Here is a 62012-nt window from a genome sequence, read left to right as displayed (position 1 = left end):
TAAGTTTAGATTCTGAACTCAATTTAGAATCTCACATTGAGTTGAGTTTGAGTTTATTTTTACAGGGACAGTGCACATTAATCAACGTTTCAGTAAAAGTGCCGGTTTTAGCCAGCCGGCTAATTTTCAACCGCAGTCCCTGGGCAGGTTATTAAAAACAATTACAATATAGACAATAGCATCGATTTGGAGTTGGAGGGTCCGTCATGGTCTGGGGCGGTGTGTCACAGCATCATCGGACTGAGCTTGTTGTCATTGCAGGCAATCTCAACGTTGTGCGTTGCAGGGAAGACATCCTCCTCCCTCATGTGGTACCCTTCCTGCAGGCTCATCCTGACATGACTCTCCAGCATGACAATGCCACCAGCCATACTGCTCGTTCTGTGCATGATTTCCTGCAAGACAGGGATGTCAGTGTTCTGCCATGGCCAGCGGATCTCGGATCTCAATCCCATTGAGCACGTCTGGGACCTGTTGGATCGGAGGGTGATGGCTAGGGCCATTCCCCCCAGAAGTGTCCGGGAACTTGCAGGTGCCTTGGTGGAAGAGTGGGGTAACATCTCACAGCAAGAACTGGCAAATCTGGTGCAGTCCATGAGGAGGAGATGCACTGCAGTACTTAATGCAGCTGGTGGCCACACCAGATATTGACTGTTACTTTTGATTTTGACCCCCCCTTTGTTCAGGGACACATTATTCCATTTCTGTTAGTCACATGTCTGTGGAACTTGTTCAGTTTATGTCTCAGTTGTTGAATCTTGTTATGTTCATACAAATATTTACACATGTTAAGTTTGCTGAAAATAAATGCAGTTGACAGTGAGAGGACGTTTCTTTTTTTGCTGAGTTTAGTACCTCTATTACGTCACCTAACTGGTGCCCCCGCACATTGACTCTGTACCGGTGCCCCCTGTATATAGCCTTGCTATTGTTATTTTACTGCTGCTCTTTAATTATTATTATTATTATTTTTTTTTTCTAAAACTGCATTGATGGTTAAGGGCTTGTAAAGTAAGCATTTCACTGTAAGGTTGTATTTGGCGCATGTGACAAATAACATTTTATTTGATTTGATTAATGTCTGAAATTTGCTATATAAATAAAGCTTGATTTGATTTGAATACAAGTGGCTGCTGCTTGTTTAGATGTTACATAATCGAAGGATAATCATTACATCATCTCTCTAAATTGGTACAGTATTAAGAGTTCTGTACGGTCATGCCTCTCTCCACACACCCTAAAAAATATCACAGGGGGATTTTCCTGAGATGTTATTGTGGGCTGTGTATGAAAACATTACTTGCTGTCAAATCCTTGCTTCCTCCATACTAATTTCCTCAATTCCTTATACAGCGCATTGGAGGATAGGAACCGATGTTCCTCCCTCGGACCTCCTCCTCCAATGAGCTTTGAGAGGATTTGAGGAAAACAAGGACGGAGGGCGCAAGGATTTGACAGCTAGTAATGTTTTCATTTCAGAAATAGCTGTGATGTCAGAGACAAGACCCATTTAAACAGATTTGTGGAGGTTTACTCCAGTGTAGTAGTGTCACGCTGTGCTGACTGAATAGCTGAGATATGGAGAGATAACCCAGACAATGCAGCGGGCAGCTATATTATTGTTGATTCCGTTAACTCCCACAACTCCTATATTTACTAATGGCAATCCACGAATTCCTTTAACCTCTCCCATACCAGAATGTGTTGTTTTTCATTCAGGTCATGTAGAACAGGAGCCAATTATGTTCATTCTTTATTCAGGCCTCCATACCTGGGTTCAAATACTATTCAAAATATTTATAATGCTTTGAGCGTTTGCTTTAACCTGCCTGGAATGCCAGGTTGGCGGTGTTTGCTCTTTTGCGAGATTTAAATTGGGTCCATTGCAACAGACAAGCTCAATGAAGCCAGCTAAAGTATGTGAAATGATTTCAAATACTATTTAAAACCAGGTCTGACTAGACCCCCTTTTTCTGATTCATAACTGCCTGGCTTTGAATAGTTGTCTTATTCTCAGCATAACACCCAGCTGCGTATTTTTTGCACTGAAGATCGGAAAACCAATATATTCTGTGTTTATATTTATAAAAAAAGCTACTCAATATTGTGAGAAAGCTACTCAATGTTGTGCTCACTCTTTTCACGAAAATAATGCAGTGTTACTGTACTGTTACACTACCAAGTTCAAAAGCACATAGAGCCCGACAAATGTGGCAGCAGTGTTTCCCTTATGACAATTCATGCGTCATGCGTTTGTATTTCCACACCACTGCAACTTGGAGTATTCGATTACAATGAAGTTGTCTTACATTCACACTACGAAACAAATTGTATGAACAGGAAACAGTATTTTATTGAAACTAGTACGGTCAGGTGATGAACTAAATACCATTAATCAAATGAATCACATATTACTTAATCACATGAGTAATATCTATGAATAACAAACTTGAAAGTTATTTTAATCGTACGCATAGGGCTAACAGACAGAATCTGGGTAAGTGAATTGTTATTGTCCTGGAACTCCACAATGCCGGGGCATGGCGTGACAACCATACAACTAGAGCTGCTTTGACTTCTATAATCCAATTAAAGCCAATACTAGGCAGAGATTCATTATATATTCATAGTGAATGTGTGCTTTCCTCAACAGAGACTAGTCCCTTGTTAGGAAGCATTAATGCACTATTTCTATATGAAATGGGATCCTCATAGCGGGTAAAGTACAGGTTAATAGTTCTAGTTCCCAAATGCATTCTGTTAACCAAAAAAAGGTAGCATATTTTTTTTTATCACCGTAGGGATGGTGCAAGGTTTCCTCCAGACGTGACGCTTGGCATTCAGGCCAAAGCATTCAATCTTGGTTTCATCAGACCAGAGAATCTTGTTTCTCATGGTCTGAGAGTCCTTTAGGTGCCCTTTGGTAAACTCCAATCGGGCTGTCATATGCTTTTTACTGAGGAGTGGTCTCCGTTTGGCCACTCTACCATAAAGGCCTGATTGGTGGAGTGCTGCAGAGATGGTTGTCCTTCTGGAAGGTTCTCCCATCTCCACAGAGGAACTCTGGAGCTCTTTCAGAGTGACCATCGGTTTCTTGGTCATCTCTCTGACCTAGGCCCTTCTCCCCCGATTGCTCAGTTTGGCCAGGCGGCCAGCTCTAGGAAGAGTCTTGCTGGTTCTAAACTTCTTTGATTTAAGAATGATGGAGGCCGCTGTGTTCTTGGGGACCTTCAATGCGTCAGATTTTTTTTTGTACCTTTCCCCAGATCTGTAGGTGTAGATTACAGGTGCGTTCGTAAATTCACTCTGGCTATCTACTCTTACTTCAGAGCACTCTCGTCTGATTGTAGAGCGCAGAATAATTGATGAATTTACGAACGCTCAACACCCGTTGAATATGGCCGGTATCAGTAAACGTCGGCAAAAAATAATAATTAAAACGTTGCCAGTGTAACAGGGTTGGTTATGTTTCCACTTGCCTCTAAAGAAATGTGTATTTGATGTTCAAGCATTCTTATTGGTTAGTTCAACTCTGATGACAATAAGGGGTGTTGTGATTGGCCCCACTTGCAGATAGGGGGAGATCGCGAACGTCAGGTCTTCCCAGTATGAAAATGTGATGCAAGGGATTTTGTCATCGACAGCCATCAACACTGTTAAGCCCTGCACAACTAACGTGCTGTTTCCCATTTAACAACAGCAGCAGAAATAAATGATGCTCAACTGGGACCACTGGCCGAAGTGATTTATTATGAGAAAACACAACGCATGGAGAGTACACTATACATCTGTTACACCAGCAGTAGAGTTACAGTCACCAACGCTCTGGATAACATGAAAACCGCCACTGCTAGGGCAAGTCAAATGGTCAGAGTGAGGTGTTCACTAATTTGTGTCTGGAAGTAGCTAGAAAGCTAGCCAACGCTAGCCAGTTAGCTTGGCTGCTTGACTGCGGTTGTGTGGTCAGAATGCTCGGATCAACCCTACTCCTCGGCCAGAGCTTCCAGTTAGCACTTTGAACGCTACGAGAGCGAAACGCTCTGAATTTACGATTGCCCAGAGTGCACTGATCGGTCTCTGACACTTCAGATTGAATTTACAAACACACACATTTGTAAACATGGCTGCATGGGATTTCTGTTAATGTGACTCCTTGCAGTCAATGACAATGTCCGCTTTAGTTTTAATACCTGCACCCACTAAAACCAGAGGCAATTTTGGATTTGACCGCAGTTCCACCTCCTACATGTCAAAACAACCGTTATGCGGATGTCTGCTAAAGCCGATCTGATTGAGTAGAGCCCTTAGTACAAAACTCTAAACTGATAGCACTTGTAATGCACACTATCTTATGTTCAGAACCTTTGATTGTGCATTCATTGGGGTTTCACACATCGTTCACCCCGCAGTCATTCATGCAAAACCAAAGTTTTCCATGGAATATCATGAGAAAATGTTGTTTAGTCACCAATGCTTAAGATAATGATTGGCTCACCATGTAGTAATTTTAACTGCCATTTATTTAACCCAATAGCTTAAATGTATAGCCACGGTTATTCCTCCAGTAAACAATGGCCAGCCTTCACCAGGTTGGGCTGGCAAGAGATATTTTGCCCATGTAACAATGGGTATATTTGTTTGCTAATTGCAATCACCATTCTATGATATTTGTGCTTATGAGCGTCTCTTTTATATATTTAATACTGTAGGGCCTACACAGTCTTTGGAGTCAACACCTATCATCCTCTTTTTCATTCTTCATTTTCAATGAGTGTGAGACTCAAGACATGACAAAAGGCACAAGCTACAATGGCTGTGAAGATGAGAACCTAAAGACTTTGTTGTCAATTTGATGAAGACTGCTGTGTTCATTTGGACTTGAACTGTATTTTGTGTACAAGCATTTCTGTTTACCCTGAATAAAATAAAATCATTATACCAAATAGGGAGAAATGATACAGGGTTAGTTTAGTATTTTGTAGATCCAATGTTTGCTCCTGAGTGGCGCAGCGGTCTAAGGCACTGCATCTCAGTGCTTGAGGTGTTACTACAGATACCCTGGTTTGAATCCAGGCTGTATCACAACCGGCCGTGATTGCGAGTCCCATAGGGTGGCGCACAATTGGCCCAGCATTGTCCGGGTTTGGCCGGTGTAGGCCGTCATCGTAAATAAGACATTGTTCTTAACTGACTTGCCTAGTTAAATAAAAAAAAATGTAAAAAATAAATAAAAGATTACTACACCTCTTTTTCTGTTGTTGAACATTGGAGCCAAAATACCTGATTAGCTTTCATTTGCTGTCATTAGCTTTATGTCACCTAGCTTGCTAAACCCATATTTGGATATGGAGCATAAGTGAAATAAGATAGGATTTATACTAAATATGAATAGTCCCAAATCTGTCCCATGGTGCTCCCTCTTCATTCTATCACCAGTTCTTATAGGATAATTTCATGTTCATATCTAAAGAGTCAATGCAGATTTCAACATAACAATAAACAGATGTGGCTGTGGAGAACTATGCATAGCCTTGTCAGTAGAAGTGTAGTATTCAGGACCCATCGTAGGCAACAATAGCACCCGCGTTAGTAGCAGAAGCACATGACTGGCTGCCTCTGCCACACGCACAGCCCACCAGTGAGGGGTAGAGCACTGCTACAAAATAGGATACTGCATTGCCTTTGACATCTATATTAGTAGCCTACACATCCCTGACATTGTGGTTACTCCTAATATTATACATTGAATTCTCGTTTTGAATTCAAATCGACATGATGAACAGTCTTTGCTAAATACAAAGAAAGACCAATTGGTAAGAAAATGTTGTTATAAACATTAAGTTTACATTGTGTTCCAGCTCTGACCATACAAAATGATTTTGGACCAATGTAGTTGCAGTCCCTGGTATAAAATATTAATGAACACTGACTGATTAAATGAAACTATCCACAAGAGGGAGTGTTAAAATTACTGTCGTCAAATTCTTAACCTGTTTGACCCGGGAGCCCTGTTCTCCATAATAACACATAAAAAATGTGTCCTTGAAAAACATAGCCTATCACAAGAAAACACAACATTAATGTTGCCTATAATCTTAGGGCTGTCCTTTCCTATGCGATATTTCTTGGGAATATCATCAAAACCATAACTGATATGATTTTAAGCACAATTTCGTTTCTCCATCTTGCACAGTTATACAATTTTCCTTAGTTAGTAGCTACGGAATGTTCAACTCCGTTCTCTTATCGAGGCGGAGTTTAGAAGGCCTATTGATAGCTGGTCGAGTGATTTGATAGCAACACCATTGCGTGACCATCAGTTGATAGGCCTAACCCACTGGGCACGGTATATTCCACGTCGGTTCAACGTAATTTCATTCAAATGACGTGGAAACAACGTTGATTCAACCAGTGTGTGCGCAGTTGGTAGGCCTACTTGTAAAAATGTAAATTCTGAAAACCCTAACTAGGTTTGTCCTGTACAACTGCAGTCCTTCTGCGGGGAGCTGAAATTCATACTTTTAATATAAACTTTTATCGAATACAACCACCGATCTTTCCCTAATTTGTTTTGCTCAACTGGAGATGTAGAGGCCTTGACATACTATTGTAATGATCTGACTAGATCATAAAGGAACAATTGTCCAGACAGAGGATTGAGTTTACGAATTGACGGTTTATTAACCCAACTTTACACAGGCTGTTTGGCCGTAGCCCACGCCAAATAAATGAAAGATACCCCACAAGCCAACCGTGACCTTCTCTTGTGAAGGCCAGACGTAAGAGAAAGAACAATGGCTAAACCTGGTCTTAACTTCCAATGCTCCATCCCCCTGCCCAACCCCCCTCCACGCCACTCCGCCAACCACCAGGATGCCCGGCGTCAGAACATTCCAGGCATTCCCGTGATTGGCAGATAGCAGGTTGATTGGCATGTCGGACCCCGCGAACACTAGTAAGTACAACACAACCCACGCTTCGAACACACTGACTGTGTCATTGCGTTTTGATACACCAGAAGTACAATCATTTCCAATGGAACGCTGCGTTTGCCTTGCAGCATTGCGTTGCAGAGGCAGTAGCAGTGCGTTCTGTGTGGTGAATCGAACGTATGCATCAAATTGTATGCGTAGACTTGACAGAAAGTAGCAAAATATGAATGTAGATTTTTTTTTGCACACATATTCAGTAAAAAAAATGTGGGATTACAAAAACAGTTTGATTGCATAATTTCTTTACATTTGTATTCATTTATTTGCCAAGTATATTATTTATTCAATGACATCCACAAATGAATTGTGAGAGCCTATAATATAATTTCCCTCCAAAATCCAGTTTTGGAGCGAAATGCAATAATAAATAGTCAAGATAGCAGAGTAGGCTCTTTCAACAATGAGACCAACGTTGAGGAAGGTGGTCTTGATCGCGCTGTTGGGCCGGGACCAGCCCCGCCGAAAGCGCAGGTCTGTGTGGGTCCAGAGATGGTTAAAGTCCCGAAAGCAGGCAGGGGAGTTCCACCGTCTCATTCAAGAGCTTCGACTGTTTGGAGAGGAATTCCGAAGTTATTTTCGGCCGGACCGAAGCCAGTTCGATCACCTACTCCAGATGGTTGGAGCCAGGATCGCCCGGATGGATGCCAACTACCGGGAGTCCATCAGCCCAGTTGAACGCCTGGCGATTTGCCTCCGGTAAGCTACATTCTAGTACATTTTTAAAGCCTTTGGTACCATAATTGATTGATATTTGATACATTGTTTTTATGTGCAACCTAGCTAGCTAAAGGGCTCTCTAGTTAATAGTCCCTACTTGACATCAGATGTACTTTTACAGAATGTTCATTGGGACTATAACTTTTCCCAAAGTTGGTTTATAATCCTTTTTTAATTATGCAATGTTACCAAATGAAAAGAATGTTGAGGTGCCTTCTGCTCTGATGAAGGCAGGCTAGTCTTCTCCAGGACCCATTGTTGTTCAAGACAGTTAGTCATTCATTACATTCTTATTGGACTCACATACACTCTTAGAGAAAAAGGTTCCAAAAGTGTCCTTCTGCTTTCCCCATAGGATAACCATTTTAGGTTCCAGGTATAATACATAATACATGGAACCCAATAGGGTTATACTTGGAACCAAAAGGGATCTCCTATGGGGACAGCCAGAGAACCTTTTTAAGTAGATAGTACCATTCTTTCTAAGAGTAGAGTTGGCCTGGACTACAGTTTATTGATATAGTCATAGACTGAATTGTACTGTTTCAAGGCATTGTTAATGATGGTTGATGAGTATTACAATATAATTAGTATAGCATAATAAACAGTAATGAGGTAGCTATATGAGTAGATATAATATGTGGGTGGAATTCAAGTTACACACAATATTGATCATTATTTTGAATTATATTTCAGATTCTTGGCGACAGGGGACTCCTACTGGAGATGGGCACGCCAAATGGTCAACTTCCTGATGTCACCAGGGCAGGTGCCAACAACGCCCCCAGACAGGCACTTCAGGTGAGGGAGAAGCTGACCACCTACTTGTCATCGCCAGCAGGTGAAGTCCCATGGCAGTATGCCGTGGAGTGAAACGGCTCTTTTAAGAGCCCCATAACACGAAAGTTATTTTAAGAACCATCCATTGTTGTCCATAAAATTGCATTTTTCCCCCAGATGACTTTATGTATCATTGTCTCTATTCATTTGGAAGCTATATTTAAGTGACATTTGGGAGTAAAGACCACACCTTAAAACCCCTTCCCTCTCCCATTAACGTCAGTATTATACAAACCTGTCATGGTACATCAGGTGAGCAGGAGCACTAATTAAGGTTATACGACATACAGTTAGTATGACAACAAAGGGAAAGGTTAACCTAGGGTCCATACAAATAGTACAGTTTACCACCATGTTCACTGGCCTGACAAAATACAGGTGGAAAAAAACTAATTAGGAAGAGAATGTGTTTTTACTCTCATCTTGTCTTAGATCTGCAAAGGTGTAGGGAAGAAATAAGCAGATTAAGTCTAAATGAGATATTAATAAACAACTGAAACTACTGACTATGAAAACATTATAATTTAATAAGTATTCAAGTACAGGAAAGAACATGACAGGTATGTGTGTTGTAAAAATGTTTAAAAAAAATAAAACTATTGAAAGAGGTGTGCGTGTAAAAAATGAAAAAAAAAAATGAATGTGTAGCCTGTAATCTATAAGAGAACAGCAAGAGCATGTATTTTTGGCACAACTGCAGACCGATACAGGGACAACTCATAAAGCCTAGACGTAGTAGGGGAACTTCAGACATGGCCATAAAGAGAGAGAGGGCAGGGCACTGGAGATCTGAGGTACAGAGAGGAGTGAAGGAGAGGTGTGTGTGTCTCTGTCTCTGAAAAAAAGAAGAATATGTAGCCATAACACAGCTAAACAAACAAATGGCACCTGGACGTCATGGACCAGTCGATGGAACATAACTTCACAAAAAGTTTCAACACCCTGGTTTTCAAGTGGTTTTAAATGAAATAAATATATTGACCTTTAGTCTCGTAAGAGACCAACAAGAGCATCTGTGAAAACTCCGTATGAGTTTCAATTCTGTCAATTCAGAAATCTATGTATGTCACGTTCCTGACCTGTTTTCCCTTGTTTTGTATTTATTTAGTATGGTCAGGGCGTGAGTTGGGTGGGTTGTCTATGTGTGATTTTCTATGTTGGGATTTTGTGTTCGGCCTGGTATGATTCTCAATCAGAGGCAGCTGTCAATCGTTGTCCCTGATTGAGAATCATACTTAGGCAGCCTGGGTTTCACGTGTGTTTTGGGGGGGTGTTTGTCTACCGTGTTAGTGTTTTCACCACACGGTACTGTTTCGGTTTTCTGCACTTCGTTTATTGTTTTGTATTTCAGTGTTCAGTTTCGGTTTTAATAAATCATCATGAGCACGAACCACTCTGCATATTGGTCCGATCCTTCTCGCCTCTCCTCGTCCGATGAGGAGGACGACATAGACTATCGTTACAGAATCACCCACCAACCAAGGACCAAGCAGCGTGGGAAAAAGCAGCAGCAGCGATCGCAGGATTTCTGCTATCTGCCGATATTCTCCAGGTTGTGCCCAGGGTCCTTTACCGTCCAGTATTTCCTCCCATGTCCAGAAATCCTGCGATCGCTGCTGCTGCTTTTTCCCACGCTGCTTGGTCCTTGGTTGGTGGGTGATTCTGTAACGATAGTCTATGTCGTCCTCCTCATCGGACGAGGAGAGGCGAGAAGGATCGGACCAATATGCAGAGTGGTTCGTGCTCATGATGATTTATTAAAACCGAAACTGAACACTGAAATACAAAACAATAAACGAAGTGCAGAAAACCGAAACAGTACCGTGTGGTGAAAACACTAACACGGTAGACAAACACCCCCCCAAAACACACGTGAAACCCAGGCTGCCTAAGTATGATTCTCAATCAGGGACAACGATTGACAGCTGCCTCTGATTGAGAATCATACCAGGCCGAACACAAAATCCCAACATAGAAAATCACACATAGACAACCCACCCAACTCACGCCCTGACCATACTAAATAAATACAAAACAAGGGAAAGCAGGTCAGGAACGTGACAATGTAACACTAATAATGAATGCTATCCTAAGACTTTATAAACAAATGACTTTATGAATTGACTGAATTTAAACAGAACTGACGTGTGTGAAAAGAAAGGTACAATGAGGGAGGCCAAAACAACAACCAGACAACTCCTCTTCCTGCCCTCTTCCTGTCCTCTTCCTGTCCTTCCTGTGAGCTGGTCGGCTAAATTGACTCCATCTCTGGAAGGAAAGAGAAAAACAACACATACAAGCTTAACATAATAGAACACCATAAAAGGTGAGATTTATTTCAACTAAATACTGCTTGTATAGTGTAGTTAGAGGCATAAATATTGGAACAGTGCGATAAAGTTGGTATTACTTGCTGTTTACTCATGGAATTTGTATTTCAGAGATAAAGATGAATATGTGTTAGGAATTTTATGAATAATGACTAAACAATGTCTACATTTAGATAAAACTATAATTAATTGAACTCTACACTGTATTATTATATCTGATTAATAATGTTAATTCATAAGGAAGGGATTATGTAGCATGAACAAGGAGTAATTAAAACATAATAAACACCATTCCAACTTAGTTGGAGAGGTATGTGCTGTGGGTTATTAAGTAAGCAAAAAGGATAGTTAACCTATGGTTGAACCGACTCAACTTAGCCCTGGGATGTTTAGATAAGGCAGCGAGTGACTCCCTAGGTCTTCCATTATTTTGAGCTGTCTGCTAAAGTGGTAATAAATTATGGTGAAACTTCAGGAGTTAATCTAGTTATATTGTGTGTCATGTGTGCGCTGGTGAGTTGGAATGAACTTTTGAACCTGTTTTGTCTTGGTCGAGAGGAGGAGCTTCATTTTGTGACCAATGACGTCATATTTTGTATATAAACTGTTGTTCGTGTTTCAATGGGAGCGCGCTCCGAGAATAAATACTATTATCTAATTTTAATAAGACTGTCTATTTTATGCTAATAAGAATCTTACAAATTCTTAGAAACAGACAGAGTGATTTTAATTAATGAGCACATAAAGGAATTATTAAATTCCCCTAACAATATGACAGGCAAATATTTAGACAGTAAACTTGTTTTGGGATATTATCTAACCTAGAAACAACAGCTATACATTTGCCTCATATTAATACTTTGATCTGAAATACCAATTAGCCTACATGAGTATACTGTAAAAATGACCTACTTTACTCCACTGTCGCAACACTTATGACACTACCTGTGATGTGGAGAAAAAAAAAACGTATCATTGAACTCAGCTTTGAAAGCAGCTGATACATTTTAACCTTGACTGCTGCTTTTCTTTGCTGAGGCAGCCTCTTCAGGGTTGGCACCAGGCTCATGGCAAAGAGGGTCTCTTCATCCTCCTTCCTGTGAGCATCAGGTTGTGCTGCATCCCTCTCGACGGCTTGGAGGAGCCTCTGCTGAAATGAGTTGAGTGGCTCTGGGGGCTGGTACCGCCGATGACACCTGGTGTGACGTTGTTCCTCTTCGTTTCTCTGTGTTTCTCTCCTCGTTTGTCTCCACGGACACATCCTGTTCAACGAGGTCCTCAGTGGTCACTTCCGCGAGGTTCATAATAATCTCAGGTGGTCCTAGATCCAGAAGTGCTTTCACCATTTCATCATCTTCCATGGCTGCACCGGTGGTGGTCATACTTGTGGATGATGTAGATGTTGTAGAGGGTCTCGCTGCACCGGTGGAGGCGATGGTCGCACTTGTAGATGACGTTGAAGGTCTTGATGCACCGGTGGCGACAACACTTGTGGATGACGTAATAGTGGGTCTGGCTGTAAAATTGCCACTCGTTGCCATAGGCACAATAAATGGACCCAGAAAAGAAAGAATGTGGCCAAGGCTGCTGGCCTGAAGCTGCTGACTGTGGTGGAATATTTCTGCTTTACCAAATGAGGAGAGTTACACACTTCACACACCAGTCAGAGTTATACTTAAACGACATATTTTTTAATAAGAGCTTTGCAATAGCCTTTTTGACTTTCAATGATGCGCTATCTCTAATGAAACATTGAAAAACACCAACAGAAAAGTACAAAGATCTTTTATAGCCAAGATACACCCCTCTCAACTTACACTGACGAACCACAGATCTTAGGAACAGTTCACAAAGGTTAAGATTTGTATGAAAGATATCTATAAAACATAGCAGACAGTTACTGCTGTGTCAACAGTTTTCATTGTAAAGACCAGTGTCTGGCCCTCTTACTCCAAAAGGGAACCGTCTCTCCCTGGTACGGCATAGAACAGAACCATTAGCTCATGTTCTCTGGAATGCTCTTTAGGTTTTATCACCCAAAGACATCGTAAATCTCCTCTGTCAGTGTTATCTCCCAGAGGCCCATCCTCAGTAGAACACACACACACACACAATAGTTAACAGAATATTCTATTCTGTCGAATGAAACAACCATTATAATGCAATACAAGCATTATAACATAATCTTGCAAATTTCCACGACATTACCCAGACCTCTTATTCTCTTTCTCTGCCCTTCTCTCCCTCTCTGATACCTGTCCCTGAGTCCTCTCCACTTCCTCCTAAAATCTTCTTCTACATAGACATGAACATGATAAGCCAAACCATTACCTAGCATAACTATAGTTATTAGATAGCTATCATGAACATGTCACCTGTACACTCAGACACACACACACACACGGTTATCTGACCAAATTATCAGGGGTACAGTAGTATCTAACATTTCTATTGTTATTTATCTGACATACACACTCACACTCTTTCAAACATAATTATTTGGTATCAGGCGTAGTAACTAGAATAATTTATATTTCTTTCACACACCTCATTGATTAGGTTAGCAAGCTACGTTAGCTAGCTAACGTTAACTAGCCACATCTAGCACAAGCTCACTACTAAACTGACCTGCCAATCCTACTATCGTGGACACTTGTCTCCAAGCAGTATTTTTTGTGTTTATGTCCCTGTAGCTGTCAGCAGTTGTGTCAAAAAGACACGGTTTTGAGGATACTGCGAAAATGATTCTCTCCTCCATGTGTCCAACCACATGCGACCATCTGCAAAAGATACCTGCATCAGTATAGTTGCCTAGCTGCGCAAAATGTTATGCAGCAGTGATGCAATGACACAGTCGGTGTGTTCGAAGCGTTACGGTTCAAACACACCAACAGCTTTAACACCAGAATTACATTAATTTCCAATGAAACGCTGCGTTTGCCTTGCAGCATTGCGTTGCAGAGGCAGTTGCAGTACGTTCGGTGTGGTGCATAAATTGGATTTATCGAAAATATGCGTCAAACTGTATGCGTAGACGGCTTGACAGAAATGGTAGCAGAAGGTGAATGTTGAACTTTTGTTGCATACATATCCAGATGATGCAGAGTATTATTTTGCGCAACAAGACTGTCGGTGTGTTGGAAACGTTATGCTAACAACATTGATACTTGTAAAAATGTCAATTCTGAAAACGCTTACCTGTACACATGTTTGTCCTGTACAACTGGGGTGCTGAAATTCTAATGTTTAATAAAAACTTGTATCAAATACATCCGCAAAACGAATGGGTTTGTGCCAATTGGGAAAGGGGGATACCTAAATCCAATTTATGCACTGCAACTTCCTCTGCAACGCAATGCTGCAAGGCAAACGCAGCGTTTCATTGGAAATTAATGTAATTCTGATGTACCAAAATGCAAAATCACTGTCGGTGTGTTTGAAGTGTAAGAGAACGTAATCTCAGCTCAGCTACTTAGCCTACTATAATGTTTGTATTGTAGGCCTACATCGTGTCTGGCAAATTGAAGATTAGATGCGTATTGTGCAATTCGACGAACAACAACCTGGAGAGAGGCGAGCGTCTTTGTCCATGTATGCTCCTTCAACCCATACACCTCCAGTTGCCGCCGGTCCAGTCTGTGACGTCACATTCTAAACACTGTGGTTGTTTGTGTGCTTGTAAACAAATAGGATACTGATTTCGTCCTGGGCACAAGGCAGGCAAGACACGCGGGAAAGAATAGAACTGGAAAGAGTGAACACATTTTTTTTATGAGCGCAGTGCACACGAAGCGGCGATGCAACAGATGTGTGCTGGTTATTAGGTGGGATATTTTTGTCCTTTTATTGGAGAAAAAAATTCTAGGGGGAATGCAATGTGTTATGGCAGCCTTTTCTGTTAATAACGCCACTGTCACTAACTCCATCATAATGGTAAGAAAACTCTTATTCATTAAACATGAATAACGTGATTGTGACAATGTATTGTGATAATATTGATGGTATTTTCTTTAATGACATATTTTCATCCTTTTATTAAACCTTTATTTAACCAGGCAAGTTGATTATGAGCAAATGCTTATTTACAATGTTGGCCTGGCAAGTTGTGCATTTCTTTCAATGCATTTCTATTAATGAACATGTCTGATCAGCATTTTGCTATCAATCCAATTTAAATCAATCAAATTTATTTATAAAGCCCTTCTTACATCAGCTGATGTCACAAAGTGCTGTACAGAAATCCATCCTAAAACCCCAAACAGCAAGCAATGCAGGTGTAGAAGCACGGTGGCTAGGAAGAACTCCCTAGAAAGGCCAGAACCTATGAAGAAACCTAGAGAGGAACCAGGCTATGATGGGTGGCCAGTCCTCTTCTGGCTGTGCCAGGTGGAGATCATAACAGAACATGGCCAAGATGTTCAAGTGTTCATAGATGACCAGCAGGGTCAAATAATAATAATCACCGGGTGCAACAGGTCAGGACCTCAGGAGTAAATGACAGTTGGCTTTTCATAGCCGATCAGTTCTGTTCATCCCAAATTGTTCATCATAATAGGCAGCCTAGACGAGAAGATGAACTGTGATAACCCCTCTACAAATAATGGAAACGCATTATGATTGTGTCAATACTGTGGGAAATACTTTAATAGATGTTTTGCCTTTTCAAATCATGATAATGTCAACATTGATAACAATATTTGTTGATTATTAGGCAACATGACTATATAAGTGTGTGAGTTTCTCATTTAGGCTTTTTGTTTTAATTTATGGCCATAAAAAAAATGCTGGCTTAAAAAGAACCCAATTTGGGTTGTTTGGTAACCCAGGGCTGGGTAAATATTGGAAAGAGCATATGCTGTGTTATTTTGACCAAGACAGGTGGGGTGCGTGAATAACTCAACATGTTGGGTTGTTGGGATTACCCAAACATGTGTTAATATAACCATCAATTGGGTATTTTTAATTTCATGCTGGGTTGACCTAGCAGCTGTGTTTTTTTTTTATGTAACTAGGTTATTTTCAGGAGGCGTGGCTTATTAGGGTGTGGCTTTCTGATAGATATTATTAATGAGAGTAAATGTCATTCCTTCTCACCATGTTAAGTTTAGATACTGCAAATAAAATGTTTCCTTAAAATCTTTATTATTTTCGCACATTCTTCTAGAATATTACGATTATTTATTACATATTATAATAAGGTGGTATCTATCCCGACAATGGGATTTGTGTAGGCTTTAAGGGAACTTATACACTTCTGTAAGGCTCATTGAAGCTACAAAAATGTAAATGTTCTACCATAACATGTGATAACTATACAACAGAACAGATGAACAAGAATGACATTTACTCTTACAACAATCTGAAAGCCACACCCCTACTGAACTACATATAGTACATATCTACATGTCTCAATAACCCAGCACCAATAACCCAATATCAACAACCCAACCTTGCTCTTTTTAAAGAAAACAATCCAACTAAGTGACCCAGTGCCTCTAACCCAGCAGTTGGGTCAACCAAACAACCCAGCATTATTTTGTGTATGAACCATAGATAGAATGGCTGCCCTCATTCTTCAATAATCAATATTGAATTACTCAATTTGCATATGTAGTTAACACATACCATGTAGTTCATCAGTATCAGGCTAATTATTGCATGGCTGTTGTTTTTCTTTGCGCTCAGAGTAAGCTAAGCTTTGTCCGATTGTAACCCCGGCACACTGCATATAGATAGAAACAGATTAGGCGACTCTGCAGTAGCCTACAGTAGCCTATGCCAATATGCACTTTGCTTAAATCGTAATCTGAAAGGTGAAATGATCAGATATGTACATGTCGTATCAATTAATTGTTTTTTAAGATATCTTTATTGTATTCAAGTTTGATTGTTGTCTGGGATCTGTTCAGTGGTCAAATTACAATTATTGACATTGATTCTTGAAGAATATAACTTATAAATGCCTCTCAGGCTTAACAAAACTGTCTTGGTCTATAATAACCGAAAGTTTTTTTACTCAAAACATTTTTTATAAGAAGATCGTAAACAAACAATGTATAGCCTCAAATGTTTGAAACTATCATTTGGATGTCATGGACTGTCATTCCTTGCATTACACAAATTGTCTTTGATTGTTATCAAAACAAGTGGTGAGGTGGCCAGTGTAACCTGCCGCACTTTGTTTGCTAACTTTTTGATAATTCAATCATTTTATACCCCAAACCACCTATTTTACCTCTCTCTCCATCATCACCAGAACACCAATGGGCCTCCTGATCTGATGCTGGACCCCAGAACTGTATGTGTATCTATCGATGAGGTGGTATCCAATCATGTGAGAAGTCAACAGACTCCATTATTACATGGGCATCTCAAGAAAGTGGAGAACAGTCTAACTGAAGCCCAACGTTTTTCCTACCTGCCACGTCGACCAGCAGTTAACATTGAATTCAAAGATGTCTGCTACTCAGTTCCTGAGGGACCATGGTGGGGAAAGAAAGGTGGGTGCATTATAGGTGTTTCTGAGGAATCTTTTTTTTTTTTTATCAAATCAAACAACAGATGTAGACTAACAGCAAAATGCTTACGGGCCCTACCCAACAATGCAGAGAAAAATAGAAAAACAATAAAAAGATATTAACACAAGGAATAAATACACAATGAGTAACGATAACTTGGCTATATACACAGGGTACCAGTACCGAGTCGATTTGAAGGGGTACGAGGTAATCGAGGTATATATATACATATAGGTAGGGTTAAAGTGACTAGGCAACAGGATACATAATAAGCAGTAGCAGCAGCAGCATATGTGATGAGTCAAAAGAGTGCAAATGGTAGTCAATGCAGATAGTCCGGGTAGCTATTTGGTTAAAGTTGCACTATGCAGAAATCCATCCGCCATTTCCTGGTTGCTAAAACTCTAATAGGTTGCCTAATTTCAGTTTATGTGACAAAATAAGCTAGTATAGTGTAGAGAATCATTGTACCATCTGAACCGCTGTGAAATATATTTCCCATAAACCAAAATATTGTTGTTTCAGTTGTTTGAAACTGGTGTACAAAATTGAAAGTAAAAGATGCAAAAACAAAACTTAAGAAAGGGAAGCATTGAAATAGTGCTCATAGAACTGATCTACTGCTTCTTAGAATGATATATCTATAATTCAAGTAGAATGATAGATCTATAATTCACATTTCTATGTGAATTTGGTCGGGTCGCCCAAAAAGTTACATATTGCCACTTTAACTATTTAGGCAGTCTTATAGCTTGGGGGTGTAGAAGTTGTTCAGGGTCCTGTTGGTTCCAGACTTTGTGTATCGGTACCACTTGCCATGCTGCAGCAGAGAGAACAGTCTATGACTTGGGTGGCTGGAGTCTTTGACAATATTTAGGGCCTAGAGGTCCTGGTATAGAGGTCCTGGATGGCAGGGAGCTCGGCCCCAGTGATGTACTGGGCCATACGCACTACCCTCTGTAGCGCGTTGCAGTCAGATGCCTAGCAGTTCTCATACCAAGAGGTGATGCAGCCAGTCAAAATGTGCAGCTTGTAACTGTAACGGTTTTCTTCCAGGGGTGAAGGAGAGGACCAAAGTGCAGCGCGGCTAGTGTTAAACATGTTTAATAAAGAACACGTAAAACACTACAAACAACAATACAAAATAACAAATGTGCAAAAACCGACACAGACCTATCTGGTGCAGACAATCACAGAGACAGGAAACAAACACCCACAAAATCCCAACACAAAACAAGCCTCCTATATATGATTCTCAATCAGGGACAACGATTACCATCTGCCTCTGATTGAGAACCATATTAGGCTGGACATAGAAACAGACAAACTAGACACACAACATAGAATTCCCACCCAGCTCACGTCCTGACCAACTAAACACATACAAAACAACAGAAAACAGGTCAGGAACGTGACAGAACCCCCCCCTCAAGGTGCGAACTTCGGGCGCACCCCTAAAACTCAAGGGGAGGGTCTGGGTGGGCATCTGTCCGCGGTGGCGGCTCCGGCGCAGGACGAGGACACCACTCCACCACTGTCTTTGTCCCCCTCCTTAGCGTCCTTTGAGTGGCGACCCTCGCCCACGACCTTGGCCTAAGAATCCTCCCCAAGGCCCCCACATGATTTAGGAGGTAGCTCAGGACAGAGAGGTAGCTCAGGACAGAGAGGTAGCTCAGGACAGAGAGGTAGCTCAGGACAGAGGGGCAACTCCGGACTAATGGCAGCTCCGGACTGAGTGGCAGCTCCGGACTGAGTGGCAGCTCCGGACTGAGTGGCAGCTCCGGACTGAGTGGCAGCTCCGGACTGAGTGGCAGCTCCGGACTGTAGGGCAGCTCATGACTGTAGGGCAGCTCATGACTGTAGGGCAGCTCATGACTGGAGGGCAGCTCATGACTGGAGGGCAGCTCATGACTGGAGGGCAGCTCATGACTGGAGGGCAGCTCATGACTGTAGGGCAGCTCATGACTGTAGGGCAGCTCATGACTGTAGGGCAGCTCATGACTGTAGGGCAGCTCATGACTGTAGGGCAGCTCTGGCAGCTCCTGACTGGCTGGCGTCTCTGGCAGCTCCTGACTGGCTGGCGTCTCTGGCAGCTCCTGACTGGCTGGCGTCTCTGGCAGCTCCTGACTGGCTGGCGTCTCTGGCAGCTCCTGACTGACGGACGGCTCTAGCGGCTCCTGACTGACGGACGGCTCTAATGGCTCGGGACAGACGGGCGGCTCTAATGGCTCGTGGCAGACGGATGACTCAGATGGCGCTGGGCAGACAGATGGCTCAGATGGCGCTAGGCAGACAGATGGCTCAGACGGCGCTGGGCAGACGGATGGCTCAGATGGCGCTGGGCAGACGGATGGCTCAGACGGCTCTGGGCAGACGGATGACTCTGGCCGGCTGAGACGCACAATAGGCCTGATGCGTGGTGCCGGAACTGGAGGTACCGGGCTGAGGGCACGCACCTCAGGGCGAGTGCGGGGAGGAGGAACAGGGCTCTGGAGATGCACTGGAAGCCTGGTGCGTGGTGTAGGCACTGGTGGTACTGGTCTGGGGCGGGAAGGTGGCGCCGGATATACCGGACCGTGAAGGAGGACACGCGCTCTTGAGCACCGAGCCTCTCCAACCTTACCAGGTTGAATGGTCCCCGTAGCCCTGCCAGTGCGGCGAGGTGGAATAACCCGCACTGGGCTATGCAGGCGAACCGGGGACACCACCTGTAAGGCTGGTGCCATGTACGCCGGCCCGAGGAGACGTACTGGAGGCCAGATACGTTGGGCCGGCTTCATGACATCCGGCTCGATTCCCAACCTAGCCCTCCCAGTGCGGCAAGGTGGAATAGCCCGCACTGGGCTAAGCACGCGTACTGGGGACACCGTGCGCTTTACCGCATAACACGGTGTCTGACCAGTACGACGCCCTCTCACTCCACGGTAAGCCCGGGGAGTTGGCTCAGGTATCCAACCCGGCTTCGCCACACTCCCCTTTAGCCCCCCCCCCCCCCCCCCAAGAAATTTTTGGGTGAGCCTCTCGGGTTTCCAGCCACTCTGCCTTGCAAGCGCCTCATAATGCCGCCTCTCCGCTTTTGATGCCTCCAGCTCCGCTTTGGGACGGCGACACTCCTCTGGCTCTGCCCAGGGTCCTTCTCCGTCCAGAATCTCCTCCCATGTCCATTCCTCCTTGTACCGCTGCTGCTGTTGCTGCTGCCCGTTGCCACGCTGCTTGGTCCGGGTTTGGTGGGTGTTTCTGTAACGGTTTTCTTCCAGGGGTGAAGGAGAGGACCAAAGTGCAGCGCGGCTAGTGTTAAACATGTTTAATAAAGAACACGTAAAACACTACAAACAACAATACAAAATAACAAATGTGCAAAAACCGACACAGACCTATCTGGTGCAGACAATCACAGAGACAGGAAACAAACACCCACAAAATCCCAACACAAAACAAGCCTCCTATATATGATTCTCAATCAGGGACAACGATTACCATCTGCCTCTGATTGAGAACCATATTAGGCTGGACATAGAAACAGACAAACTAGACACACAACATAGAATTCCCACCCAGCTCACGTCCTGACCAACTAAACACATACAAAACAACAGAAAACAGGTCAGGAACGTGACAGTAACGCTCGTCATCGGTGAAAGGAAGAGTGGACCAAAGCGCAGCGCGGAAAGTGTTCATGATATTTATTACAAGAAACACTCAAACAAAAATAACAAATCCAAAAACGAAAGCGAACAGTTCCGTCAGGCACAGACACTAAACAGAAAATAACACCCCACAAAACCCAAACGGAAAATCACAACTTACATATGATCCCCAATCAGAGACAACGATAGACAGCTGCCTCTGATTGGGAACCACACTCGGCAAAACAACAAAGAAATAGAAAACATAGATTTTCCCACCCGAGTCACACCCTGACCCAACCAAACATAGAGAATAAAAAGGATCTCTAAGGTCAGGGCGTGACACAGCTGTAGAACTTTTTGAGGATCTGAGGGCCCATGACAAATCTTTTCAGCCTCCTGAGGGGGAAGAGGTGTTGTTGTGTCTTCTTTACAACTGTGTTGGTGTGTGTTTGTGTGGGCCATGTCCTTATTGATGTGTACACCGAGGAACTTGAATCAAAACCCCCTCCACTATAGTCCTGTTGATGATGTGGATGGGGGCGTGCTCGGCCCTCCATTTTCTGTATTCCACGATCAGCTCCTTTGTCTTGCTGATGTTGAGGGAAAGGTTGTTGTCCTGGCACCACACTGCCAGGTCACTGACCTCCTCCCTATAGGCTGTCTCATTGTTGTCGGTGATCAGGCCTACTTACCACCGTCATGTTGTCAGCAAACTTAATGAGGTGTTGGAGTCGTGCACGGCCACGCAGTCGTGGGGCCCCCATGTTGAGGTTCAGCATGGCGGATATATTGTTGCCTACCCTCACCACCTAGGGGCGGCCGGTCAAGAAGTCCAGGATCCAAATGCAGAGGGAGGTGTTCAGTCCCAGGGTCCTGAGCTTAGTGATGAGCTTGGAGGGCATTATGGGATTGAATGCTTAGCTGTAGTCAGTGACAACAATCTCACATAGGTGTTCCTCTTATCCAGGTGGGAGAGGGCAGTGTGGAGTGCAATAGAGATTGCGTCATCTGTTGATCTGTTGGGGCGGTATGCGAATTGGAGTGGGTCCAAGGTGTCTGGGATGATGGTGTTGATGTGAGTCATGACTAGCCTTTCAAAGCATTTCATCGCTACAGATGTGAGCGCTACTGGGCGATAGTCATTTAGATAGGTTACTTTGGCATTCTTGGGCACAGGGTGGTCTGCTTGAAACATTACAGATCGGGTCAGGGAGAGGTTGAAAATGTCCGTGAAGACACTTGCCAGCTGATCAGCGCAAACTCTCAGTATGCATCCTGGTAATCCATCTTGCCCTACGGCCTCGTGGATGTTAACCTGTTTAAGGTCTTATTCACATTGGCTACGGAGAGCGAGATCACACAGTAGTCTGGAACAGTTGATGCTGGTTCAGTGTTGCTTGCCTTGAAGCGAGCATCGAAGACATTTAGCTTGTCTGGTAGGCAGGCATCACTGGGCAGCTCGCAGCTGGGTTTCCCATTGTAATCCGTGATAGTTTGCAAGCCCTGCTACATCCTACGAGCGTCAGAGCCGGCGTAGTAAGATTTGATCTTAGTCCTGTATTGATGCTTTGCCTGTTTGATGGCTTGTCGGAGGTCGTAGCGGAATTTTGTATACGCATCCGGATTAGTGTCCCGCTCCTTGAAAATTCCAGCATCACCTTGTGGGCAGACTTGTTACCGAAAGAGACGGGGGAGTTTGTCAGGATCAAAATAAATATGAAAGGAGCAAAGCCTAGGTAAAAAGTTAGCACAAACCCTGCCTCATTCTTAGGAAAACTTAACCCTGGTATAGAGTTGAATTTTTCAGTGGGACAATTGCACAAATTTTAATACCAAAGACACACCAGAATAGCTTTCCAGTGGGTGTCTGAGTGGTCCAGTCTCATTCCTGACTTAAATTTGCTTGAAATTTAGAGACAATGTTTAAATAATGCTGTCCATCAATAATTCCCGACTAAATTTACTGAGCTTGAGCAGTTTTGACAAAAACAATCAATAAATGTTGCCCTAAGAGTTGTGCAAAATTGGTAGAATCTTATTTGAAATTATTCACAGCTGTAAATGCTGCCAAAGATGCATCCACCAAGTATTAACTGTGGGGTGTGAAGACATACGCAATCAAACATCTTAATATGACTTTTTATTCATTTGAAAAATGTTCTATATTTTCTCTTTCACTTTGAAAATCTGGAGTAGGTTGTGTAGATCGGTAGAAAAAAAAAGAAGATATTGCCTCTTTAGATGTAATTTTAAGGCAGAAAAATATGAAGATTGTGCAAGGAGTGGGTAAACGTTTACCAGCGACTGTATATCTAGAGACATTTTTACATGGATTCGCAGAGCTGCATGATGTTACGCAATGATTGTTATGTCTAGTGGATTATCATATATAAATGTGGATTTGCATATTTGTAGGCAGAAATAGCCACTAGATTGATTTTGCAGGGATCTTATTTTAAGGTTCAATGAAGCTTGTAACATCTAGTGTTCAGATAACACATAACAAGTATCAGCTCCAGTTAGGGACCCCACATCACCTTTTAGAGGAATAAGCTGACCGACAACACTCCATCCCACTGACCATTTTAAGAATCACCAACCATTATAAAAGTTGATTTGATGTTGAGAGGGCCGGAAGGCTATTGCTTCAAAGACGCGCCATCATACAAATTACTGTAAACAAAGTAAGCTATTACTAGTTAGCCTTTGAATAGGCACATCCTTACTCCCTCCGGGTAAGTGATTGCTCTCCCACAAGAGCTGAGAGAGAGAGAGAGAGAGAGAGTTGTTAGCGAGGTTGCTTTGCATTTGGAATTGGGTGCTGGTGGTACTGTTTCTGGGAATCCGTGTTGACGCGACTGCACAGCTGGCTAGTAGCTCTGGCACGTCGTTACTGGAGGGGCCCTCCTCCCATCATAGCAAGGCACTGTTGTCTTCATTAGCACTCTCCTTCTGGATGTTCATTGGCATGCAGCCCTGCACCTTCTGTCTGTCTGTGCGTCTGTCCGTCTGTCTAGGTCAGAGAAACATACAGACAGCATTAAGATATAGAAGTGAAGAGAATACAAACATGTAACCTAATCTAACATGTAACCTAATTATTAAAAGGCAGCCTACAGTAAGATGCAGTGGCGCACATGTATTCTACTTAAACAAAAAACGCATCATTTTTTTCTCTCTCTCTCTCTCTCTCTCTCTCTCTCTCTCTCTCTCTCTCTCTCTCTCTCTCTCTCTCTCTCTCTCTCTCTCTCTCTCTCTCTCTCTCTCTCTCTCTCTCTCTCTCTCTCTCTCTCTCTCTCTCTCTCTCTCTCTCTCTCTCTCTCTCTCTCTCTCTCTCTCTCTCCTAGAGGGATTCAAGACTGTAGGATAATCTGTGCCTCTCATCCAAAATGAATTTGTATCAGAATTGTTTGTGTAATTCATTTAAACGATAAAAGCTAATTAACCGACATTTCTGAAAATGGATATATAGTGTTCTGGAATTAAACTCTTCAATTGTCATTTCACGCTCAATATGAAAATACACTATTTTGTACCAAAGGAATCAAAAGTAGTGAATAGTCATTTGTTAAATCATCAAAGCTATATCAAAGCTATTTTTAGTGAGAGGAGGTCCTCATCCATGTCCCCTGACAGCAGGTTTAGTCTTCATGTATCTTTCATGTAGAAAGAGATCTGGGCCCGTATTCACAAAGCACCTCAGAGTAGGAGTGCTGATCAAGGATCAGGTTCTCACGCTCATTCATTATGATTTAAAAGGCAAAACTGACCCTAGATCAGCACTCCTACTCTGAGATGCTTTGTGAATACGGGCCCAGATCTCTTTCAATGACATACACGTATTTGTTTAAAATCTATCTCTTGATGGTTTCATTTCAGAGAGACAAATAATCATGTTTTTTATTCAAAATTATACAGTTGAAGTTGGAAGTTTACATACACCTCAGCCAAATACATTTAAACTCAGTTTTTCACAATTCCTGACATTTAATCCTAATAAAAATTCCCCGTCTTAGGTCAGTTAGGATCACCACTTTATTTTAAGAATGTGAAATGTCAGAATAATAGTAGAGAATGATTTATTTCAGCTTTTATTTCTTTCATCACTTTCCCAGTGGGTCAGAAGTTTGTATACACTCAATTAGTATTTGGTAACATTGCCCTTAAATTGTTTAACTTGGGTCACATGTTTTGGGTAGCCTTCCACAACCTTCCCACAATAAGTTGGGTGAATTTTGGCCCATTCCTCCTGACAGAGCTGGTGTAACTGAGTCAGGTTTGTAGGCCTCCTTGCTCGCACACGCTTTTTCAGTTCTGCCCACACATTTTCTATAGGATTGAGGTCATGGCTTTGTGATGGCCACTCCAATACCTTGACTTTGTTGTCCTTAAGCCATTTTGCTTCAACTTTGGAAGTATGCTTGGGGTCATTGTCCATTTGGAAGACCCATTTATTTTGTAAACTGCACCAGTCGCTTCTGCAGCAAAGCACCCCCACAACATGATGCTGCCACCCCCGTGCTTCACGGTTGGGATGGTGTTCTTCTGCTTGCAAGTCTCCCCCTTTTTCTCCAAACATAACGATGGTCATTATGGCCAAACAGTTCTATTTTTGTTTCATCTGACCAGAGGACATTTCTCTAAAAAGTACGATCTTTGTCCCCATGTGCAGTTGCAAACCGTAGCCTGGCTTTTTTTATGGCGGTTTTGAGCAGTAGCTTCTTCCTTGCTGAGCGGCCTTTCAGGTTATGTCGATATAGGACTCGTTTTACTGTGGATATAGATACTTTTCTACCTGTTTCCTCCAGCATTTTCACAAGGTCCTTTGCTGTTGTTTTGGGATTGATTTGCACTTTTTGCAGCAAAGTACGTTCATCTCTAGGAGACGGAGCACGTTTCCTTCCTGAGCGGTATGATGGCTGCGTGGTACCATGGAGTTTATACTTGCGTACTATTGTTTGTACAGATGAACGTGGTATCTTCAGGCATTTGGAAATTGCTCCCAAGAATGAACCAGACTTGTGGAGGTCTACAGTTTTATTTCTGGGATCTTGGCTGATTTCTTTTGATTTCCCATTGATGTCAAGCAAAGAGGCACTGAGTTTGAAGGTAGGCCTTGAAATACATCCACAGGTACACCTTCAATTGACTCAAATTATGTCAATTAGCCTATCAGAAGCTTCTAAAGCCATGACATAATTTTCTGGAATTTCCCAAGTGTAACGGCTTTGGTCGGTGGAAGGAGGAGAGGACCAAAGTGCAGCGTGGTTAGTGTTCATCTTAATTTAATAACAATCAAAAAGACAGAACACTTCAAAATACAAAACAACAAAAGTGAAAACCGAAAACAGTTTTATCTGGTGCAGACACACAAAGACTGAAGACAACCACCCACAAAACACAATAGAACACAGGCTACCTAAATATGGTTCCCAATCAGAGACAATGACTAACACCTGCCTCTGATTGAGAACCATATCAGGCCAAACAAGAAACCCCACATAGAAACAGAAAACATAGATAATACCCACCCAGCTCACGCCCTGACCACACTAAAACAAAGAAAATACAAAAGAACTATGGTCAGAACGTGACAGTACCCCCCCCCCCAAGGTGCGGACTCCGGCCGCAAAACTGAACCTATAGGGGAGGGTCTGGGTGGGCATCTGTCCGCGGTGGCGGCTCTGGCGCTGGACGTGGACCCCACTCCACCATAGTTTTAGTCCGCTTCTGTGACCTCCTAGGAACGGCGACCCTCGCCGCCGACCCTGGCCTGGGAACCCTAATAAATGGGCCCACAGGACTGAAGGACGCCTCTGGACTGAAGGACGCCTCTGGACTGAAGGACGCCTCCGGACTGAGGGGCAGCTCCGGACTGAGGGGCAGCTCCGGACTGAAAGACAGCTCCGGACTGAAAGACAGCTCCGGACTGAGGGGCAGCTCCGGACTGAAGAATGGCTCTGGCAGCTCCTGACTGGCGGGCGGCTCTGGCGGCTCCTGACTGGCGGGCGGCTCTGGCGGCTCCTGACTGGCGGGCAGCTCTGGCGGCTCCTGACTGGCGGGCGGCTCTGGCGGCTCCTGACTGGCGGACGGCTCTAGAGGCGCTGGACAGACGGGCAGCTCAGGCGGCGCTGGACAGACGGGCAGCTCAGGCGGCGCTGGACAGACGGGCAGCTCAGGCGGCGCTGGACAGACGGGCAGCTCAGGCGGCGCTGGACAGACAGGCAGCTCAGGCGGCGCTGGACAGACGGGCAGCTCAGGCGGCGCTGGACAGACGGGCAGCTCAGGCGGCGCTGGACAGATGGGCAGCTCAGGCAGCGCTGGACAGACGGGCAGCTCAGGCGGCGCTGGACAGACGGGCAGCTCAGGCGGCGCTGGACAAACGGGCAGCTCAGGCGGCGCTGGACAGACGGGCAGCTCAGGCGGCGCTGGACAGACGGGCAGCTCAGGCCTGCTGAGGCGCACAGTAGGCCTGGTGCGTGGTGCCGGAACTGGAGGTACCGGACTGGGAACACGCACCCCAGGGCGAGTGCGGGGAGCAGGAACAGGGCGTACAGGGCTCTGGAGACGCACAGGAAGCCTGGTGCGTGGTGTTGGCACTGGTGGTACTGGGCTGGTGCGAGGAGGTGGCACCGGATAGACCGGACCGTGAAGGCGCACAGGAGGTCTCGAGCACCGAGCCTGCCCAACCTTACCTGGTTGAATGCTCCCCGTAGCCAGGCCAGTGCGGCGAGGTGGAATAGCCCGCACTGGGCTGTGCTGGCGAACCGGGGACACCATGCGTAAGGCTGGTGCCTTGTACACCGGCCCGAGGAGACGCACTGGAGACCAGATGCGCTGAGCCGGCTTCATGGCACCTGGCTCGATGCCCACTCTAGCCCGGCCGATATGAGGAGCTGGAATGTACCGCACCGGGCTATGCACACGCACCGGGGACACCGCGCGCTCCACCGCATAACACGGTGCCTGCCCGGTACGACGCTCTCCACGGTAAGCACGGGGAGTTGGCTCAGGTCTCCTACCTGGCTTAACACCACTCCCCGTGTGCCACCCCCCAAGACATTTTTGGGGCTGCCTCTCGTGCTTCCTTGCCAGCCGTGTTCCCTCGTAACGCCGGTTCCCTTTAGCTGCTGCCTCCGCTCTCCTGGCTGCCTCCACCTGTTCCCATGGGAGGCGATCCCTTCCAGCCAGGATCTCCTCCCATGTGTAGCAACCCTTGCCGTCCAGAATGTCCTCCCATGTCCATACGCTGCTCCTTCTTCTGCTGCCTGTTACCACGCTGCTTGGTCCTTTTTTGGTGGGTGGTTCTGTAACGGCTTTCGTCGGTGGAAGGAGGAGAGGACCAAAGTGCAGCGTGGTTAGTGTTCATCTTAATTTAATAACAATCAAAAAGACAGAACACTTCAAAATACAAAACAACAAAAGTGAAAACCGAAAACAGTTCAATCTGGTGCAGACACACAAAGACTGAAGACAACCACCCACAAAACACACAATAGAACTCAGGCTACCTAAATATGGTTCCCAATCAGAGACAATGACTAACACCTGCCTCTGATTGAGAACCATATCAGGCCAAACGAGAAACCCCACATAGAAACAGAAAACATAGATAATACCCACCCAGCTCACGCCCTGACCATACTAAAACAAAGAAAATACAAAAGAACTATGGTCAGAACGTGACACCAAGCTGTTTAAAACCTCTACTTCCTCAGAATCCCGGGTCCGGGAGCACCCCCACCAGTAAAAAAGCTGACTAGCATAGGCTAGCATAGCGTCACAAGTAAATAGTAGCATCTAAATATCATTAAATCACAAGTCCAAGACACCAGATGAAAGATAAACATCTTGGTAATCAAGCCATCATTTCTGATTTTTAAAATGTTTTACAGGGAAGACACAATATGTAAATCTATTAGCTAACCACGTTAGCAAAAGACTCCACTTTTATTACTCCATCAGTTTTTGACTCCATCAGTAGCTATCACAAATTCGGCCAAATAAAGATATAAATAGCCACTAACCAAGAAACAACCTCATCAGATGACAGTCTGATAACATATTTATTGTATAGCATATGTTTTGTTAGAAAAATGTGCATATTTCAGGTATAAATCATAGTTTACCATTGCAGCCACCATCACAAATCGACTAGAATAACTACAGAGAGCAACGTGTATTACCTAATTACTCATCATAAAACATTTCTTAAAAATACACAGCGTACAGCAATGGAAAGACACAGATCTTGTGAATCCAGACAATATTTCAGATTTTCTAAGTGTTTTACAGCGAAAACACAATATAGCGTTATATTAGCTTAGCACAGTAGCAAACCACACAACAGCATTGATTCCAGCCAAACATAGCGATAACGTATTCACCACCAAAAATATTAATTTTCACTAACCTTCTCAGAATTCTTCAGATGACAGTCCTGTAACATCATATTACACAATGCATATAGAGTTTGTTCGAAAATGTGCATATTTAGCGGCACAAATCGTGCTTATACAATGAGAAAAGTTGCCAAGCTGCCCTAGAAAATGTCGGGCGCCATCTTGGAGAGTCACCTAGTCTAATCAATAAATAATCATAAACTTGACAAAAAAATACAGGGTGGACAGCAATTGAAAGACAAATTAGTTCTTAATGCAATCGCTGAATTACATTTTTAAAATTAACCTTACTGCGCAATACTGGGTGCAATACAGGGTGCGATAGCGCAACGCTACACGGAAAATAATGGCGTCTTATACATTTTACTTTTTCAACAGAACAACGAATTATCAGCATAAATAGTACTTACTATTAGCTGAACTCCCATCAGAATCTTGGGAAAGGTGTCCGTTGGCCAAAAGAATCGTTGCTGGGTTGGAGAATGTTTCCTTCGACGTTGCAATTAGCAGTACACAATGGCATTCGAGAGAGAGATACCCAACTCAATACAACGTCAAAAAATGAAATGCCCGAAAATCGCAATATACTGACATAAACTGATATAAATCGGTTTAAAATAACAAGATTATGATGTCTTTAAAGCCTATATCGAATAAAAACAGAGCCGGATATATCTAGTTTCTAAAACCAGAGCTTCTAAAAAGACATTCCAAGACCCTCTCTGCGTCAGCGCGAAGGTCCAAAAGGGTGGACACCTCGGTTCCAATCAATTTATCAACTTTCTGAACTACGTAGAGACTCCATTTCAACTCTCCCTATTCGCTAACAACCAGGGGAAGGCGTATGCAGTGCATCTCAACCAATAGAAGACAGTCAGGGTTATCTACAGGTCTGGGAACAGCAAGCAGATTTCACCATTTTCAAATCCTCATAGGAGAATTGCTCTAAGTCGAGTTCTGTTTCACTTACAGACATAATTCAAACGGTTTTAGAAACTAGAGAGTGTTTTCTATCCAATAGTAATAATAATATGCATATTGTACGAGCAAGAATTGAGTACGAGGCAGTTTAATTTGGATACGAATTTGTGCTATGTCGAAATGGCACCCCCCTAGTGGCAAGAAGTTTTAAAGGCACAGTCAACTTAGTGTATGTAAACTTCTGACTCACTGGAATTGTGATACAGTGAGTTAGTTATAAGTGAAATAATCTGTCTGTAAACAATTGTTGGGTAAATTACTTGTGTCATGCACAAAGTAGATGTCCTAACCGACTTGCCAAAACTATAGTTTGTTAACAAGAAATTTGTGGAGTGGTTGAAAAATTTGTTTTAATGACTCCAACCTAAGTGTATGTAAACTTCCGACTTCAATCTGCCTTACTCTCAGATAAATAACTAGTACTGCTAGGTTTTACACAGTGAAATGTAACAAATAACTAAATGTTTTATAAATAAATGTCAAATCAGTATTTAAATCTGAAAAAATTATAATAATTAAGTACTGTAATATGAGATCTGTGTATAAAACATTTATATTTTACATTTTTGTAATTCAGCAGGTGCTCTTATCCAGAGCGACTTACAGTAAGTGCACTCATCTTAAGATAGCTACGTGAGACTACCACATATCACAGTCAAATACACTAATTGTATCGAACATTAGGAACACCTGCTCTTTCCATGACATAGACTGACCAGGTGAATCCATGTGAAATCTATGATCCCTTATTGATGTCACCTGTTAAATCCACTTTAATCCGTGAAGATGAAGGCGAGAAGACAGGTTAAAGAAAGATTTCCAGGCCTTGAGACAATTGACAAAGAAAAAATATTTAAGTGCCTTTGAACGGGGTATGGTAGTAGGTTTGAGTGTGTCAAGAACTGCAACGCTGCTGGATTTTTCAAGCTCAACAGTTTCCTGTGTGTTTATCAAGAATGGTCCTCCACCCAAAGGACATCCAGCCAACTTGACACAACTGTGGAAAGCATTGGAGTCAACATGGGCCAGTATCCCTGTGGGACGCTTTTGACACCTTGTAGTCCATGCCCCAACGAATTGTGGCTGTTCTAAGGGCAAACGGGGTGCAACTCAATATTAGGAAAGTGTTCCTAATGTTTTGTACACTCTGTGTACACAGGATATGAACATTCCATTCCAGCTAAACAATGGATATACACTACCGGTCAAAAGGTTTTAGAACACCTACTCATTCAAGGGTTTTTCTTTATTTTGACTATTTTCTACATTGTAGAATAATAGTGAAGACATCAAAACCATGAAATAACACATGGAATCATGTAGTTACCAAAAAGTATTAAACAAATCAAAATATATTTTATATTTGAGATTCGCCAAATAGCCACTCTTTGCCTTGATGACAGCTTTGCACCCGCTTGGCATTCTCTCAACCAGCTTCATCTGGAATGCTTTGGTGTGTGAGTGTGTGATTGCAGAGTGTGTGATTTCGACCTTTCTGTATAGCCTACTTTGTCATTATTTTGCCAAAGGGCAAGAACATGGGTATTTCAGTGAATGCAACCAATTCAATGAACGGTGATTAATCCTATTGTTTAGATGTGCTCATTGGGTGTAATTCAAGTCTTTGCAGAATTTGGTTAGCTGCTTTGTTTTTACCAGGTTTGTTTGAAAAACATTTTTGACAATTTCTGTCCGATACCATGCAGATATGGACACCGACAACTGTGACGTTTCATGGGGTCATGCTTTGGACTCAAATAATTGAAAGGAATTGATTTTGTAAATACATGATATTTGTTTTCCTCCAACTCCCTTTCCGAGTAGGATAGATCGATGGAACTTGAATTTGTTTCTCACATGTTTGTTCAGTTCTCTTGCTGTAACATGCTGACAATTGTCATGACTCAAACCATGTTAGCCTGCTGAGCTAAAGACTAGGCATTAGCTTTAGTCTCAGACAAAAGGTTACTCATCACATGAGTATAGTGAACCCGGGTTTGGATATATTTTCACTTGTCTGTTGAAGGATGCAGCTACCATTTATAGTGGGATTCAACACCAACTAGGCATACAGTAACAGTCAAAAGTTTGGACACACCTACTCATTCAAGGGTTTTTCTTTATTTTTGTACCATTTTCTACATTGTAGAATAATAGTGAAGACAGCAAAACTATGAAATAAGTGTGCAAAGCTGTCATCAAGACATCTCAAATATATTTTAATTTGTTTAATACTTTTTGGTTACTACATGATTCCATATGTGTTATTTCATAGTGTTGATGTCTTCACTATTATCAATGTAGAACATAGTCGAAATAAAGAAAAAACGTCAAATGAACAAGTTATGAACATGCCCTTCCTGAACCAGTCAATTACTGTCTATGCGCACACTGCATGGCTTAAATGCTGTGTCCTCACAAGGGAGAGGTTACTAAAGTGCATCCTCTCCTCCTAGCAGGGAACACTAGGGCCCATTAAAAGAGGACAGAAAAGGTCAGAGGTATTTGTGTATCGCTCTGAAGGATTATAACAGAAAATCCAATTAAACTGGCAGCCACCGCAATCAACTGGATTAGCGTTCAGCTAGCTGTGTCCATTAGGTGAATAGCAGGTTAATATAGGCCATTCCACTCTCTTCTGCATGCTTATGGCTAGGGGATGATTTCATTTCCATTTTATTTACAGTGTTATCATATATGATTGAATTAGAGTGAGGCAATGTTTCTCGACTCTAGTACTGAGACCTTGGCCACTGGGTTACACATTTTTGTTCTAGCCCAGCACTAACACACCGGATGTAAATAGTCAAGGTCTTGAATCGGGTGTGCTAGTGCTGGGCTAGAAAAACAGTGTGTTCACCGTTGACACAAATGGGCTGTTCAAACAGAATAGATAAACAGCTCGTGTAAAAAGGGAATGAATTCTAAAACGTATAAAAATAACTTCATTTATAAAGCATATTTTATAAATGCAGCACAAAAAGCAGCCCAAAAAACGTTACTCCCACAGTGTGGGTTGATTTGAATCACACCATGAGCATGTTTGGGTGGGAACCCTTCTAATACCAAGCATGTTCTGCGGTCTGAAATGTGAGCATGAGGAGATTACAATGTAATAGACACCCACCCAGATGGGTGCATTCACTCAGAAAATACAAGTACACCCTTTTAACCCGAAACACAGAGGGTTTTATTCGAGGAGGAGGGAATACATGGTTTGGAGACAGATTTAAGTAGGTACTGTGTGAAGCTGAAAGACTGAAGTGCCATTGTGAGGCTGATGGAGGGTTTTATGTGGTTCTGCTTTCTTTTGTACCCGGCTTTCAGGTTACAAGACCCTGCTGAAAGGGATCTCTGGGAAATTTACCAGCGGTGGCCTGGTGGCCATCATGGGTCCCTCAGGAGCTGGGAAATCTACGCTGATGAATATTCTGTCCGGCTACAGGTGAGCTACAGGCCTGACACTTAACACCCAATAGGTGTAAAGGTCGCTGATAGATGAGTAACTTACAAGAATCACGCCACACCTACAGTTCTGGGCATTAAAAAGTTGTAATTATAAAATGCCTTGCTGCAGCTTGGTGTTACCTTGCTGTGACTCTCGCAGGGTGACGCCAAGCGGCACGTTCATTCGCAATCATTTAACATTGACCCATGTCATGAAATACATTTTTGAGAACGATTACTGTATGTATTTTTGTATATATTCCATTTTTATTTGATGTGTATGTTTTCATGTTTGAACTGGTTAGTCCTCTTCCAATCGATGACCACTTCGGAAATAAGTGTTGTTCATGTTGATGTTAATATCTGTTCTCTGTTGTTTCTATTTCTATTCTTCACTTCTTTTTTAAACACAGATATAAATCAAGTGGATCATATGGTTCAAATGCATAACCCAGGTACGGCTTTGCCCTCTGTCTGTAGAGAAACAGGGATGAAGGGGGAGATCTTGATCAATGGACAGCCTCGCGACCTGCGCTCTTTCAGGAAGGTCTCGTGCTACATCATGCAGGATGACATGCTTCTGCCTCACCTCACAGTACAGGAGGCCATGATGGTAATTGTTTTACATTTTATTGAACCTTTATTTATCCAGGAAGTCCCATTGAGGTCAGAAGACCTGTTTTACAAAGGAGACCTGGCCAAGAGGGCAAGTCAATAGATCAAATACATTACAGTGCACACACAATGGAAATTCATGCTCCGGAAGTAAACAATAAGTTAAATGGGTGGAACGTTTAGAACGCTGCAGATAGAAATGCTATGTATTAGAGGCATCAGAATTCCTTATTCCACATGATGCCTTTTCTACACAATGCATTTATATGTAACATTGTGTACTCCTAAACTTGGGCTTTCTTTACATGAATAAAATGCACCTTCTCTGCATGGTTGCTTCTGAGACATGAAAGATTGCATGCACCTGCACACGTAGGCTTTGTTTCTCTTATTTGGGACAAAGCCAAAGTGTGAACTAAATCTTCCTCTCTGTCTCCTAGGTGTCTGCTAGTCTGAAGCTCCAGGAAAAGGATGAGGGCAAGAGAGACATGGTAAGAGAGTTGTATGGGAACTGCTTCAGAATCCTCCACCTTATTAATCTCCTGCATGTTTCCTGATCCTCAAACTGGAAACTAGGACCAGTTACTATTTCAGCACTGGGGTGTTGCCACTAGTGCAGTCAGTACTGGCTTTAAACAGGCTGGAATGGATGTAAAGTGATATGATGAGGGTGGCTGGGAAGGAGTATATATGTTGCGACTAACCACTGATACAGGGTCAGATATTATGCCCTCCCCCTTATGCTTAAACAGATTCTTTGGGATTTTGGCAATGAAGCCCTTTATCTACTTCCCCAGAGCCAGATGAGCTAGGAGATACTATTTTTATGTATCTTTGACTCCTTGCTGTCCCCAGTCCACCTGGCCATGCTGCTGCTCCAGTTTCAACTGTTCTGCCTGCGGCTATGGAATCCTGACCTGTTCACCGGATGTGCTACCTGTCCCAGACCTGCTGTTTTCAACTCTCTAGAGACAGCAGGAGCGGTAGAGATACTCTGAATGATCGGCTATGAAAAGCCAACTGACATTTACTCCTGAGGTGCTGACCTGTTGCACCCTCGACAACCACTGTGATTATTATTATTTGACCCTGCTGGTCACCTATGAACATTTGAACATCTTGGCCATGTTCTGTTATAATCTCCATCCGGCACAGCCAGAAGAGGACTGGCCACCACTCATAGCCTGGTTCCTCTCTAGGTTTCTTCCTAGCTTCTGGCCTTTCTTGGGAGTTTTTCCTAGCCACCGTGCTTCTACACCTGCATTGCTTGCTGTTTGGGGTTATAGGCTGGGTTTCTGTACAGCACTTAGAGTTATCAGCTGATGTAAGAAGGGCTTTATAAATACATTTTATTTTATTTGTCCCGTATGAAGGACGTTAGAGGTAGTTTCGCTTGCCAATGCTAACTAGCGTTAGCACAATGAGTGGAAGTCTATGAGTATATGCTAGCTAGCATGCTAGTAAATACCATAGACTTCCAGCCATTGTGCTAACGCTAGTTAGCATTGGCTTGCAAAACTACCTCTAACTTCCTTCCTACTGGACACAGAGACATAAAAATAGTATCCACTAGTTCATCTGACTCTGGGCAGTAGAGAAAGGGCCTCATTGCCAAAATCCCAAAGTATTCCTTTAAGGTTTGCAATAAGGGTTGGGTATCTGACCCTAGATCTGTGATTAATGTAGACGTATACATTAAGTTGCTGAGAGGAAGGAATGTGGTTACAGTGCTTTCGCAAAGTATTCAGACCCCTTGACTTTTTCCACATTTTATGTTACAGTCTTATTCTAAAATGGCTTAAATAGTTTTTTGCCCTCATCTATCTACACACAATAGCACATAATGACAAAGCAAAAACAGGTTTGATTTTTTTGTGCAAAAATAAAAGACGGAAATATCACATTTACATAAGTATTCAGACCCTTTATTCAGTACCTTGTTGAAGCACTTTTGGCAGTGATTACAGCCTCGAGTCTTCTTGGGTATGATGCTACAAGCTTTGCACACCTGTATTTGGGTAGTTTCTCCTATTCTTCTCTGCAGATCCTCTCAAGCTCTGTCAGGTTGGATGGGGAGCGTCACTGCACAGCTATTTTCAGGTCTCTCCAGAGATGTTCGATTGGGTTCATGTTCGGGCTCTGGCTGGTCCACTCAAGGACATTCAGAGACTTGTCCCGAAGCCACTCCTGCGTTTTCTTGGCTGTGTGCTGTGGGGATTTTTCTTTATTATCAAATGAGGAGACAAATGTATCACAAGTCAGAGTTCTACTTAAACTAAATCTTTATTCACTTATTAATAAGGAAAGCAGGTCACACCACACACACAAGTGAATGATGTGAGTGCTCTGCAATAACGAGGCTGGTCAACACAACACTCTTAACTGTTGGGTTGAGAGCCCCGACACAAAGAATACCAAGATCTTTTATATGGCAAAGATCAAATCAAACTTTATTTATTTAGATTTTTTTAAATTTTAAATTAGATTTTTTATAATTATTTATTACAAAAAAACACAAGGAAGGGGTAACATTAAAGTATTAGAACATGAAGGACAAACAATACAGCATCAAGACACTATCAAACATGCATCAGTCTTTCCACAACAGAGCCATCCTTATGTGTGAGGGTGCGTGTGCATGATAGTGATATAAAATATATGTCATAGTTTCCTTTTTCATGATCACAGTCTTGTGAAACCCAAACCCTCCAAGATCCCCCCACAGTTCCCCAATAGCTGTCCCTCAACCATTCGAGATCCCTCCCACAGCCCCCCCGGAAGAAAAAAAATACAATTAATTCCATTCCCCACCCCCAAGAACCCCCAATGCACCAACAACCAAGAGAATGACCTAAAGAGAAAAAAGGAAAAGACAGAAGAAAACAGCAAACCGCAATGCAAAAAAAATATATAAAAATAATACATTTGAAACAAAGGACATCAAGGACAACTGAAATCATAACAGCAATGCCAACTGTATATGTTTGTGTGCATGTCTGGCACTATTACATGTATGTGTGTGTTCTTGTATGTGTTTATTTGAATGAGAGTGTGTGTATATGCATGTGTACAAACACCTGCACCTGCATGTGACAAACTTTATTTGTCACACATGCGCCGAATACAACAAGTGTAGATATTACCGTGAAATGCTTACTTACAAGCCCTTAACCAACAGTGCAGTTCAATAAAGAGTTAAGAAAATATTTACCAAATTAACTAAAGTAAAAAATAATAAAAAGTAACACAATAAAATAACAATAACGAGGCTATATACAAGGGGGTCCGATATCGAGTCAATGTGCAGGGGTACAGGTTAGTCGAGGTAATTTGTACACGTATGGTAGGGGTGAAGTGACTATGCATAGATAATAAACAGCGAGTAGCAGCAGTGTACAAAACAAATGGGGGGGGGGGGGGGGGGGGGTCAATGTAAATAGTCCAGTGGCCATTTGATTAATTGTTCAGCAGTCTTATGGCTTGGGGGTAGAAGCTGTTAAGGAGACTTTTGATCCTAGACTTGGCGCTCCGGTACCGCTTGCCCTACGGTAGCAGAGAAAACAGTCTATGACGGGTGACTCTGACACCGTCTAGTATATAGGTCTTGGATGGCAGGCAGCTTGGCCCCAGTGATGTACTGGGCCGTACGGTCTACCCTCTGTAGCGCCTTGCGGTCAGATGCCGAGCAGTTGCCATACCAGGCAGTGCTGCAACCGGTCAGGATGCTCTCGATGGTGCAGCTGTAGAACTCTTTGAGGATCTGGGGACCCATGCCAAATCTTTTCAGTCTCTTGAGGGGGAAAAGGTGTTGTCATGCCCTCTTCATGACTGTCTTGGTGTGTTAGGACCATGATAGTTAGTTGGTGATGTGGGCACTCTCAACCCGCTCCACTACAGCCCCATCGATGTTAATGGGGGCCTGTTCGGCCTGCCTTTTCCTGTAGTCTACGATCAGCTCCTTTGTCTTGCTCACATTGAGGGAGAGGTTGTTGTCCTGGCACCACACTGCCAGGTCTCTGACCTCCTCCCTATAGGCTGTCTTATCGTTGTCGGTGATCAGATACTGTTGTGTTGTCAGCAAACTTAATGATGGTGTTGGAGTCGTGTTTGGCCACGCAGTCGTGGGTGAACAGGGAGTACAGGAGGGGACTAAGTACACACCCTTGAGAGGCCCCAGTGTTAAGGATCGTTATAGTAGACTTGTTGTTGCCTACCCTTACCACCTGGGGGCGCCCGTCAGGAAGTCCAGGATCCAGTTGCAAAGGGGGAGGTGTTTAGTCCCAGGGTCTTGAGCTTAGTGATGAGCTTTGTGGGCACTATGGTGTTGAATGCTGAGCTGTAATCAATGAACAGCATTCTCACATAGGTGTTCCTTTTGTCCAGGTGGGAAAGGGCAGTTGTAGAGTGTGATTGAGATTGCGTCATCTGTGGATCTGTTGGGGCGGTATGTGAATTGGAGTGGGTCTAGGGTATCCGGAAGGATGCTGTTGATGTGAGCCATAACCAGCCTTTCATAGCACTTCATGGCTACCAATGTGAGTGCTACAGGGCGGTAATCATTTAGGCAGGTTACCTTAATTTCCTTGGGCACAGGGATTATGGTGGTCTGCTTGAAACATGTAAGTATTACAGACTCGGTAAGGGAGAGGTTGAAAATGTCAGTGAAGACACTTGCCAGTTGGTCAGCGCATGCTTTGAGTACACGTCCTGGTAATCCAGCTGGCCCCGCGGCTTTGGGAATGTTAACCTGTTTAATGGTTTTGCTCACATCAGCTACCGAGAGCGTTATCACACAGTTGTCCAGAACAGCTGGTGTTCTCGTGCATGCTCCAGTGCTGCTTGGCTCGAAGCGAGCATAAAAGGCATTTAGCTCGTCTAGTAGGCTCGCATCACTGGGCAGCTCGCGTCTGGGTTTCCCTTTCTAGTCCGTAATAGTTTTCAAGCCCAGCCACATCCGACAAGCGTCAGAGTCGGTGTAGTAGGATTCAATCTTAATCCTGTATTGACTCTTTGCTTGTTCGTTGGTTCGTCTGAGGGCATTGCGGGATTTATTATATGCGTCCGGATTAGTGTCCCGCTCCTTGAAAGACGCAGCTCTAGCCTTTAGCTCGATGCGGATGTTTCCTGTAATCCATGGCTTCTGGTTGGGATATGTACGTACAGTCACTGTGGGGACGACGTCGTCGATGCACTTATTGATGAATCCGATGACTGAGGTGGTATACACCTCAATGCCATTGGATGAATCCCGGGAACATATTCCAGTCTGTGCTAGCAAAACAGTCCTGTAGCGTTGCATCCGCGTAATCTGATCACTTCCGTATTGAGCGAGTCACTGGTACTTCCTGCTTTAGTTTTTGTTTGAAAGCAGGAATCAGGAGGATAGAATTATGGTCAGATTTGCCAAATGGAGGGTGGGGGAGAGCTTTGTATGCATCTATGTGTGTGGAGTAAAGGTGGTCTAGAGTTTTTTTCACCCCTCTGGTTGCACATGTGACCTGCTGGTAGAAATTAGGTAAAACCGATTTAAGTTTGCCTGCATTAAATTCCCCGTCCACTGGATGAGCATTTTACTGTTTGCTTATGGCCTTATAGAGTTGGTTGAGTGCGGTCTTAGTGCCAGCATCGGTTTGTGATGGTAAATAGATGCCTACGGATAATATAGATGAGAACTCTCTTGGTAGATAGAGTGGTCAACAGCTGATCGTAAGGTACTCTACCTCAGGCGAGCAATACCTCAAGACTTCTTTAATATTAGACATCGGGCACCAGCTGTTATTGACAAATAGACACACACCCCCACCCCCGCCCCTTGTCTTACCAGACGTAGCTTCTCTGTTTTGCCGATGCATGGAAATCACACCAGTTCTACACCACACCAGTTCTATTATCCGTGTCGTCGTTCAGCCACGACTCAGTGAAACAAAAGATATTACAGTTTTTAATGTCCCGTTGGTAGAATAATCTTGATCGTAGGTCATCGATTTTATTTTCCAATGATTGCACATTGTCCAATAGAATGGGAGTTTACTCACTTGCCTACGAATTCTCAGAAGGCATCCCGACCTCCGCCCCCTTTTTCTCCGTCTTTTCTTCAAACAAATGACTGGGATTTGGGCCTGTTCCCGAGAAAGCAGTATATCCTTCGCTTTGGACTCATCAGACTTGTTAAAGGAAACAGCTTCTTCCAGTTCGAGGTCAGTAATCGCTGTTCTGATGTCCAGAAGTTATTTTCGGTCATAGGAGACGGTAGCAGCAACATTATGTTCAAAATAAGTTATAAAATAAGTTACAAACAATGCAAAAAAACTAACAAAATAGCACAGGTGGTTAGGAGCACGTAAAACGCCAGCCATTCTCTACATTCTACACCCCCTTAGTCTACATGACAAACAACAGATTTGTGGAACGGGTCACAAGGTGAGACTTGATATATGAGAAAGGAGTATCCCCCAGCCATATAGCATTTGCTATGAAGACTGTTCTTATTGCACAGAGTTTGGCACCTAAGACAAGGTTCCCCTCATCATTTTCCATACCCGAGCCATCTCTCTCTGGTACCCCATAATACACAAACACCATTTCAGTCTATGAATTGCAGGCTCAGTCAGACCGGAGCCATCTTCCTCACATGAATGGAATATGGCTCCTTAGATTTATCACCTAAGGCATCATAAATCAATTTGAATTTTACCTTTATTTTAACTAGGCAAGTCAGTTATTAAGAACAAATTCTTATTTTCAATGACGGTCTAGGAACAGTGGGTTAACTGCCTTGTTCAGGGGCAGTTTTTTGTACGTTGTCAGCTCGGGGATTCGATCTTGCAACCTTTCGGTTACTAGTCCAACACTCTAACCACTAGGCTACCTGCTGCACAATTGCCAGAGTTAAATCTCAAAAGCTCCTCTCAGTTCACACAGACACAATAGAGTTCTAAGAACCCTATTCTGTTGCATAAAACAACCATTTGATGTAATAACAGTATTATAACATAATCTTGTAATTTCGGCACCATAGTGTTAAGGGTCATTGTCCTGTTGGAAGGTGAACCTTCGCCCCAGTCTGAGGTCCTGAGAGCTCTGGATCAGGTTTTCATCAAGGATCTCTCTGTACTTTGCTCTGTTTGTCTTTCCCTCGATCCTGACTAGTCTCCCAGTCCCTGCCGCTGAAAAACATCCCCACAGCATGTTGTTGCCACCACCATGCTTCACCGTAGGGATGGTGCCAGGTTTCCTTCAGACGTGACGCTTGGCATTCAGGTCAAAGAGTTCATTCTTGGTTTCATCAGAATAGATAATCTTGTTTCTCATGGTCTGAGAGTCCTTAACCTCTCTTGGGTAGGGGGCAGTATTTTCATGTCCGGATGAAAAGCGTTCCCAAAGTAAACTGCCTGTTACTCAGGCCCAGAAACTAGGATATGCATACAATAAAACTGTTAAAATTATGTCTGTGAGTATAACAGAACTGATATGGCAGGCGAAACCCCGAGGACAAACCATCCCAAATTATTTTTATTTCAGCCTACCACTGTTTTCAATGGCTGTCACTTTTATTATAAGGCGAAATCCTCCCAGATTGCAGTTCCTAGGGCTTCCACTAGATGTCAACAGTCTTTAGAAAGACTTTCATGCTGGTTTTTGGAAAAATGAGCCAGAAATTGTAGTTTTTCTAGGTGGCTCCCATTTTGGCTGTAGTGTTTCCAAGCGCGTGGAAGAGAGAGCGTTCTTTGGTATTTTTCTCCGGTAAAGACAATAACGATTCTCTGTCTTAAATTTTAGCGTTTATTTACGTATTAGGGTACCTAAGGTTTGGTTATAAACATTGTTTGACTTGTTTGGAAAAGTTTATTAGTAACGTTTGGGATTCATTTTGTATGCATTTTGATGGAGGGAAACTGGGTAGATTATTGACTGAAGCGCACCAGCTAAACTGAGTTTTTATGGATATAAAGAAGGACATTATCGAACAAAAGGACCATTTGTGATGTAACTGGGACCTTTTCGAGTGCCAACAGAAGAAGATCATCAAAGGTAAGGCATTTATTATATCACTATTTCTGACTTTCGTGTCGCACCTGCCTGGTTGAAATATGTTTTTCATGCTTTTGTATGCGGGGCGCTGTCCTCAGATAATCGCATGGTGTTCTTTCGCCGTAAAGCCTTTTTGAAATCTGACACAGCGGCTGAATTAACAAGAAGTTAAGCTTTATTTTGATGTATTACACTTGTGATTTTATGAAAGTTAAATATTTATAATTCTGTAGTTTGAATTTCGCGCTCTGCAATTTCACCGGATGTTGGCCAGGTGGGACGCTACCATCCCACCTGCCCATAATAAGTTTTAAGGTGCCTTTTGGCAAACTCCAAGCAGGCTGTCATGTGCCTTTTACTTAGGAGTGGCTTCCATCTGGCCACTCTACCATAAAGGCCTGATTGGTGGAGTGCTGCAGAGATGGTTGTCCTTCTGGAAGGTTCTTCAATCTCCACAGAGGAAGTCTGGAGCTCTGTCAGAGTGAACATCGGCTTCTTGGTCACCTTCCTGAACAATTGCCCTTCTCACCCGATTGCTCAGTTTGGCCGGGCGGCCATCTTTAGGAAGAGTCTTGGTGGTGTCATGACTGGCCTGTGAGGATCAGGTTACCATGGATGACAGTTCTACAGAGAAATCTCTCACTCCCGCAGAGGGGGAGAGGTATAGATGGGGGGGGGGGGGGGGGTTATGACACCTCCCACCAACTGTAAATCTTAAGACAGCAGACAAATCCTTTGTTCTGTTAGTGTTTGGGACTGGAATGTCTGTGTAGGCCTTATGGATAATCTACCTCAGAACAGTAACATGCAATAAATGGACTTTGGGACATTATATTTCATCAGCCAAATTGGTGGTAACAATGATAGATGAAATATGAAAATGAATGTCGTTTTTGTTATGTTATTATAAGTTAAATGACGACGTTATAATGACAACATTGTAACTTGAAGAGTTTTTATAATATGTACATGATTTTTACATACTGTGCGTTGAGTAGAAAATATCCAGATCAAATAGAATGTTTTTGTAAAGATGAACTGTGATGTTTATTTTTTTTATATTTTTTTTATTTTATCCCCTTTTCTCCCCAATTTTCGTGGTATCCAATCGCTAGTAATTACTATCTTGTCTCATCGCTACAACTCCCGTACGGGCTCGGGAGAGACGAAGGTCGAAAGCCATGCGTCCTCCGAAGCACAACCCAACCAAGCCGCACTGCTTCTTTAACACAGCGCGCCTCCAACCCGGAAGCCAGCCGCACCAATGTGTCGGAGGAAACACCGTGCACCTGGCCCCCTTGGTTAGCGCGCACTGCGCCCGGCCCGCCACAGGAGTCGCTGGAGCGCGATGAGACAAGGATATCCCTACCGGCCAAACCCTCCCTAACCCGGACGACGCTAGCCCAATTGTGCGTCGCCCCACGGACCTCCCGGTCGCGGCCGGCTGCGACAGAGCCTGGTCGCGAACCCAGAGACTCTGGTGGCGCAGTTAGCACTGCGATGCAGTGCCCTAGACCACTGCGCCACCCGGGAGGCCGAACTGTGATGTTTAGTTGTCTAAACGAGATCCTGGTAAGTTCTAATACCTTGCCTTGTATTGAGCTATGCCCCAGGGAACCCAGAGAGCATGTCATAAAGGCAGAAACGCCCCTTTGTGACCCGAGGGTATAAAACATGTAACTAAGTTGACCGTGTGCTGCAGCCGAGGTCCACGACTAGTTGTGACCCCAAAACACAACATGAGGTAGAGGACAAAGGAACCTCTTAACAATCAAGACTACGGTTGATTACTATATCTAAGAAGGTGAATTCAAGAAGGATCAACCGGTTATTCTCTTCAAGTCATTGGTTGTCTACATGGCCCTCCTACCCAAGCTGGGAGCGTCTACACGGCTGATTAGCCTCCTCAGAAGCCCACTCTCACAGAACGAGGGCAAGGAAACAGACAACCAAGAGAAAGGACATTGTGACATCGGGTGGACAATCAGAGATTTACACCCGGGAACAAAGGAGACGCAGCCATCGAAAGAAATACCCAATGGAGACCTTCAATAAGTAAATACATTCATTATAATTCTGACCCATAAGAGCGGCAGTTCGCGGCAGTTCTCTCTCTCTCTCTCTCTCTCTCTCTCTCTCTCTCTCTCTCTCTCTCTCTCTCTCTCTCTCTCTCTCTCTTTCTCTCTCTCTCTTTCTTTAAATCTCCATTTTGTGTAACATGTGTCATATTGTGTTGGTCCGCTAGAGACCTGTTGCCATTGTATGAAGTTCTAACCAATGACCTAGACTGTTTGTGTATGTGTATCTTATATTATCATCTAGCTTGTTAGTAAATAAAGTATCAACTCAATTGGTGTGGTACGGAATGATTTAGTGAGACCTGGGTTTGTGCAGATTTACGAATTATGCGACGTTCAGAATGAGACTGATTAGGAAATTAATTAATTAGTGACTGCTATGATATCGATATTCTCATATTCTTTTAGCTAATTTGGGAAACAGTAACTCATTAAACAAACTTTTCCCATGGTGCACAAGGTTATTGAGTTAATGGTTACCTGATTAATTTAATCAAGTAATTGTAAACATAGTTCATTATTTGACGAATAGCAGTCGTCACATTAATAATACAAACGTCATGACAGTGGTTCGAAACTTTTTTCATCTAAGAATGATAGAGGCCACTGTGTTCTTATTTCGGAATTCCTTCGACCTCATGGCTTGGTTTTTGCTCTGAAATGCACTGTAAACTGTGGGACCTTATATAGACAGGTGTGTGCCTTTCCAAATCATGTCCAATCAATTGAATTTACCACAGGTGGACTCCAATCATGTTGTAGAAACATCTCAAGGATGATCAATGGAAACAGGATGCACCTGAGCTCTATTTCGAGTCTCATAGAAAAGGGTCTGAATACTTATGTAAATAAGGTATTTCTGTTTTTCATTTTTAATACATTTGCAAACATATCTAAAAACCTGTTTTCACTTTGTCATTATAGGGTATTGTGTGTAGATTGATGAGAGCAAAAAAGTATTTTAGAATAAGGCTGTAACGTAACAAAATGTGGAAAAGGGGAAGGGGTCTGAATACTTTCCGAATGCAATGTAGGTGTTTGTAACCTTCCCGTGTTGTTTTTAAGGTGAGGGAGATCCTGACGGCCCTGGGCCTGCTTGAGTGTGCGAAAACTCGAACGTCACATCTTTCAGGGGGGCAGAGGAAAAGGCTGGCCATCGCCCTGGAGCTTGTCAACAACCCTCCCATCATGTTCTTTGATGAGCCCACCAGGTCAGAAGGCCGTATTGTACATCGTATAGAACACACGCATGTGTGTCAGTGGCAAGGAAAGTCCTGATGTGACAATGGATTATAACGCCCCACGGTCTAAGCACACTGCAAAGTCCATATTTAGAGTCAATGCCTATTCTTTCACGAGATGTACAGGCAATACAACGTCGTTGTTGAGTGTAGGTGTTAGTTGTGTTCCTTTTTGTGTGGTTTTTTATTCTGTCTTGTTTGGGTTTGTGTCCCCACTGAAAGAAAAATTCCAAGGTTAACCTATCCTCTTTTGGAAAAGAGGATGCAATTGAATATCTTTTCTCCCAGTTGGCTTCTGATTAGGAAAGACTGTATCTCACCAGGGGCACAGATGAGTCCCAAAGTCCTTAATGGCCAAAAAGCAGCCTTTTGTCTTCCTTTGGTTTCGATTTGTACGATCTGTATGGATTTGCCTACTCCTGAAGCTCACACTAACTTGTCTCTTGGCACTGTGATAAATCGAGGGTGAAAATGACCTTAGAGTAAAGTACATTTGTTGTTTTTGGTTGTCTGGGATTAGGAATATGATTTGATGTGATATTTGAATGACTACCCCTCCCTCTGTCCCCCATACATACAACATCTGTAAGGTCCTTCAGTCAAGTATTGCATTTCAAGCACAGATTAAACTACAAAGACCAGGGGTATTTTTTGAAAGCCTAATAAAGAAGGACACTGATTGGTAGATGGGTAACAATAACAAATCAGACATTTGAATATATCTTTAAGCATGGTCAAGTTAATTATGCTGTGGATGGTGTAGTAACCACCCAGACGCATTAAAGATTCCGTCCTCCTTCTGAACTGAGCTGCAGGACAGGAAGGAAACTGCTTAGGGATGTCACCATGGTGATTTTAAAACAGCTACAGAGTTCAATGGCTGTGATGGGAGAAAACTGAGGATGGATCAACAACCTAGTAGTGACTCCGCAATAATGACCTAAATGAGTGAGTGAAAAGAAGAATGCAAATATACAGAGTAAAAATATTCCAAAACATGCATATGTATGCAACAAGGCACAAAATGAATACTGCAAAGGGATACACTTTTTGGCCTAAAAGCAAAGCCTTATGTTTGGGGCAAACACAACACATCACTGAGTAAATGCTTCCTTATTTTCAAGCATGGTGTTGGCTAAAACATGATATGGTGAGACTTGACATTGGCACAGACAGGAGTTTAAGCTATATGGAATTGTTTTAAGATCATACCAAGGATTTTTGCTATTGGATAGCCCTTTGCTATTGGATAGCTACTCACCTGCTCAAAATCACTGACATGATTCATATCAGTGCCCAGTGATAGGACCATTAGATCACAAACAAGAACGTGTGAAGGTGTGCAGAACAAACAATGTCAACTTAAGTAGCTAATGTTAGAGTCATTGTAAAAGCCCCCTTTGTGCCCACTCCGAGCAATTGTTGATCGCAGGCTCCTTGAAACAGATGTAGAAAAAAAGATGAGGGGTAACCAAACACTGGCCATGGAAAGGACTGTACAGGATTCTGTACCAACTCACATTAGTTGCCGGTAACGTTTTCCCCCAAGAAACAGTTCTTCAAGAAAGACATGGACAAGAGGGACTGTTTGTTGCTATGTCATTAACGTGCCAAATAGTGCAAGTTTATGCAATGTTCTTCTCCCAGTTCACTTCACTTGTTTGCTTCTCCTCCGCATTGATGATCTAAGATGTTACTTGAGGTGTGCAAAAGCCAATCTATTCTTTGCTTTGACATTGTCCACCATATACTAACCTTGGCCCCTATACCCTGTTTTGCAGTGGCCTGGACAGTTCCTCCTGTTTCCAGGTGTTGTCTCTGCTGAAGGCCCTGGCCCATGGTGGCCGCACCGTCATCTGCACCATCCACCAGCCCAGCGCCAAGCTCTTTGAGCTCTTCAACAAGGTCAGCCTCCAACCTGGCCTACTGCTAGCCTGAGTTCCAGATCTGTTTGAGTTGTCTTACCAACTCCTACGCCACTGGCATGACAACATAAACAGATCTGGGATTCAAGCAAGCCTACTGCATGGGAGTCTATGAAAGGCACAATGAAACCACAGGATCACAGTTGGAAATGTATGGAGTAGCTACACATGTGGCGCAATACTTATGGTCCCTAAATGGATGGTCTGCTAAATGAATGTACTGTATCCTGATTTCTTTGTGCCCCTGTGTTTCCCTCTCTAGCTGTACGTCCTTAGCCAGGGCCAGTGTATCTACAGAGGGAAAGTACCTAACCTGGTCCCTTACCTTAGAGAGCTGGGGCTCAACTGCCCAACATACCACAATCCTGCAGACTTTGGTGAGAAACTCTTACCAGTTTAATGAGAAACAAGTCAAATGTGTTGTCATCATTGTTGTTATCACCTTATTTCAGTGTATTCAGGAATCTGCCTTATTTTCTTAGAATAACTGTCCCAGAAGTTATTTTTTAGCATACTTTGGTATAAAGCGTTCTACTAACTATTCTATCTATTAGTTCATCCGAAAATACATTTTCTCAGAATAACTTTACAGATGGTTCGTGCTTCTACACCTGCATTGCTTGCTGTTTGGGGTTTTAGGCTGGGTTTCTGTACAGCATTTCGTGACATCAGCAGATGTAAGAAGGGCTTTATAAATACATTTGATTGATTGATTGAGTGATTGGTTCCTCATGCAGTATTCACTGGGGTTTCTGTGACATGCGTACCTCTTTCTCCATTTGATCCCAGTGATGGAGGTGGCGTCTGGGGAGTACGGAGATCAGACGGCTCGTCTGGTGAAAGCCGTGCAGGAGGGGAAATGTGAGCAGGTCTACAAGACAGACATGAACGATGGACCCCTCAAACCCTTCCTGTGGCACAAATCTTCTGAGGAGGTAAAAGGCAGGATTAGTGTATTACTACAGCTCTCAATGGGTTGAAATGAAGAATCTCATTGAAGTGATATTTTCAGAGTCTCTCTTGCTCTCACTCTCACTCTCACTCTCACTCTCACTCAGGACTCCCCTTCCGGTGAGGGCTGCCACAGTTTCTCGGCCAGTTGTCTGACTCAGTTCTGCATCCTGTTCAAAAGGACGTTTCAATGCATCATTAGAGATACAGTAAGACATACTGCCCCCCAGTGATTTGATTTTGTACTGCAACAGCTTCCGCCTCCCTTTAAAAACAACTAGATGTTACATCATGAACCCCAAAACACTTTAATAAAATTCAAAGCATATGAAAAAAAAAATGAAAAAAATAAAATAATCTATTCATACTACACTCTGCTCATCCTCGACTATTACATCCACTCCATTTTCCCTTCTCATCTCCTCTTCTCCGCCCTCCTCCTTTCGCTTCCTCTCAATCAAATGTATTTTATAAAGGCCTTTTTACAGCAGCAGTTGTCACAAAGGGCTTTACAGATACCCAGCCTAAAACCCCAAAGAGCAAGCAATGCAGATGCAGAAGCACAATGGATAGGAAAATATATAAACAAAATGTTTTTTCTCCTCCTCTCTTCTCCTCCTGTTCTGGTCCTACAGGTGCTGACTCACCTAAGAATCACCTCTCACATTGGGATTGGGATTCTGATTGGCCTGCTCTACCTGGGCATCGGCAACGACGCCAATAAAGTGCTCAGCAACTCCGGCTTCCTCTTCTTCTCCATGCTCTTCCTCATGTTTGCTGCCCTAATGCCTACCGTTCTGACGTGTGAGCATTCCCAGCTCTTCTGAACGACAGACATCTGCATGCATTGATTTAGTGCATGAATTCACAACAGTCACACGCCATCGCATACAGTATGTTAGGAGTGGACTGTGCCGAGATGTACAGTACCTTGCACTGTTTCTGATTTCCGAAATGAGATTACTATGCGCCTGTTTTCTCCATCTCTCCAATGCAGTCCCTTTGGAGATGGGAGTGTTCCTAAGAGAGCACTTGAACTACTGGTACAGTCTGAAGGCTTACTATCTGGCCAAGACTATGGCGGACCTCCCCTTCCAGGTAATAACAATGTCACAAAGAACTCTGGAGGGTCATTTTTAGTAGTGTGTTGTGTCCTAAAAAGTCTGTAAGTTGGTATTTCACCAAAATGCAAGAATAGAGGAAAAAAAACACAACAAAAAAACATTACGATTCTATCATTTACTGAAAAGAGCAAAGGTATTGTATCTATAGAAACCTGTTATAGGAGCTCAAAGGGGCTTTAGCGTCGAGGTCAAAAAGTAATTATGTTTCAGATTTAGACAAATCCCACAATAACATTACATAAGGAGGCTTTTGGGGCGGCAGGTAGCCTCGTGGTTAGAGCGTTGGGCCAGTAACCGGAAAGTTGCTGGATCGAATCCCGAGCTGACAAGGTAAAAATCTGTCGTTCTGCACCGGAACAAGGCAGTTTTTATTTATTTATTTTTATTTCACCTTTATTTAACCAGGTAGGCAAGTTGAGAACAAGTTCTCATTTACAATTGCGACCTGGCCAAGTTAACCCACTGTTCCCCGGTAGGCCGTCATTGTAAATAAGAATTTGTTCTGAACTGGCTTGCCTAGTTAAATAAAGGTTAAACACATTTCTTTATAGTTTACGCTTCACCAGACATCCCCTGTGCTCTAAATTAAAAGTTACAGAAAGGTTTACTGCATGTTTTCATTTATTGTATTGAATTACATCTAATTTGGCTTTTTTAAACAATTCAAAATTATTATTTCAAAGCACAAAAAGCTTGGCTTTGTATTTAAGTTTTATGCTTCCATGGTGAGGTACTGTTGGCTGAACATGAGGAATGTGATGTGGCCGTATCACAATCCTAGACAGCAACAGCTTCTCCTGCTGTTGTGCCCTTCAGCAAGGTACTTAACCACCTACACGACCCTGGGGGTGCTGCACTGACACTGTCCTTCCAATCTGTCAATGTGTAGTTGGGCGTGTATGCAACTGTGCATGCATGTGTTGGTGGTCGAGAAAATAAAGCTGACAAGACAATTTCTGTGTCCACAAATACACAATCAAGTATTTTTCTTATTTTGCTTCACAGATAGTGTTCCCAGTCGCCTACTGCAGCATCGTCTACTGGATGACGTCCCAGCCGCCTGACGCCGTGCGTTTCATCCTTTTCTTGGCACTGGGAGTCCTCACCTCTCTTGTGGCCCAGTCTCTGGGCCTGCTGATAGGAGCGGCTTCCACCTCGCTACAGGCATGTCCTCCATTCTCGTTGGGGAGTTGCAGCGATGAAAAAAGATCGAAATTGGGGAGAAAAAAGGGGGTCAAATAAAAATATATATATTTTGTCCTTGGGGCTGGTTTAAGCATAGTGCCGCCCCTGTACCACATACTGTATGCCCCTGGAGGCAGCGTTTTGATCCCCTGTTCCACCAGTCACACTCTCCGCTGTATCCCTCTCACCTGTCCCCATCTACATTTCTAATTTGAATCTGTATATACAACTTTTTAAAATTAATTAAACAAATCTTTATATATTTTTTACTATATTTCATATTTACACAGTACCAACCTATAATATATGCATATAATTATGTTTCTCAGGGTGGTACCCAATTGTATTCTAAGCAGACGATTAACCTCAATATGCACATGTAAGATGGTTACAGTGAGTCACGTGCTGCCTCTGATTTTGCGCTTGTCCATATCTCAGGTTGCCACGTTTGTAGGTCCGGTGACTGCCATACCCGTACTGCTTTTCTCTGGCTTCTTCGTCAGTTTCGACACAATTCCGTGGTATCTTCAGTGGATGTCATACATTTCATATGTCAGGTAACTCGTTTTTCAGATACTTTTCAGACTTACAAGGGCCCCGATTTTTTTTCCTAACCATGTGACCTGCCCCTAATACTGAGAAAGTACCATGTGTTTGGCACTTGAACAGTAGGGGGAAGTGGGTTATGTTGTTTCTAGGAAACCATACACAAAATGAATAATGTGACCCAATATTTAGGAAGATATCATGGAGGCTGTGAAGGATGAAACCATATGGAAAAAGTGGTAAGCAAGTTAGGCCCCAAAAAATGTCACATAGTCAAATTAATGTATTGTTTGTATCTAAACCAAAGTAGATAGCTTTACGATTGTTTTATACCTCAGTTGGGGTCTATTTAAGCTACAATATGAGGTCCTAAACCTAGCATGAAAGTGCATCCTTATAACTGTGTGCGCTAATATAGTCAAAATGTTTGCTTTGGGGTAAGTTGAGCCAATGGCCATGGGGTAAATTGAGCCAATGGCCACCATACCCCATACAAATGATTACATACAAAAAATCTGTTTAATGCATGGTATTTTTGCAATGTGTCATGCATATGAATTCAACAGAGTGCATTTTATTGTTAAAGAGCATCATGCCCCTCGTATACAAATGTAAAACAACCAGGAGTCTAGTCCCAATTGAGGGTCTTGAGAGAGCAGCCAAGGAAGTGAGAGAAGTGGGATGAAAAAATAGACTGATAGACTGAATGGCACTAAAGAGTTACATTGACAAAAAAAGAAAAAGAAAATCTGTGTGAAAGAGAGGCTATGATAGAGGAGGAGAGGCACAGAAGGTCTTATCTGATGACATGGAGTCTGAGCTTGCTAAATGTATCAAGAATCTCACGAACGAGTTCCATGGCCTTGGAAGCCTCAAATTCAGAGAACTTGCCTACGAATTGGCACATCGAAACAACATCCCTGGCTCGGACAACTGGTCAAGAAATGAAAGGGTATAGAATGGAACTGAGAGATGTATATCTGAATGTAGGCATACATTTAAGATATACAACATACCACATTCAACTTTGACCTACCGGCACCCACAGTCACATGAAACCATTACCCACTTACTACAAGGCGGCTCAACTTACCCTGACCCTTACTTACCCCATACCTGGAAAAACTATGTTTTCAAAACTGTTATGTTTACATGAAGTATGATTATTTACAGGGATACACAACATCCTGAAATATATGTCGATATCTTTCTTAGAAACAATTATACATTTACATTGACGTAGGGATGCTGAATGTAAAAATGGCTCAACTTACCCCACTCTCTCCTACTGTTAATCCTCTTCTACAGCACCATAAAACAGTTCCTATTATTTTGTAGGTATGGCTTTGAAGGTGTCATCCTCTCCATCTACGGGCTGGACCGGAAGGACCTCCACTGTGACAAGGATGAAACATGCCACTTCCAGAAGTCGGAGGCCATCTTGAAAGAGCTTGACGTGGAAGATGCCAAACTGTACCTTGACTTCATAGTGCTCGGCATGTTCTTTGTGACCCTCCGCCTCCTTGCATACTTTGTGCTGCGCTATAAGATCAGTGCAGAGAGGTAAACTGGGGAGTGGGGGTAGGAGGAAGAAGGCCCAGATCGCTTGCAAGCTGGAGTACCGCTTCTAGAAACCTCCAGGCAGTGGCCCAGAGATACACCATGCACACCAAACGTTTGGCCAAAGACTACAGAATATCGACAACTGTTGTGTGAGAGTGTGCATGCAGTATGAATCTGCTTAGCTTAAACAAACAAATATGGCAGAGAGGAGCTCAGTGCCTAAGGCCATGGGGTGATTCCCAATATTACAAGAACGTTCTTGTTTAAAAACCAAAACCATTGGCTTATTGAAGGCAAGGCTCCTGTCACAGTAGGAATCTAGATGTAATCGCCTTGTGCAAGGGAACCAACTGTAAGTAATGTAAGAGTTTGTTGTTGATAGGCTCTTGTCTAGTCTGTAGTTCCAGACTGGTTTGTGTGACCACTGTGTGAAACCAAATAAATGAAATGGCTTGGTGGAAGGACAATGGGAAGACAGGGCCACACTTAAACAGGAGCTGATTTCCTCCAATGTGTGTTTTATTATATAGGACTGCCAGATGAAATGGGTCTCTAATCTGGGACCCTCGGTCAATAAAGGGAAAGGCACAATATTGCTTGTTGCTAATGTGGGATAAAGCAATCACATACATTCCAAGCATGTGAGAGACTATACAGTACCGATACATCCTGTCGTTTATCCTGGGTGAGTTTCACAGTCAGTCATGTGAAATAGAATTGAGAATGAAGAGCATTTTACACTGGTTCATGTTCTGTCACACAATCAAATCATAAGAGACATGGCAGCCTAGGTTGGGGCTTGTTTTATCTGTCAACCATACCAAAGGGATATAGTGCTACCAGATTTCTGTAAGAGACTGGGGGCTCTATTTTATCAAACTTAATGCAATGGTAAGTCTTAGTGCTGTTGGTAGGGCTATAGGTCCGGGGGTGTTTTTTTGCTATTTTCACTGCAGAAATTATGGGCGCAGTAGCTGGCAGTTGTGTGAAAGGGCTGGATTTTGATGAATAAATAAGTTGGGAGGCTTGTCCCCTCACTGGCCAAACAGAACGTGATCCATGGCTAAATATGTGGGTGCTTCTAGTTGTGTATTTACGGTCTTTCATGTTTTAAGTTGTCATCAAAGCCAATTTGAATGTTAGTCCGCTATAGCCTATTGTTTGTTAAATAGCCTACAGAAACAAAATAACAACATGTAGGCATATTCCATTCCTTTGCTAAATACATTGAACATGTTTGCAGTCCATATTGTTCTAAGTAATTGCATTGCTTCAATATGGAAATACACTACCGTTCAAAAGTTTGGGTCACTGAGAAATGTCCTTGTTTTTGAAAGAAAAGCACATTTTTTGTCCATTAAAATAACATCAAATTGATCAGAAATACAGTGTAGACATTGTTAATGTTGTAAATGACTATTGTAGCTGGAAACGGCAGATTATTTATGGAATATTTACATAGACGTAGAGGCCCATTATCAGCAACCATCACTCCTGTGTTCCAATGGCATGTTGTGTTAGCTAATCCCAAGTTTATAATTTTAAAAGGCTAATTGATCATTAGAAAACCCTTTTGCAATTATGTTAGCACAGCTGAAAACTGTTGTGCTAATTAAAGAAGCAATAAAACTGTCCTTCTTTAGACTAGTTGAGTATCTGGAGCATCAGCATTTGTGGGTTCGATTACAGGCTCAAAATGGCCAGAAACAAAGACCTTTCTTCCGAAACTCGTCGGTCTATTCTTGTTCTGAGAAATGAAGGCTATTCCATGCGAGAAATTGCCAAGAAACTGAAGATCTCGTACAACACTGTATACTACTCCCTTCACAGAACAGTGCAAACTGGCTCTAACCAAAATAGAAAGATGAGTGGGAGGCCCCGGTGCACAACTGAGCAAGAAGACAAGTACATTAGAGTGTCTTGTTTGAGAAACAGATGCCTCCCAAGTCCTCAACTGGCAGCTTCATTAAATAGTACCTGCAAAACACCAGTCTCAACGTCAACCGTAAAGAGGCGACTCCGGGATGCTGGCCTTCTAGGCAGAGTTCCTCTGTCCAGTGTCTGTATTCTTTTGCCAATCTTAATCTATTTTTATTGGCCAGCCTGAGATATGGCTTTTTCTTTCCAACTCTGCCTAGAAGGCCAACATCCCGGAGTCGCCTCACCACTGTTGATGTTGAGACTGGTGTTTTGCGGGTACTATTTAATGAAGCTGCTAGTCAAAAAACAAGGACATTTCTAAGTGACCCCAAACTTTTGAAGGGTAGTATATATTGTTAACCATAGCATTCACGCTGATTTAGGGGCTAGGCCTACTGTAGATGTCATTATGGCTGAGCCATGGACATGCCAAACATTATCAATAAGCAAGATTAAATTCACTATTGATAAGGCCTAAAAAGAGAGTGAATAATTTTATTAAATAAAAAATCTTGTTTTAAGTAGGCTATGTCTAAATACAGTTATGCACCATAATTGCTCCCTGTGGGCATATAATATTAAGTCACAGAAGCAGGACAAAGATCCAATATAAAGAGAATGTACACTCACCTTTTATACTGCTCCCAAATATGTTTTATAAACATAATGGAACCATCTTACATATCGCATTCACATTTCTCCAGAAAAAGCCGACGGCTCCTAAATTCCATTGTATGCGAGCTGAACATTCTCATCGTAAAGCCAGGCCGGTGAATCATTCTATTAAGTTTGGTTTTTAATCAAATTAAATGTCGAAACAAGCAATCTGTTTTTTGAAACAACTGTATTTCTAAATAGCTTGGGGTCAGAAGCATGATATAATAAAATGGACAGGATAAAAAAGACACTCCGGATTGCTGTTGAACCAGCCTTCGTTATAGCTTTATAGGCCTAGGTTAAAGGGAAATTTCTTTTTTTTCCAACTTCATATTCATCATTTCCAGCAGCACAACCAACATCAACATACAGTATGTGAAAATGGCACGTTTCTATGTTTTGTAGTAAAAAAATATAAAGATAAGTGTTTCCAATGACATCATCAACCAATTAGTGTCAGGATTTGGCCAGGATTGTTCAGGTTTTGGTCACTAGATGCCCCCATTGCGCCTTTTTTGAACCTTTTGTTTTTTACTTGTTCTAATTATTATTTGCACCTGTGTGTCATTTCCTTGTTGGTATTTAAACCCTGTGTGTTCCTCAGTTCTTTGCTCAGTGTTTGTATGTTAGCACCCAGCCCCAGCCCCAGCCCCAGCCTTGCTGTGAACATATTTTTCTCTTGTTGGATTTTCCAGAGGTTCTCTGGTTCTGTTCTTGTTTATTTTTGATTAGTCTTTTGAGGTTTGTTTTTCCCTGCTGTTCTTACCACTTTGTGGATTTTCTTTGTATTTTGGAGGATATCCATTTTTTCTCTTGGCTTTATTTTTGATGTTGTGGATTTATATTTTTTGCCTGAAGATCTTTTTTCCTTTATTAAACCACCATCTCTAGTACTGCTGTGTCTGCCTCATCTTCTGGGTTCTGCCGACTATTAGTGACTGTTTCTCACACTGGGTCCTGACAATTAGTAGACAATTCGTAGGCAATGCCTACTCAAAATGTGTCAAAATCACACGATGCGCACTGATGATGTCATTGGAAACACATATCTTCCTCTATCTTGTTTACTATAAAACATAGAAATGCACCATTTTCACAAATGTTGATGTTGGGGTGGTGTTTGAGATGATGAATATGAAGTAGAACATTTTTGAAGTTTACCTTTAAGGGTTGCCTACAGGAGGGCTTGGTTTTTAATCATACTGTATGAAATGGAAAACAAGCAATTGTTACAGGAAAATAGGGTCTAAAGGGTCACCAGCATCATCTCATCTCTTGTTTCATGATGGGCATATGGACACATGTAGCCTACATGAAGGGGTTTTACGCAAGTCCAAAACTAAAATAATGTAGGCCTACACACTAGGTAAAAAGTAGATGTCCGCTCACTGTTTTGCTGCTCCCAAACTTGAATTTTTAATAAAGCTTTGGTGATGAAGATTTATTTCAAAGCAGTCTCACGAGCCAAACCCTATATTGACAGGCTTGGCTACTTGGCGAACACATTGGGTAGGACAAAAAAAACAACCTTCCTTGAGGGGAGGCTATATGCACGGTTTTTGAGTTATTTTATGTTTATTAATACAATTACCTGCGCAAAATTCATATCTCCTCTCTTGTTCCATGAGCATAATGGCACTGTGCGTCACGGCTGGATAGGTTGCGCTTCCGCTCACAAAATCCATGTCATTACTAACCACGTTAGATCTAAGACCTGTTTTTCGTTGGTCTTAAATCTCCCAATATGCCCTGCATGAAATTGTCACTTTTTTGTGCTTGTTTTCAAGGGCACACCTCAAATATTGCCACGGCGCAAGCGAGCTGATATTAGACCGGTAAATTGCTGGAAAACGTCAGAGCGGCAGTTTTACTTGCTGAATAAATGCGTCTGTAGCTCCAGCCGAAAATAGAGCCCTGAGCTTCTTCTCTTGTAGTTGATCTGCTCCCTGTGAAAAGGAAAGGACCTCATGGCAGCTTGTCCATATACATGGCTTTTATTGGTCTACCATAGTGAGAGGAATATGCACTGGCCACGTGTATACCTCAAGAATATTGGAATGAATAGCAAATTCATTAAAGGGATAGTTACAAAATTACATTGGTTTTCCTACTCTGTAAGTAGTCTATGGACAAGTTAAGACAGCAATCCATGTTTTGGTTTTGTTTACCTGGCCTGTAACCTTTTAGCATTTCTGGCACAAATCCAAAATGTCATTAGGGTGAACTATCCTTTAGGTTGTGAAATTAAAACGATGTACAGGTTGCATAATATGACAGCAGAACTGCTTGAAAACTAATTAAACTGCTCAATCTCTTTTGTGGTTTACTTATAATGCATGCAAATATACTTTTATATATTTTTATTAAACATCACTATTTCATACTGCCTTTGACTACCTACATGTATATTCTCATCGTCCATTAGGATCTACAGACAACAGGGTTGGGGTCAATTCGGATTGAAGTCGGTGAAATTAATATTACATTGGAATTCCTGTTTACTTCCCGAATTGACTGACTTAAATTCGAATTGACCCCAACCCTGACAGACAAGCACTCTGCTGGACATAGTCATGGTTACAACACAACATCCATATGCATTTAAACATATGGAACTAGCTGCACATTGGAACTAATGACGTCGATATAATTTGAGAACCTGTCATTGATCAATTGCACTACAATATTGATTATCAATCCATTATTCAATTCCATAATTACTTCAAATCAAGAATCATGTACATTTTCAGGAAAGTGTTGGCCTACATAGTAAACTCAGCAAAAAAAGAAACGTCCATTTTTCAGGACCCTGTCTTTCAAAGATATTTCGTAAAAATCAAAATAACTTCACAGATCTTCATTGTAAAGGGTTTAAACACTGTTTCCCATGCTTGTTCAATGAACCATAAACAATTAATGAACATGCACCTGTGGAACGGTCGTTAAGACACTAACAGCTTACAGACGGTAAGCAATTAAGGTCACAGTTATGACAACTTAGGACACTAAAGAGGCCTTTCAACTGACTCTGAAAAACACCAAAAGAAAGGTGCCCAGGGTCCCTGTTCATCTGCATGAACATGCCTTAGGCATGCTGCAAGAAGGCATGAGGACTGCAGATGTGGCCAGGGTAATAAATTGCAATGTCCGTACTGTGAGACGCCTAAGACAGCGCTACAGGGAGACAGGACGGACAGCTGATCGTCCAAGCAAGGGCAGACCACGTGTAACAACACCTGCACAGGATCGGTACATCCGAACATCACACCTGCGGAACAGGTACTGGATGGCAACAACAACTGCCCGAGTTACACCAGGAACGCACAATCCCTCCATCAGTGCTCAGATTGTCCGTAATAGGCTGAGAGAGGCTGGACTCAGGGCTTGTAGGACTGTTGTAAGGCAGGTCCTCACCAGATATCACCGGCAACAATGTCGCCTATGTGCACAAACCCACCGTCGCTGGACCAGACAGGACTGGCAAAATGTGCTCTTCACTGACGAGTTGTGGTTTTGTCTCACCAGGGGTGATGGTCAGATTCGCGTTTATATTCAAAGGAATGAGCGTTACACCAAGGCCTGTACTCTGGAGCTGGATCGATTTGGAGGTGGAGGGTCTGTCATGGTCTGGGGCGGTGTGTCACAGCATCATCGGACTGAGCTCGTTGTCATTGCAGACAATCTAAACGCTCTGCGTTACAGGGAAGGCATCCTCCTCCCTCATGTGGTACCCTTCCTGCAGGCTCATCCTGACATGACCCTCCAGCATGACAATGCCACCAGCCATAATGCTCGTTCTGTGCGTGATTTCCTGCAAGACAGGAATGTCAGTGTTCTGCATTGGCCAGCGAAGAGCCCGGATCTCAATCCCATTGAGCACGTCTGAGACCTGTTGGATCGGAGGGTGAGGTCTAGGGCTATTCCCCCCAGAAATGTCCGGGAACTTGCAGGTGCATTGGTGGAAGAGCAAGAACTGGCAAATCTGGTGCAGTCCATGAGGAGGAGATGCACTGCAGTACTTAATGCAGCTGGTGGCCACACCAGACACTGACTGTTACTTTTGATTTTGATCCTCCTTTGTTCAGGGACACATTATTCCATTTCTGTTAGTCACATGTCTGTGGAACTTGTTCAGTTTACTTCTCAGTTGTTGAATCTTGTTATGTTCATACAAATATTTACACATGTTAGTTTACTGAAAATAAAAGCAGTTGACATTGAGAGGACGTTTCTTTTTTTGCTGAGTTTATAAATTATGGTTTTTTTTAACTTTAAAACAACTTTACACACTTTACATAATTTGATACTGCAAATGTCAATGCAAAACTTTTGTTAAACATTAGAATATGCTCTTGTAGATCCGTATGTTTTTGTCATGACTTGTCATGCAATATTTCACACACAGAGGTTTAAACTATAATAAAACACTGCAGAGTAAATGTTTCATGTTACATTATTTCAATGTTTTAATGGCAGTATTATGAACATGTTTTCAGTACATAGGATATATTATTAAATATGTTAATTAAGCTTGCTGGGGATGAGGAGGCTTTAAAATATTTGTAATGTTTAGACAAACCTCACTCTGACGTTCTGAACAGCTTTTTATCAAGAATGTGGGGCATTAGTGGTTAGAGCGTTGGACTAGTAACTGAAAGGTTGCAAGATTGAATCCCCGAGCTGACAAGCTAAAAATCTGTCGTCCTGCCCCTGAACAAGGTAGTTAACCCACTGCTCCTAGGCCGTCATTGTAAATAAGAATTTGTTTTTAACTGACTTGCCAAGTTAAATAAAGGATAAATAAAAAAATGTAAAATAAATTGTTGTCCCTATACCTGGGAAGATTGAGCTAACGTGCACTAATGTGATTAGCATGATGTTGTAAGTAACAGTAAACTTTCCAGGACATAGACATGTCTTATATGGGCAGAAAGCTTAAATTATTGTTAATCTAACTGCACTGTCCAATTTATAGTAGCTATTACAGTGAAAAAATACCATGCTATTGTTTGAGGAGAGCGCACAACAACAAAAACTTTTATCATGGCAACTGGTTTGATACATTCACCTCTGAAGGTAAATAATGTACTGACATTCAATAATCTTTCTCTGATTTGTCATCCTGAGGGTCCCAGAGATAAAATGTAGCATAGTTTTGTTTGATAAATCCATTTTTATATTCAAATGTAGGAACTGGATTCTACAGTTTGAACCCCTGCTGTCTCTGGCTCCACACCCACCCCGCCCAGCCATCTAGATGTGTGAAAGTTAGTGTTATGTTAGCTAAATTAGCTAATAATATAAAGAGATCACACATTCATGCAGCTGTGGAGGTGTCACATTGTCTTTATCCATACCATAGCTGCTGCTATGGATATGCCTTTTCCTTGAGAGCTCTGCCCTCTTTGCCAGGTCTCCCTTGATTTATTTTAGATTTTTGACCTGGTAAAATAAGATAAAGATTGTGTGCACTCTCACTAGATACAATTGTGTGGTTCAAAATGGACATCAGATGAGATACACAGCTAATCCAATTTGAATTTAATTAATAAATGTGGGCAGTAATTATTGTTAATATTCCAATTCTCTAATTCCTCCATTCCCAAACCTGTCCCCAGCAGAAAAGAACAGAAAAAAGTGTTGGCTTAAGGTACAACTTCCTATTGAGGAAATAAGATAACTCAAGGTCATATTTAGAGTTACTGACATGAATAGAAGCATATGCAAGCAATCAAATTTATTTTATAAAGCCCCTTTTACATTAGCAGTTGTCACAAAGTGATTATACAGATACCCAGCCTAAAACACCAAAACACCAGAACAAGCAATGCAGAGGCAGAAGCACAATGGCTAAGAAAAACTCCCTAGAAAGGCAGGAACCTAGGAAGAAACCTAGAGAGGAGCCAGGCTCTGAGGGGTGGCCAGTCTTCTTCTGGCTGTGCTGGTGGAGATTATAAAAGAATACAGACATTTAGGCCAGATCGTTCTTCAAGACGTTAAAACATTCATAAATGACCAGCAATGTCAAATAATAATCACAGTGGTTATAGAGGGTGCAATAGTCCAGTTGGCTCTTCATAGCCGAGCATTTAGAGGTTGAGACAGCAGGTCCGGTAGAGAGAGACAGTCAAACAGCAGGTCCGGGACAAGGTAGCCTGTCCGGTGAGCCCTGAGCAGGTCAGGGTTCCATAGCCACAGGCAGAAACAGCAAGGACTGGTTCAGCAGCATGACCAAATGGACTGGGGAGAGGGATAGCCAAGAGTCGTCAGGCCAGGTAGTCCTGATGCATGGTCCTAGGTCTCAGGTCCTGCTGCCTTTA

The 62012-nt window shown here is 42.7% G+C and overlaps 1 protein-coding gene across 2 annotated transcripts; it reads left to right on the top strand.

Moving 5' to 3' along the window:
• The first annotated feature begins 14749 nt into the window (after positions 1-14749).
• Positions 14750-53119, top strand: LOC120028978 (ATP-binding cassette sub-family G member 1-like). 2 transcript variants are annotated; one of them, XM_038974263.1, is made up of 15 exons: positions 14750-14812; positions 17136-17379; positions 33737-33854; positions 34337-34469; positions 34912-34962; positions 45646-45791; positions 47603-47726; positions 48009-48123; positions 48536-48681; positions 48805-48906; positions 49333-49501; positions 49695-49795; positions 50827-50985; positions 51445-51563; positions 52891-53119. In XM_038974263.1, exons 1-15 carry the CDS (start codon positions 14750-14752, stop codon positions 53117-53119), a joined length of 2019 nt encoding a protein of 672 aa, XP_038830191.1. The 2 variants fall into 2 exon arrangements, with proteins under 2 accessions (XP_038830191.1, XP_038830192.1); XM_038974264.1 differs by lacking the exon at positions 14750-14812 and having other exon boundaries at positions 17155-17379; positions 48536-48699.
• The last annotated feature ends 8893 nt before the right edge of the window (positions 53120-62012 follow it).

Source organism: Salvelinus namaycush, chromosome 34 (genome assembly GCF_016432855.1).
Source record: "Salvelinus namaycush isolate Seneca chromosome 34, SaNama_1.0, whole genome shotgun sequence".
NCBI lineage: Eukaryota > Metazoa > Chordata > Actinopteri > Salmoniformes > Salmonidae > Salvelinus > Salvelinus namaycush.
This window is presented reverse-complemented; position numbering and strand designations above follow the sequence as displayed.

Bases quoted from the DNA above. Each gene is read 5' to 3' on its own strand.
- LOC120028978 (XM_038974263.1), top strand. From the start codon at position 14,750: ATGCAATGTGTTATGGCAGCCTTTTCTGTTAATAACGCCACTGTCACT. The intron at 48,682-48,804 runs GTAAAAGGCAGG...ACTCTCACTCAG, and splicing joins GGCACAAATCTTCTGAGGAG to GACTCCCCTTCCGGTGAGGG. The intron at 48,907-49,332 runs GTAAGACATACT...CTGGTCCTACAG, and splicing joins AATGCATCATTAGAGATACA to GTGCTGACTCACCTAAGAAT.